Source organism: Bufo gargarizans, chromosome 9 (assembly GCF_014858855.1).
Source record: "Bufo gargarizans isolate SCDJY-AF-19 chromosome 9, ASM1485885v1, whole genome shotgun sequence".
NCBI classification, from domain to species: Eukaryota; Metazoa; Chordata; class Amphibia; order Anura; family Bufonidae; genus Bufo; species Bufo gargarizans.
This window is the reverse complement of record NC_058088.1, coordinates 36110496-36182584: the sequence shown is the minus strand read 5'-3', so window position 1 is coordinate 36182584 and position 72089 is coordinate 36110496.

The window sequence follows — 72089 nt, the reverse complement described above, 5'->3', positions numbered from 1 at the left end:
CAGGCACACAGGGCTATTAGGGCCCTTTCACTCACAGCTGCTACAAACCTCTCCTTTCACCTGGGACAAAGTGCATAATGTACTTCGCCACATCTTTGGGCGATTTGCGCTTTGCACATTGTCCATGGGGAAGAAGAGGTTTGTCCTATAAAGGTAAAAAAAAAAAAAAAAATCACCGGTAAGCAAAAAAGTTAACGTTCTGTTCAAAAAGTTACATAAAGTTTATATGTTCCGTTCAAATGTTATTATGAAGTTAATAAATTTATTGCGTTGCGGCCTGGTTTTTTCTTTTTTTACCTTTCAGGTGGACCAACCGATCGACTAGCTGCAGCACTGATGTGCATTCTGACAGAAGCATTGCGCTGCTGTCAGATTACACAAAAGTCAGTGTATGCGGCGCTGCAAGACGGGATTTCTCCTCTGCAGTAAAAGATACGTTTGCCAAGGCTTATGAGCTGAGGGGGAGGTGGTGTTCATATGCTTTGGCAAACTTTGTATACAAAAAAATAAAAATCCCGGCAATGATTTATTCATCCACATCGATTGACGTGAATGGAGAAATCGGGTTTGCCAAGGCATACGAGCTAAGTGGGTATGGATGTTGGGCGGAGCTCCTATGTCCTGGCAGACGCCTTTCCCCTCCTTTTTTTTTTTTTTGTCAGATTTTTTCATCCACATTGATCAATGCGAATGAAGAAATCTGTGCCGTTCGGTATATCATTACCCGTATGCTCAATATAAGGAGAATAGCAGAAACTCCTAATGCTGGCCATACATGTAATGATTGCGGAGACCCTCAAATGCCAGGGCAGTACAAACACCCCACAAATTACCCCATTTTGGAAAGAAGACACCCCAAGGTATTCGCTGAGGGGCATATTGAGTCCATGAAAGATTTCAATTTTTGTCCCAAGTTAGCGGAAAGGGAGACTTTGTGAGAAAAAACTAAAAAAAATCAATTTCTGAGACATACAGTCTACTTTTTTAATAGACGGTGTCTGCTTCTGACAGTGACATAACCAGTGCCACATCTGCAGTGTAACGTGTGCACTGAAAAAAGTGTATCTATGACATACTGTATAGTGTCTATTTTAGCGTAGACGCTGCGGACAGTGACATTACCAGTGGTACCTCTCCTGTATAACGTTTTCTCATCCCAAATACCTGTGACATTCCCTGTAATTTTTGATTTGCTGGTGACAGCATCCAAATCCTACGCTACTGTACGTGTGACAGACTTTCAATCATATATAACATTTAATATGAAGAAGGCGAGCAGTAGGGCACAGGGCAATGGCCGTGATGCTGAAGGTGCACGCAGAGGCCGTGGCCCTGGGTGCGGTGAAACTGTGCCTGCTGCCAGGGCACACGAAATACAATCATTTACGATACCTAGCATCATGTCCCAGTTTGCAGGGAGGCGCAGGACACCACTCTTGAAGTCAGACCAGTGCAACCCTGTGGTCAGTTGGATTGGAGCAATGCTTCCAATCGTTTAAGCACCACCCTGTCTTTAACCAAGTCCAGTCTCAGTAGCCAAGAGTCTGCCCAACCCAATCCTCTTTTTGATCCTCCTTCCTCCCACCATGAAGAGTCTGGGCAAACAAGTGATCCCACACTCGGATATTCAGAGGAGCTCTTTTCGGCGCCATTCCTTGATTTGGCCCTCTTGCCAGGCACACTTGAAGAGGGACATATCTTGTGCCCTGATTACCAAACTCTTGAGCATCCACAATCACAAGAAGATGACGGTGGGGAAAGGCAATTACTGTTTAATGAGGTGGATGATGATAAGGCACGGTTGCCAATAGCTCAACGGCATTTAATGTCTCAAGAGGTTGATGAAGATGATGAGACACAGTTGTCAATCACTGAGGTAGAGGAGAGATGGTGGTGGATGAAGAAGTCACTGACCCAACCTGGGAATGTGGAAAGCTGAGCGAGAACAGCAGTACAGAGTGGGAGGGATCTGCTGCACCGCAATAGGCTGGAAGAGGCAGTAGAGTGGAAAAAGGGACAAGGCAGGCCACACCAAACAGGCTGAGGGGCATATTGAGTCCATGAAAGATTTCAATTTTTATCCCAAGTTAGCGGAAAGGGAGACTTTGTGAGAAAAAACTAAAAAAAAATCAATTTCTGAGACATACAGTCTACTTTTTTAATAGACGGTGTCTTCTTCTGACAGTGACATAACCAGTGCCACATCTGCAGTGTAACGTGTGCACTGAAAAAAGTGTATCTATGACATACTGTATAGTGTCTATTTTAGCGTAGACGCTGCGGACAGTGACATTACCAGTGGTACCTCTCCTGTATAACGTTTTCTCATCCCAAATACCTGTGACATTCCCTGTAATTTTTGATTTGCTGGTGACAGCATCCAAATCCTACGCTACTGTACGTGTGACAGACTTTCAATCATATATAACATTTAATATGAAGAAGGCGAGCAGTAGGGCACAGGGCAATGGCCGTGATGCTGAAGGTGCACGCAGAGGCCGTGGCCCTGGGTGCGGTGAAACTGTGCCTGCTGCCAGGGCACACGAAATACAATCATTTACGATACCTAGCATCATGTCCCAGTTTGCAGGGAGGCGCAGGACACCACACGTTCCACATGTTGGCCAGGCTTTGTGAGCAGCAGAGGGCAGTAGTGGAATACCAGCTGCAACATGGTCATCACCTTTCCAGTCAGCTTCCACTATTCGCAAGCGAGGAGTGGGTATGGATGTCTGAATCAACACAGATTGTGAGCGGCGATAATGCTATTACTACTTGAGTGCCTACTCAAGTGTCTACTCTTGAGTGTTTACTCAAACTCTCGCTGCTCACAATTAAGGACGACGCTTTTCATGTGGAAGAGGTGGAAATGGGGGAAGACATTACACAGGATGATAGCCAGACCACCCTCAGTTTGTCATCTCAGCACGAATTGGATGATGAGGATGAGGAGGAGGATCAGGAGACAGTTGCCTCTGCTACAGAGGACATCCTGAAAATGGCCAGGAAACTGTGCATACACTTCAGCCACTCTTACATTGCAAAACAGTGTGGATGTGTCCTGAAACATTACACATTCCATTTGTTCTGCGTAGGTGGGCAGGAGAGAATGTGTAGATTGTGATCCTCCTGATGATGACAGCAAAGTCTTGCCTGTTGGTACTCTGGCACACATGGCTGACTTCATTTTAGGCTGCCTTTCCTGTGAGCCGCGTGTTATACGCATTTTAGACAACACGGATTATTGGTTGTTCACCCTTCTCGACCCCTGCTGCAAAGAGAACTGTTCATCTCTCATTCCTCTGGTGGAGAGGACAAGCCAAATGGTGCAATGCCAGAAAATCCTTGTTTAAAAATTGCTCCAAAAATTTCCATCTGACAACGCTGGTGGCAGAGTCTGTAGTTGCTTGGCCACCCAAGGAGGGGAGACAAGGGGAACACATAGCAGTTCCAACAGAGGCATGACAACACTCTCCAAAGCCTGGGACAGTTTCATGACACCCTGCCAGCACCCTCACCTTGATGCGCGGCCTAGTGTCACAAGGAGGGAAAAATTTTGGAAGATGGTGAAGGAGTATATAGCAGACTGTGTCAGCGTCCTCAATGATTACTCAGTGCCTTACAACTACTGGGTGCCAAAGCTGGACATGTGGCACGAACTGGAGTTCTACATCTAGGAGGTGCTGGCCTTCCCTGCCGCCACCAGTGATAAGTAGTGTTGATCGAACAACAAAGTGCTCGGGTAATCAGGTGCTCTGGCTAAGCACATCGGGATGCTCGAGTATAATGGAAGTCAATGAGAGAACCCAATCATTAAACCAGTCACCCCCAGCTTTGAAGAGGGGATGGTGCCCGTTTCATAGGAAAAGGTCAGAAATTAATGGAAACACCACCGAAATGGTTCTGGAACAGCATGGGGAGGATGTCTGGATGTATCTTGGACTCCCAGGTCACTGCTGGGAACGATGTTGTCCGAGTACTACGCCACTTTTAGAGATTGACAATAATACGCACAAAACCAAAGATAAAATTGATTTTATAGGAAAAAAAATAGGAAATATTATTTCCTATATATTTACTTGTACATAAAGTGCAAGTGCTGCCAAAAATTACAAGCAAGAGGCACTTCAATACAACCTGTATATCACATAAAGGAGGGCCTCATTCACATTGTGGTAAAATTGTTCATGTAGTGGGACTCGTGAACTCATAAAGCCTATGCACTAAGTGAAAGGGCTGCCAAAAATACAAGGAATCGGCACTCCAATACACCCTTTGTTACAAATAAAGGAGGGCATCATACACACCCATGAAAAATTATGATTGATGGCCTGCTGGTGACTTTCTAAAACATTTGGAGCAAGGGCCTGCTGATCTGACGATTTAAAACATTAGGGACGAGGGCCTGCTGCTGAGCTGACCCTCTAAAACATTATAGGGGAGGGTCTGCTGCTAAGCTGACCATTGAAAAAATTATGGTTGAGTGCCTGTTGCTGAGCTGACCCTCAAAAAAAATTATATGCCAGGGCCTGCAGGTGAGCTGACCCTGTAAAACATTATATGCATGGGCCTGCAGGTGAGCTGAACCTGTAAAAGATTGTATGCGAGGGCATGCAGCTGAGCTGACCCTGTAAAACATTATATACGATGGCCTGCTAGTGAGCTGACCCTGTAAAAGATTGTAGGTGAGGGCCTGCAGGTGAGCTGACCCTCTAAAAGGTTGTAGGTAAGGGCTTGCAGATGAGCTGACCTTAGAAAACATTATATGCGAGGGCTTTCAGGTGAGCTGACCCTGTAAAATATTATATGCGAGGGTTTGCTGTTGAGCTGACCATGTAAAATTTTTTAGGTGCAGGCCTGCTGGTGAGCTGACCCTCTAAAAAATGATATGCAAGAGACTGTAGCTGAGCTGACCCTGTAAAACATTATATGTGAAGGACATATATGCGAGGGCATTTTATGCAACGAATAAGCATGTTGATATAATAATGGAAGAGGAGGAGGAAGATGAAAAAAGGAAGATTCAACCTAATACCCTTGTTTGTGGTGGAAGGGGTGCATAGGAATACAATCTGTTCAGTACATTATAAACAACACATTTAAAGTGCCTTTATGTTCATCAGCTTTCCTCTGGTGGAGTCGAGAGGTCATGGTCAATCCAGGCCTTGGTCATTTAATAAGAGTCAACCTGTCAGCATTTTCAGTTGACAGGCGGATACGCTTATCTGTTATAATGCCAACAGCAGCACTAAGACTATAGAATTGAGTAGATTGATCATAACTAAGGCAAGTGAGGCCTGCAGTACCTTAGATGTTTATTAGGGTTATTTTTCTGACCTCATGAATGAGTTGTGGATGCTCTTTAGATGGTTCACCACTATTTCATGTTTTCCATAGATTCTAGCTCTCACTATGGTTTGCAAGTGTCCTAGAGCCTCAGCAATGGCTTTTAACCCTACCCAGACTGGTCGATTTCAATTACTTTGTTTCTAGTCTTAATTTAGAATTTGGCTTCTTTTTCAGACCCTTTAGCAGACTCGTTCTATCAAACGTTACATTCAACAGGTATGGTAATATTCATGCCTGGGTGCAGCTTGTGAACCTGAACCCAATTGTCTATTGACTTTGGGCAACTAGTTGATTTAGCAGATAAGGGGGAAATTAGTTTTGCATGTAGGGCCAGGTAGAACTGAACAGTGTTTTTCCTTAAACAAATTAAATTATTTAAAAATGGCATTCTGTGCTTACTTGGGTAATCTTTGTCTAATAGTAAGTAGCATTGTGATTCTAACACATTCAGGTGTGACATCTATGCAAAAATTGAAGAAATCGGGCAGGGGCAAATACTTTTTCATATCATATAGTTGTATATATTTAAAAAGCATATTTCTGAGACAATGCACCCTCAACCCCATATTAACACAAGGAGCACAAACATCCATAAATCTGTCTAAAGTGTAATAATCGGCGGTTCCTTGGCAACACTTCCAGTTTGGACAATAGATGCATTCATGTAACTCTCAAATACTTGGAATACTGAAATAGTTAACTTTAGTGGTGCAGATGATGTATTTACTATACATGAAATACAATAACTTTTCGAAATGATTAAGCAAATTAAAGTTTCAGCAGAGATAAAACCTTTTGGAAATTGGCTACAATAAAACTTTGTAGAGAAATGATATTAATTTATTTCATTACATGTAAGCTGCAGCTAAACAGTACTTTATAGGATATCTATAAAATGTAATCAGTTACACAAGTTCTGCATCATTTCAGAAACACCCGACATAAATGGACTAAATTAGATAGAAATGAAAAAGTGTATTGCTTTAAAAGCTTAGGATTTCTTCCTGAGTAATGACCCATATGAAATAATTGTTAATGGCGGTATCAGATTTTGACAGAATTATTTAAATGGCAAAGTGTTGCTAAAAAAACGCTAGTACCGAACTCATAAAGTTCCCTGCACATATTAATTGCATAATACTTCAGCATTTGTATATTCATCAAAATGATTTCTCTTCACGTAGAAGAAATAATTCTTTAGGGCAACACTACAAAGGCAAATGAGAGGAAATGTTACAAGGTTTAAAAAAAAAAACTGTGGGGATCAAAATGAAAAGAGCACTCATTTTACAAGTCTTAAAGTAATATGCAGCACTGTCCATGTTAATAACCTCTTTCTCCGCCTTAATATACAGAAATGATGAACACTTCCATTAACTTAGATAATACTACATACACAGAGTTTATATGCTGATAAAATTCTGAAAATTCTGAAAATTCTATGTCTGTTTTAGTGCATTGTACCTGCATCCGTCTCATCACTGCGCATGTGCCAGAAACTACCAGCTTGTCAAAAGAGGATTTTCTGGAGAAAGTACACCCAGCTTCACTGTGCCCTGGAACTGTACCGGTTTTATGTGTTTTACCCCACAGTTTCTTTTGTCTTCCTCATTTTTGTCTGGAGCCAAGGACCAATTGTTGATGTCAATTGGATAATTTTAGTGCTTTGTCTCTATATAAGGGTTCTTTGTTTATAAACACTTAATATTGTCAGTACACATTCCAATATGGCTCTGGGGTAACATATGACCCCCATACGCCATAGTGAAGGACATGGTCCCTTTGCAGCATGAGAATGCATAATCGTGGGGATGCTGCACTCCTCACATGGCCCATGACTAAGTTATAAAATGAGATGTCCTTTCCATCTTTGGAGAGTTTGGAGGCTTTGTGTGAATGGCATTGCTTCGCTGCTGTGTCAAACTGGGTTCCATGAAAGGCTGCTGCCTTGGAGGAGACTGTGTGATTGCTGGTAACAAGGCAAATAGTCTGGTTGGCCATTCTACAGCAGTCCATGTGACAACATCAGCCACCCAGTGACCAGCACAGTAGTAGGAACTAGTGGTGAAAGCTTGGCCTACATGTAGTTCTTAGATACACGATACTGGCACAACTTTAGCAGGTCTTATGGAGGCACTGCATGATACAGCCACCATAAAACCACATAACTCAAGTCAGGGTACAATAGAAAGTATTACCACATGGAAACACAACTGCTGCATTGTAAATTGAACTGTGTAACATTTATAAAACTGCTGCTTGCTATATTCTGCAGGAGTACCCCTGTAACTTGGCCACTGTAACAACTGTGTTGCTGCATCATACGGTGTCAACGTAAACATTTTGAAACTGTAGCACTGCTGCACAATATATTGGCCAAATTTCTTACAATGGTTTTGCTTTTTTATTTGCCTCTGATTAATTGGTAACAACTATAACTAGCCCTGACCACAGATCACTAATGTATATATATATGTGCATGAGTCCTTACAATTTATTGCAGCGCTGGTTTGCAGACACACAGCGAGGGAACAGGGATAAGCATGGACATATGACTTAGTGATCTGGAGTCACGGTAAGCAGTACTGCACTTAATAGGACATAGGGTGTTGACACATTCCCTTTAATCATTACTAAGTTACAAAGTAAAAAAAAATATTGATTCAACTAGAATTTCACAAGAAAATTTGATTTGTGATTAATAAGTTTCTCACGAAGTGCATTGTATGTCGCGGTCGCAATGCCTTCAATCAAGATGTCTGCGAGCAAATGGATGAGGTGAGTATTCAGCTTCACTGCAAATCAAATTTTTCCTGAAATTTGGATCAAAGTCAGTTTGTTTGTTTGGCTCAACACTAATCATTACTATACAGCTAACTATTGCGACTCTTGATCTTCCATAGGTCACCTTTTGCTAGATACAGAGTGCTTCCAGTTGTAATAGACATCTTACTCTATGTTACTGTGTGGAAAAGGTGTATTTGTGCGTCTTCTATAGAAACAGTATTGAGCACTGATATAGTATATGACACAGACATTCATTTTGCTCATGCTAGGTTGGAAAAAAAATCCAACTTGACAAACTTTTAACATTTAAAAGCATAATTTTTACATTTGTTAATGGTTACCTTGAGTTACAACATTGTACTGAGATTCAGGCTGCAATCTTTATTGTTTCTTTTATTTTCAGAATTTCGGGTATGCAGTCCTAAATGTTTCCCATGTGTCCAGGATGCTGCTACTTTCACTAGCTCTCATGCATCAGCACAGATACCTCTCTATACTAATTTCTCCTTCTATAAGTTCTCCTCTCCCTAGTAGACGCTAACGCTGATAAGTGAGTCCCCATCACAGCTTCAGGGTTCCCTCCTTTCTCTTCACTCAGATACATCCACTCTCCTGTGGGCTCTCTCCTCCCCATCTACTTTCTGATACAGTGTAACCTGTTTGATCTACTTTCCCTTAAAAAAATCGAATATAGAGCAATTTAGCTAATATAGTGCTATAATCTTCTTTGTCTAATAGTTGTAAGTTGAAAAATTCGCAATAAAATTCTAATCCGAAAATTCGAATTATGAAAATTTGCATATTACACAATCATTATCTTGCCGAATTTTCAAGTAAAAAAAATCGTGAATTTTCGACGAATAGTCTAAAAAATATTCGCGAAATATTGCAAATTTGAATATGACCCTTGCCGCTCATCACTAGTCAGTAAGTGGGTTGGCGACCTTGCGCAGGCGCTTTCCACAACGGTCATGTGCGCAGCGGCAGTTCAGGTCTTTGGAAAGCATCGTGGATGTGTTTCCGGGCTTGTGCCATCTTGCGCATTCACAGATTTTTCATCCACCCGCCGTCTTGTTCGGTGCGGCGACATCCTTTGCGCATGTACTGTACCGGGGATCATTCCTAGCCTCTCCATACCCCTCCTCCTACTTTGTGTTTATTACAGGTGACAATTATTATTTAATAATCATGTATTTATATATATTGGAAATACTCACATTACCACTAGATTCCCCTGAGGAAGCCACACTTGACAGGCGACACCAGTTTGGCTCGAGCATCTCGATGCTCGGCACATGGCGGTATTCGGCTGCTACGCAGCCAATAAATGTGCAGGCAAGTACTGCCCTCACTGTAATGCCGTAGCCATGTTGGCTGCTGCCATTACAGTGATTGGCTGGCCGAAACGCGTCATTGTGTGCTATATAGCACCCGATGCATGTTCGGCTCATTCTAAGATAGGGAGAGCTGTGCTGAGGAAGGGACAGACAGTGTAGGGAGTGATTTACGAATATTGTTACCACCAAAACTTTTCAGAGACCCAAAAGTCCTTTTAAGGACTATTGTGTGTGGAAGCAGCAATATAATTTTTTAGCGCAAACTGCGCTAAATAGCTAAAACTTTATAAACCCCAAAGTCCTTCTAAGGACTATAGTGTGTGGTAGCAAAATCTATTTTTAGGTCATCCACTAAATAGCGTACAATAGTTAGGCCGCTGCAGACAGAAACATTAGCTGCGCCACATCACCAGTGTAAAGTGTACGCATCCCCAAAAAATCTGTGACATCCAGTGTACTTTTTCCGTAGACGGTGTCCGCTGCGTGCAGTGACATTAGCTGCACCACATCTCCTGTGTAAAGTGTGTGCATCCCAAAAATTTATCTGTGACATACAGTATACTTTTTCAATAGATGGTATCCGCTTCTGACAGTGACGTTAGCTGCGCCACATTTTCAGTATAGAATTTTGGAAGATGGTAAAGGAGTACATAGCAGACCGTGTTAGCGTCCTCAATGATCCCTCAGTGCCTTAAAACGACTAGGTGTCCAAGCTGGACATGTGGCACGAACTGGAGCTCTACGGAGGTGCTGGCCTGCCCTGCCACCAGCGTTTTGTCAGAGCGTCTATTTAGTGCTGCTGGTGGCATTATAACAGATAAATGTATCCTCCTGTCAACTGAAAATGCTGACAGGTTGACTCTTATAAAAATGAACAAGGCCTGGATTGACCACGACTTCTCGACTCCACCAGAGGAAAGCTGATGAACATAAAGACACTGTAGTGTGTTGTACTGAATGCACTGTATTCCCATGCACCCCTTCCACCACAAACATGGGTATATGGTTGAATCTTCCTTTTCTCCTCCTCCTCTTCCATCATATAAACATATGCCCTTCGTATATAATGTTTTACAGGGTCAGCTCAACAGCAGGCCCTCGCATATAATTTTTTACAGGGTCAGCTCACCAGCAGGCCCTCACCAACAAAGTTTTACAGGGTCAGCTCACCAGCAGGCCCTCGCATATAATTTATTAGATGGTCAGCTCACCAGCAGGCCGTCGCATATAATATTTTACAGGGTCAGCTCACCAGCAGGCCTTCACCTACAATCTTTTACAGGGTCATCTCACCGGAAAGCCCTTGCATATACTTTTATCAGAAGGTCAGCTCACTAGCAGGCACTCACCTACAATGGTTTAGAGGGTCAGCTCACCAGCAGGCCCTCGCATATAATTTTTTAGAGGGTCAGCTCACCTGCAGGCCCGCACCTACAATCTTTTACAGGGTCAGCTCACCAGCAGGCCCTCGCATTTAATGTTTTACAGGGTTAGCTCACCATCAGGCCTTCACCTACAATCTTTTATAGAGTCATCTCACCTGAAATCCCTCACATATAATTTTTTTGAGGGTGAGCGCACCTGCAGGCCCTCGCCTACAACCTTTTAGAAGGTCACCTCACCAGCAGGCCCTCACCTACAAACTTCTACAGGGTCAGCTCACCAGCAGACCCGCAGCACTGTAAATATTTTCTAGGGTCAGCTCTCCAGCATTTAATGTTTGACAGGGTCAGCTCACCAGCAGGGCCTCACATATAATTATTTAGAGGTTCAGTTCACCAGGAGGCTTTCACCTACAATCTTTTACAGGGTCAGCTCACCTGCAGGCCCTCACCTACAGCCTTTTAGAGGGTCAGTTCACCTGCAGGGCCTCGCATATAATTATTTAGATGGTCAGCTCACCAGCAGGCTATCACCTACAATCTTTTACAGGGTCAGCTCACCAACAGGCCTTTGCATATAATGTTTTACAAGGTCAGCTCACCAGCAGGCCCTTGCATATAATTTTTTACAGAGTCAGCTCACCAGCAGGCCTTCATATACAATCTTTTACAGGGTCAGCTTACCTGAAAGCCCTTGCATATAATTTTTTAGAGGGTGAGCTCACCTGCAGGCCCTCACCTACAAACTTTTAGAGGGTCAGCTCACCAGCAGTCCCTCACCTACAATCCTTTACAGGGTCAGCTCACCAGCAGGCCCTCGCATATACTGTTTGACAGGGTCAGCTCACCAGCAGGGCCTCGCATAAAATTATTTAGAGGGTCAGATCACCAGCAGGCTTTCACCTACAATCTTTTACAGGGTTACCTCACCTGAAGGCCCTGCAGTCTTTTAGAGGGTCAGCTCCCCAGCAGGCACTCGTATATAACTTTTTACAGGGTCAGCTCACCAGCAGGCCCTCACCTACAATCTTTATAGGGTCAGCTCACCAGCAGGCCTGCACCTAAAATATTTTACAGTTCAGCTCACCTACAGGCCCGTACCTAAAATCCTTTACAGGGTTAGCTCACTTGCAGGCTCACACCTAAAATCTTTTACAGGGTCATCTCATCTGCAGGCCCGCACCTAAAACCTTTTACAGGGTCAGCTCACCAGCAGGCCCTCGCATATAATGTTTTACAGTGTCAGCTCACCAGCAGGACCTCGCATATAATGTTTTACAAGGTCAGCTCACCAGAAGGCCCTTGCATATAATTTTTTACAGGGTCTGCTCACCTGCAGGCCCTCACCTACAACCTTTTAAAAGGTCAGCTCATTAGCAGGCCCTCACCCACAATCTTTTACAGGGTAAGCTCACCAGCAGATACGCACCAAAAAATCCTTTATAGGGTCTGCTCACCAGCAGGCCCTCGCATATAATTTTTCACAGGGTCAGCTCACCAGCATGCCTTCATCTACAATCTTTTATAGGGTCAGATCACCTAAAGGCTCTCGAATATAATGTTTTAGAGGGTCAGCTCACCTTCAGGCCCTCACCTACAACCTTTTAGAGGGTTAGCTCACCAACAGGCTCTCGCATATAATTTTTTACAGCGTCAGCTCACCTGCAGGTCCTCACCTACAATCTTTCACAGAGTCAGTTCACCAGCAGGTTGGCACCTAAATTCTTTTACAGGTCAGGTCACCTGTAGGCCCTCACCTAATTATTCCTAATAGGTTATTTTCACAGATGCTGCCTTGCTTGGATGTTGTAGCCATAAACGTTTTTTAGGATCCCTCTCCGGAATCAAACCCTGATTTCCCCTTACCCGTGGTCACTGTGGTTGGCGCTGAAAATAACATCGAAAGTTGATAGGGCAGACATCCGAATTGATTGTTGCTGTCACTGGGATATGCGATCGGCCCCAGGTTATCTAGAGTCACCAAAACAGCAGCAGGCCCTCACCCATAATGTTTTCGATGGTCAGATCAGCTAAATGTTTTTGAGGGTCACTAGCAGGCCATCAATCATAATTTTTCAAGGCTGTGTATGATGCCCTCCTTTATGTGTAACAAAGGGTGTATTGGAGTGCCGGTTGCTTGTAATTTTTTGCAGCCCTTTGACTTAGTGCATAGGCTTTATGAGTGTAGGAGTAACACTACATGAACAATTGCACCACAATGTGAATAAAGGCCCTCCCTAATATGATATACAGGTTGTATCGGAGTGCCTCTTCATTGTAATTGTCGGCAGCACTTGCACTTTATATACAAGTAAATATACAGGAAAGAATGTTTCCTAACAATTTTTCATCTAATATCAATTTTATCTTTGGTTTTGTACTTATTATTGTCAGTCTGTAAAAGTGGCGTACTTCCTGGACAACATTGTTCCCAGCAAGCGACCAGACATCCTCCCCATGCCGTTCCAGAACCATTTCAGTGGTGTTTCCATCAATTTCTGACCTTTTACTATGAACCAGGCACCCTCCCCTCTTCAGAGCAGGGGGTGCCGCCTGTTTTAATGCTCGGGTTCTCCCATTTATTTCCATTGTGCTCGGGTGCTCGGTAGAGCACCTGAGCATCCCGATGTGCTTGGCCCGAGCCCCCGAGCACTATGGTGCTCAATCAACACTAGTATTCATCTGTTCACCATGCTGATTTATCTTTGACCAGATAAGTCCTATGCCAATTGAATTTCTTTGATGCCTTATTTATATTCACAATTGTTATATATGTAAACTATCTTTGGTGGCATATGTATGTTTGTATTGTGCAATTTAGTGCTCAAAGGGAATTGTGTTGGACACATTTAGTCCACACAGCATGGTCTTATTGTATACAGTGATTTAAAAATATTTGTGTTGTGTCTAGTGTGTCTTCCAATAAATATTTTTTTTTATAATAGATGTGCGGCCTATATTTGAGGTATTTCTCTTTTTCTGGTTTCTGGGACTCGCCTATTTCCGTCAGTGCCCTAGAAATGAATGGGAGCAGCGGCCGCGTAAGTGCGGTGCGCTCTCATTCAATATTATGAGAAGAGCGCTTGGTAGTGGCCAGACCCTGGAAAACCCGGGGTCCTCTTGCCACCATCTTCCCCGCTCAGTTCTCGGTTTAGCGGTATCATAGCTATATGCCCTCATTGACGCAGATGGAAATACCCCTTGTAGTAAAGAATGGCAAGAAAAGATTAACTGACCTTTGGCTACATCAGTACAGGGCCCTTGAAGTGAAAGAGACCCTACCGCTCATGTGAGGCATGCTCTCCATTCACTGCCATGGGTGTTACGAAAATAGCTGTGAACAGAGGGTGGCCACACGTGTATGGCTACTCTCCCTTCATTTTGGGGGAGCCCATTCTGGAGATAATAGTAATGTTCCATGTTTTCCACCTCTCCATGTTCTGTTCTACTTTTCACAACTCCTCCCCTTCTCTGCTGCTATCTTTAGCACATTAATGAGCCTGCTGCAGATTTTCTGTATTACATTTTTACACTAAATTTGCATGGGGTTTTGAAACTTCCACCAACCAATCTTTGAGTGGAATTTGCTGTGGGGTCTGAACTTACCCTTTTCATATAAGTAGGAAGTTCCATAGACCATTAGAAACCTTTAGTTATACAAAGTATTAATAACATGCTGCTATCTTCAGGATAGGTCTTCAATATCTAGCACCCCTGCCAACCGACTGTTTGAAGAGGGCACAGTGCTCCAATTAGTGCTCAGCATCTTCCTAGGCCAGTGGCGTCACGTTCCTTCTTCACATGGTCTATGTGAAGCTCATTCTGTTTAAGTAAATGGACCTGGACTGCAAAACCAACCACAAACAACATCATGCAATGAACGATCGTTTACTGTGGAAGAGGCTGCAGCTCTCACTGGAGGAGGTGGCGCTGGGTGTTGGACTCTCACCGCTCCTCACAGAGCAGATATTGATAAGCTATCCTGAAAATTGGCCATCAATATTCTACTCCCAGGAAATCTCCTTAAAGCCCTTTTACACTGCTCAATGGAGCAGACATTTGTTGGAAAGCAAGTGTTCCATCCCGACAATTGCCTGCTTGACAGTGGAGGTGACTGCCCCTGCATTTACATGAGGCAATCCTCTCCACAGTATGGGGAGGAGCGATTTCTGATGTCCTCACTCATCCCCATACATAATCATTGTTTCTGGGCAACAGAGTGCTGTTTAGACAGCATGTGCTAATGCTTTTTTATTGGGTAATTGGCAGTACCTTTTAACCACTTCAGCCCCCCTAGCTTAAACACCCTTAATGACCAGACCACTTTTTACAATTCTGCACTACAATACTTTTATTGCTCGGTCATGCAACTTACCACCCAAATGAATTTTACCTCCTTTTCTTTTCACTAATAGAGCTTTCATTTGGTGGTATTTCATTGCTGCTGATATTTTTTGTTTTTAATCAAAATTTACCGAAATTTTTGCAAAAAAATTACATTTTTCACTTTCAGTTGAAAATTTTTTCCAAAAAAAAAACATCTATATATAAATTTTTCTCAAAATGTATTGTTCTACATGTCTTTGATAAAAAAAAATGTTTGGGTAAAATAAAATATGGTTTGGGTAAAAGTTATAGCGTTTACAAACTGTGGTACAAAAATGTGAATTTCCGCTTTTTGAAGCAGCTCTGACTTTCTGAGCACCTGTCATGTTTCCTGAGGTTCTACAATGCCCAGACAGTAGAAAACCCCACAAATAACCCCATTTTGAAAAGTAGGCACTCTAAGGTATTCGCTGATGGACATAGTGAGTTCATAGGACTTTTTATTTTTTGTCACAAGCTAGTGGAAAATGATGAATTATTTTTTTTTTTCTTACAGAGTCTCATATTTCACTAACTTGTGACAAAAAATAAAAACTTCCATGAACTCACTATGCCCATCATGAAATACCTTGGGGTGTCTTCTTTCCAAAATGGGGTCACTTGTGGGGTATTTATACTACCCTGGCATTTTAGGGGCCCAAATGCGTGCAAAGTAGTTTGAAATCAAAATGTGTAAAAAATGGCCTGTGAAATCCTAAAGGTGCTCTTTGGAATTTGGGCCTCTTTGCCCACCTAGGCTGCAAAAAAGTGTCACACATGTGGTATCACTGTACTCAGGAGAAGTTGGGGAATGTGTTTTGGGGTGTCATTTTACATATACCCATGCTGGGTGAGATTAATATCTCGGTCAAATGCCAACTTTGTATAAAAAAATTGGAAAAGTTGTCTTTTGACAGGCCATTTTTTACAGATTTTGATTTCAAACTACTTTGCACGCATTTGGGCCCCTATAATGCCAGGGCAGTATAACTACCCCACAAGTGATCCCATTCTGGAAATAAGACACCCCAAGGTATCTCGTGATGGGCATAGTGAGTTCATGGAAGTTTTTATTTTTTGTCACAAGTTAGTGGAATATGAGACTTTGTAAGAAAAAAAAGTAAATAAAAAAATCATCATTTTCCGCTAACTTGTGACAAAAAATAAAAAAATCTACTAACTCGCCATGCCCCTCATGGAATACCTTGGGGTGTCTTCTTTCCAAAATGGGGTCACTTCTGGGGTAGTTATACTGCCCTGGCATTTTAGGGGCCCTAATGCGTGCAAAGTAGTTTGAAATCAAAATGTGTAAAAAATGGCCCGTGAAATCCTAAAGCTGCAAAACAGTGTCACACATCTGGTATCGCCGTACTCAGAAGAAGTAGGGCAATGTGTTTTGGGGTGTATTTTTACATATACCCATGCTGGGTGAGAGAAATATCTCGGCAAAAGACAACTTTTCCCATTTTTTTATACAAAGTTGGCATTTGACCAAGATATTTATCTCATCCAGCATGGGTATATGTAAAATGACACCCCAAAATACATTCCCCAACTTCTCCTGAGTACGGCGATACAACATGTGTGACACTTTTTTGCAGCCTAGATGCGCAAAGGGGCCCAAATTCCTTTTAGGAGGGCATTTTTAGACATTTGGATCCCAGACTTCTTCTCACACTTTAGGGCCCCTAAAATGCCATGGCAGTATAAATACCCCACATGTGACCCCATTTTGGAAAGAAGACACCCCAAGGTATTCAATGAGGGGCATGGCGAGTTCATAGAATTTTTTTTTTTTTGGCACAAGTTAGCGGAAATTGATTATTATTTTTTTTTCACAAAGTCTCCCTTTCCGCTAACTTGTGACAAAAATTTCAATCTTTCATGGACTCAATATGCCCCTCACGGAATACCTTGGGGTGTCTTCTTTCCGAAATGGGGTCACATGTGGGGTATTTATACTGCCCTGGCATTTTAGGGGCCCTAAAGCGTGAGAAGAAGTCTGGAATATAAATGTCTAAAATTTTTTACTCATTTGGATTCAGTGAGGGGTATGGTGAGTTCATGTGAGATTTTATTTTTTGATCCGATCCATGGATCCGTGGATCCGTAAAACACATACGATCGTCTGAATGGAGTCTTACAGGGCGGTGATAAATGACAGGGGGGTGATCAATGACAGGGAAGTGATCAGGGAGTCTATATGGAGTGATCATCACCCTGTCATTGATCACCCCCCTGTAAGGCTCCATTCAGACATCCGTATGTGTTTTGCGGATCCGATCCATAGATGTGTGGATCCGTTAAACACATACGGACATCTGAATGGAGCCTTACAGGGGGGTGATCGTCCCATATAGACTCCCTGATCACCCCCCTGTAAGGCTCCATTCAGACGTCCGTATGTGTTTTCCGGATCCGATCCATGGATGCGTGGATCCGTAAAACACATACGGACGTCTGAATGGAGCCTTACAGGGGGGTGATCAATGACAGGGGGGTGATCAATGACAGGGGGTGATCAGGGAGTGTATATGGGGTGATCACCCCCTGTCATTGATCACCTCCCTGTAAGGCTCCATTCAGACGTCCGTATGTGTTTTGCGGATCCAATCCATGGATCCGTGGATCCGTAAAACACATACAGACGTCTGAATGGAGCCTTACAGGGGGGTGATTAATGACAGGGGGTGATCAATGACAGGGGGATGATCAGGGAGTCTATATGGGGTGATCAGGAGTTAATAAGGGGTTAATAAGTGACCTGGGGGGGTGTAGTGTATGTGTGGTGCTTGGTGCTACTTATTACAGAGCTGTCTGTGTCCTCTGGTGGTCGATCCAAGCAAAAGGGACCACCAGAGGACCAGGTAGCAGGCATATTAGACGCTGTTATCAAAACAGCGTCTAATATACCTGTTAGGGGTTAAAAAAATTGCATCTACAGCCTGCCAGCGAACGATCGCAGCTGGCAGGCTGTAGATCCACTCGCTTACCTTCCGATCCTGTGAACGCGCGCGCCTGTGTGCGCGCATTCACAGGAAATCTCGTCTCTCGCGAGAGGACCCGCCGGCGTACAGCGGTCCTGTGGGGGTTAACGGGCCGATTATCCCTAACGAGCGTTCATACAAATGCTCGTTAGAGATAATCTTCCTGAATATCGAGTGGTGTAAAAGAGCCATTAGTCATACAAAACATTGCTAAAAAGCTGCTATTTTTATTAATCTACTAGAGTTGTCACAATATCAGCCATGTGAAAGTTGTTTTGAAGGAATCACAATACTAAGAACTTGAGATTGAACGACAGTTGCTGGAAATTCAATGCCTTTAATCATGAATATTGTAAACACTTTTGGGCTCACAGAATGTTCCCTTTGCTCTCTAATGATCTTTTCCTGCTTAGAATTTAGAAACCTTTAATTCAGCCAGATGACAAATGACTTTCCTTGACTAAGGACATTTTATTGTTCAGAAATAGCTTACTGTTGGACCAAACTCCTCACTGAGTGATAGTGGTATCAAATTTAGAAATGTGAATATAGAATGAAAGGTGGAACACAGCAGAAAAATAGTAATATCCTTTAGATCAATGGGCTTCAAGATGAGCAGAGATGAATAATTCTATTAGGAGCCAGAGATAACTGTATTTACTTTCAAGTCTGGGAACACATTGAAATTGGTTGACACAATGTGTTGTTACCAGTAGGAAGCAACCAGATTATAAGTGTAATTCTTGTAGGCTTGCTGGGGTCTTATGGCTTCAAAACATCATTAGAGTGCAAGGATAATGTTCCATATCAAAAATAATGTTACTTGCCCTCCTAGATAATCAGATTTTGTGCATTCAGTTCAACATGCACTGCCATTTGTCCAATACGCACATGAAAAAAGTCATAGACTTGCAAAATCTTCAACAATATTTTCTAGTTTTAAAAAGCCATCATTACATAAAAATAACAAATAATTGCACAATGACAGAGTATGGAGGTAGCAGCAGCATCAGGAGGCCACAGAGTGGCAAGGTGACATAGTGTGGAGGTGACAACAGCATCAGGAGACCACAGAGTGACCCAGTGACAGAGTGGGGAGGTGACAGCAGCATTAGGAGACCACAGAGTGGCAAGGGGACATAGTGAAAAGGTGGCAGAAGCATCAGGAGACCACAGAGTGACCCGAGGTGGGGAGGTGGGTGGCAATATGAGTACCAGCTGAAGATGGTGGGTGAAAGAAGGAGCACTTGGCATCAGATGTGTGGCATCAGGCAGGTGGCAGCATCAGAATAGTAGCTAAGGCAAGTAGCCAGAAGAAACCGGTCTAGAGGAATGGTCAAAAATCTGGCAACTAAAATTTAATGTTGATAAGTGCAAGATAATGCACCTGGGACGTAAAAACCCAAGAGCAGAATATAAAATCAGTGATACAGTCCTAACCTTAGTATCTGAGGAAAGGGATTTAGGGATCATTATTTCAGAAGACTTAAAGGTAGGCAGACAATGTCATAGAGCAGCAGGAAATGCTAGTAGAATGCTTGGGTGTATAGGGAGAAGAATTACCAGTAGAAAGAGGGAGGTGCTCATGCCGCTCTACAGAGCACTAGTGAGACCTCATTTGGAGTATTGTGCTCAGTACTGGAGACCATATCTCCAGAAGGATATTGATACTTTGGAGAGAGTTCAGAGAAGAGCTACTAAACTGGTACATGGATTGCAGGATAAAACTTACCAGAAAAGATTAAAGGACCTTAACATGTATAGCTTGGAAGAAAGACGAGACAGAGGGGATATGATAGAAACTTTTAAATACATAAAGGGAATCAACAAGGTAAAAGAGGAGAGAATATTTAAAAGAAGAAAAACTGCTACAAGAGGACATAGTTTTAAATTAGAGGGGCAAAGGTTTAAAAGTAATATCAAGAAGTATTACTTTACTGAGAGAGTAGTGGATGCATGGAATAGCCTTCCTGCAGATGTGGTAGCTGCAAATACAGTAGAGGAGTTTACGTATGCATGGGATAGGCATAAGGCCATCCGTCATATAAGATAGGGCCAGGGGCTAGCCATAGTATTTAGTATATTGGGCAGACTAGATGGGCCAAACGGTTCTTATCTGCCGACACATTCTATGTTTCTATGTTTCTCTTTTGTAGGTTGGTGTGGCACAGTGGATGATCTAGTCTGATGCATCAGGCATTGGTGGGTGGAAATCCTGGCTGATCCACACCTAATTCATCTTGACAAAGGTCAGTCTCTCCACATTTTGGGTGGACAGGTGAGTTCTTCTTGGGGTAAGTATGGCCACCACTGCACTAAACACCCGCTCTGATGCCAAACTACTGGCTGGGCAGGACAGCTTTTCTAGGGCAAACTCTACTACTTGCGGCCACAAATCCAGTTTGGCTGCCCAGTAGTCCAGCGGATCTTCAATGTGGGGTGGCAGGGTACTGTCCAAGTATGCCATCACCTGCTGGTTCAGGTCCTGCTCCAGGTCTAGCTGCTGCTGCTGGTGAGTAGTTTCTTCGATAGACAGGTGAAGAAAGAAAGCTGCTCATCGGTGACTCTAGACTCAAGTTGCTGCTTATAGAGCTGGAACTGCTTCCCCCCCCCCACCCGCCACAGCAGCCATGGCAGAGGAAAGTGAGCGCAGAGGGACCCCCAGTCAGACCTGCGAGAAAATGGACAATGGCGCAGATAGGCAGCAGCCAACTCACTCACTACTTAGGATGTCTCTATAGTAGTTCAGTTTGTCCTCCCTCTCAGCGGGTGTAAAAAAGGCCCCCATTTTGGACCGGTAGCGAAGTTCCAACAAGGTTGAAAGCCAGTAGTCATCCCTCTGCCGAATGCTGACAATTCAGCTGTCACTACTCAAGCAAGTAAGCATGCATCAGGCCATTTGTGCAAGTGACTCAGAGGGACTCTCTGCCTCGATCTCCACTGCATACTGCCCCGGTGTGTCTGGGTCCTCTGCCTCGCCTTCCTCGTCGTTCTGTAGCTCCTCTGGCTGCTCCTGCTCCTCCTCTCCTGTCACCTATGTGTAAAAACCACCCATTTCGCAACACATTGCTTGTGCTCCAATGTCCTCCTCCTCCTCCATTTCAACCCCCACAGGGCTCATGTGGCCTTGAGATCTAGGCACCATGTCTCGTTTCCTGACCAGCCAGATTTGCCAGCATCTGTTCCAGGGCATGAAGCAGTGGAATGATGTTCATCCCGTATTCCTGGCGACTGACAAATAACATGGCCTTCTCAAAGGGCCTCAGCAAATGGCAGGTGAAATGCATGAGCTGCAACTGGCAGGCATCGAAGTTGCACAGAGGAGTACTCCCGTCTGCTTGAATCATCAAGAAATTGTTTATGGCTTGTCTCTGTTCGTATAGTCGGTCCAACATATGGAAACGTTGCATATCAGCCTATGTTAGAGGAGGCCGTTCTGCCGCTGCAGCGCAAGGAGAGTGTGCTTTGCGGTGTACGAGTGGCTGAAGTGCATGAAATGTGGGGTAGGCAGGATAGCAACTAGACCTGGATGCCGGGAAAAGGGAGCTGATAACCTCTTACTGCAACCCTCATCCTAGCTCTGACCTCCTAACCGCATGAGCAAACTCAGATGGTAGGAGGGCTCATGCACTGTAACTTCTGGCCCTAACTAACCCTGATGATCCCTGGGATAAATGTCAGGAAAAGGAGATGACCAGTTCATCCACAATATGGAGTCTCCTGCAGGCCTAGCAACTAGGAAAGAGCAGACAGCAAGCAAAAACACATAGCAGCAGGTAAGAGCCCAGCGCAAAACAACAAGCACTGACACAACAGCAATTACCTGCCACAACAACTAGGTGTAACAACTACTGCTTGCTGACTTGTGGTTGCCCCTCTGAGGAACCTCTGGGACCCCCTCACTGGAGGTACAGACAGACAGGGGAAATGTCAAACAACCATGCTGGGCTACAAACACCTAATAGACCAGACATGGAACACCAAATGACATACAACAAATACCCTGTACATAAACCCACAACAAACATCATAAACAAATGAAGACGGCTAAGTGGAAATGGGGAAACATTGGGGTGACATTCTTTGTCAAATAAGGTGGCCCTCAAGCTAGAAAGGTCCAGGATGGCAGCATAACTCCAGCTCCCAAAGAAGCTGAAGTCCCAGACTCCAAGCACAAGTACTATAAGAGCCATGAGGCCACACCTAGCTTCACCTAGCTCATACTTTAACCCGAAACACACCAAAAATGGAAGAGAAATAGCCTTGAAGGGGAAGTGCACAAGCATGCTTAACAAACAACACGTTGCCACTAGCAACAAGCATGCACGGAAAAAGTGTCACAGTCCTCTAACAGCAGACCATGAAACAGCCATGACACCTGGTCATTTTTAGCATATTTTGCAGATGGGTAGAAGACTTTAGGAATTGCTTGACAACCATATTGAACACGTGTGCATGCATACTTTTTGTTGGCAATCGCTTCGGTGATCGATTGCTTATGGAATGACTGATGAGGAGGAGGAGGAGCAGGAGCATCAGGACCAGCAGATGATGGGAAAGACAGACAGCTCCGGTCGGCTGAGGTGGTGGAGCCTTGACTGCCTGAAACCATTTTGCATGCCACTCGGTGATGCAGCAGTTTCTGTGGCAGGCTGAACCACCACATCGGAGCCACAGTTCTCCCAGGCCACTTTATGGTGATACTGCATATGTTGACGTAGGGCCTTGGTGCTAACATTGGCATCCTGGCCACGCTTCACCTTCTGCCCACAGATTCTACATATGGCCATGTTCACCTCCTCTGGAGGCTTAACGAAAAACTACCACACAGCCGATTAGGTGATTTTACCCCCAACACTACGCACTGACTGCTACCTCCGACGTTTCCGTGAACCTGTGCACCACTACTTTCTGGGAAGGTAGGCTCCTGCGAAGCGGTGGGTCTACCCCGGGCACATTTGGCTACCGACCTCCCACTGCTGCCACACTAGTAACTTGCTGGCTCCGCCGCTGCCTCAAGGGCAAGCTGACACCCTCTACTCCCGATGATGATGAAGCCCCTAATTCACCCAGCTCCCAAGTGCGATCAGCTACATAATCATCATCGAGTATTGTCTGCTTGTCACTGATGTCCTCCTCAACAGTCTCTGGGTCAGGAGCCTCAATGCTCACAATACCAGCTCCCACGCCACTCTCCTCATCACTACTTGCCTGCCTAGCGGAGGAAACAGCGGATGTCTCCTCCACATTTTGGCTGGCCAGTAGCTGCTGACTGTCCTCTAGTAGCTCGCCCTCGTTGTATAGTGGGGCTGAGCCCACAGCATATAATACTTCTCTGGCTGAGGGAACAGAAAAGGACAGAGGAAGGTTGAGGACAGGTGAACTGCCTTGCTCCTGGGCCATGACAACTAAGAGTTTTGCCACTAATACACAACAAAAAGGGCTTTAGAACATATATATAACTGCATCGCTGAATGGCAAATCTATTTTTCTTTTTTCCACTTATACACTCCACAAAAGGGTTTTAGAACATAAAATTGCACTGCTGAAAGGCAAATAGGCCCCTATTTTTTTTTACAATTATATGCGACACAAAAGGCTTTAGAACATATAACTGCACCGCTGAACGTCAATCATATTTTTCTTTTTTCCTCTTATACATGCCACAAAAGGCTTTAGAATATATAACTGCACCGCTGAACAGCAAATATATATATATATTTTTTCTCTTATACATGCCACAAAATACTTTAGAACATATAACTGCACCACTGAACAGCAAATTAGCCCTTTTTCCCCTCTTATGCGTGACACAAAAGGCTTTAGAAAATATAACTGCACCGCTGAACTGCAAATAGGCCTTTATTTTTTTCCACTTTTACGTGACACAAAAGGCTTTAGAACATAAAACTTCACCCCCTGAAAAGCAAATAGGCCCTTATTTTTTTCCACTTATACATGACACAAAAGGCTTTAGAACATATAACTGCACCCCTAAACAGCAAATATATTTTTCTTTTGCCACTAATACACAACAAAAAGGACTTTAGAACATAGAACTGCACTGCTGAACAGCAAATATATTTTTCTTTTGCCACTAATACACAAGAAAAAGGGCTTTAGAACATATAACTGCACCGCTGAACGGCAAATAAAAAAAAAATTGTGCCACTAATACACACCAAAAAGGGCTGTATATTTTACACTTTACCACACAACAGCTAATAAGTAGTAGGGTCAAGCACCAAAGTGCTCGGGTGCTTGGGTTCTCAAGCAAAACACCTCAGGGTTGCTTGGGTGCTCTAACAAACACCTCAAGCACAATTGAAGTCAATGGGAGAACCCGAGCATTAAACCAGGCACCCCCGCCTCTGAAGAAGGGACAGTGTCTGGTTCATAGGAAAAGGTCAGAAATGGATGGAAACACCACTGAAATGGTTCGGGAACTTCATGGGGAGGATGTCTGGATGCATCTTGGACTCCCAGGTCGCTGCTGGGAACGATGTTGTCCGAGTAGTAGGCCACTTTTACAGACTGACAATAATATGCACCAAACCAAAGATACCATTTTAGAGGAAAAATTGTTAGGAAACATTCTTTCCTGTATATTTACTTGTATATAAAATCCAAGTGCTGCCAAAAATTACAAGGAAGAGGCATTTCGATACAACCTGTATATGACATAATAAATGGCCTCATTCACATTGTGGTACAAATGTTCATGTAGTGGGACTCCTACACTCATAAAGCCTATGCAGTAAGTGAAAGGGCTGCCAAAAATTACAAAGAACCGGCACTCCAATACACCCTTTATTACACATAAAGGAGGGCATCATACACACCCATGAAAAATTATGATTGCTGGCCAGCTGGTGACCCTCAAAAACATTGGGAGCTAGGGCCTGCTGGTGACCCTCTAAAACATTAGGGGTGAGGGCCTGCTGGTGATTTGACCATCTGAAAAATTAGGCGTGAGGGTCTGCTGCTGAACTGACCCTCTAAAAATTAGGGGTGAGGGTCTGCTGCTGAGCTGACCATCTAAAAAATTAGGGGTGGTTTGCTGCTGATCTGACCATCTACAACATTAGGGACGAGGGCCTGCTGCGGATCTGACCGTCTAAAAAAGGTGGGTGAGGGTGTGCTGCTGAGCTGACCCACAAAAACATTAGGGGCAAGGAGGGCCTGCTGCTGATCTGACCATCTTAAAAGTTAGGGGTGCGGGTCTGCTGCTGATCTGACCATCTAAAACATTACGGGTAAGGGTCTGCTGCTGAGCTAACCATCTAAAAAATTTGGGGTGAGGGGGTGCTGCTGATCTGACATCTAAAAAATTGGGGGTGAGGGTCTGCTGCTGAGCTGACCATCTGAAAAATTAGGGGTGAGGGTCTGCTGCTGAACTGACAATCTACAAAATTAGGGGTGAGGGTCTTCTGCTGATCTGACCATCTAAAATATTAGGGGGGTCTGCTGAGCTTACCATCTAAAAAATTGGGGGTGAGGGTCTGCTGCGGAGCTGACCATCTGAAAAATTAGGGGGGTCTGCTAAGCTTACCATCTAAAAATTTTTATAAATATGAAAATACCATCAAATGATAAAGAAACGCCCCAAAAAAAGAAAAAACGCATGCAAACCGCAATGAAAACGCATGTGCGTTTTTTTTTTTTAACCTTTAAAATTATTTTTATTCTTTTTCTTTTTACTTTTCCCAAACAGTATATAGGCTTTATATGTTTTATTTTATTTATATTTATCACGAGGAAAAATGTATACGTTATTGAAAAACCCTAACCAGATTTTACCATTTTCCACAAATCCGGGTGGTATTTTGGTGGTACCAAAAGAAATTTATAAAAAGGAGGGTAGCTTGGATCTTATTCAAAGCCACTGATGAAGAGGTGAGGACACCGTGAAACTCGTCTTGCATGGACACGAACCCGAACTACCCACCATAACCTTGAAGAGGGACGAGGCTGTTTCAGCAAAGAGAGAGGGACACTTTTGCCTCCCCCATACCACACAATCAATTCATAATACAAACTTTTCTATACAGGTCACGCGATTAAAGCCCAGTCACGTGATCCAAGCCACACCACTTGGGCTGCCGATCCTGGCTGCGGAATACATCGCATAACAGAAAACAACTTTCGGGGTGAGTAGCGGTACTACAGGTGGGACTCCCCTGTAGTAAGTGAAACCCAGTCTCTTGTGGGTAGAGACAGAGAAACAAAATAACTGACAAAATAACTAATAATATTATTATATGAACTTCCTGAGGCTTGCTGTACCAAGTGGTTTCTGATTAAGTGGAGTTTAAAAAATCGGACTTCTGGTGCTAAGTGTGATTTTGTGGGAGTGATAGAAGGTGGCTGAGTGTGGTTTGAAGCAGAGATCCCTGAAAGTTACGTTTTTGCATTTTAGTACTGCCATTTAATTTTTTTTTTTTCTCTGCTGTGTACTGCTATTTAAATTTTTTTTTAAATTCTCTGCTTGGTTAAGGGGAGTGGCTTAGGAAATCAGGTGCTATAAATAGAACCACTGAACTCTGATTAAGTGGAATTTAAGACAAGGAGCAAAAAACTAAGGTTGGATAGAATTTCCTTGTGTGTTGTTCGCTTGATTCTAGCTAGTCCTTCAACTACAGCAGACAGGGTCTAAATTCTAAATCATATTTACTGTTTTACTTTTTTACTGTTCATCCCTATTTAACCTCTTAAGGACACGGACATATTTCACCTTAAGGACCAGGCCATTTTTTGCAAATCTGAACAGTGTCACTATATGTGGTGATGGTAACTTTAAAACGCTTTGACTTATCCAGGCCATTCTGAGATAGTTTTATTGTCACATATAGTACTTCATGACACTAGTAAAACTAAGTCCCAAAAATTAATTTTTATTTTAAAAAAAATACCAAATTTAAAAAAAATTGGGAAAAATTAGCAAATTTCCAAGTTTCAATTTCTCTACTTCTATAACACATAGTAATACCTACAAAAATAGTTATTACTTTACATTCCCCATATGTCTACTTCATGTTTGGATCATTTTAGGAATGCCATTTTAGTTTTTGGGGACGTTAACAGGCTACGAAGTTTAGAAGCAAATCTTCCTGAAATTTTCAAAAACCCAATTTTTAGGGACCAGTTCAGGTCTAAAGTCACTTTGTGAGGCTTACATAATAGAAACCACCCAAAAATGACCCCATTCTAGAAACTACACCCCTCAAGGTATTCAAAACTGATTTTACAAACATCATCAACCCTTTAGGTGCTCCACAAGAGTTATTGGCAAATGAAGATGACATTTCAGAATTAAACTTTTTTGCCAAATTTTTCATTTTAATTAATTTTTTCCACTAACAAAGCAAGGGTTAACAGCCAAACTAAACTCTATATTTATTGCCCTGACTCTGCGGTTTACATAAACACCCCGTATGTGGTGTTATACTACTGTACGGCCACACGGCAGGGAGTAGAGGGAAAGGAGCGCCGTGTGGTTTTTGAAGGCAGATTTTGATGGACTGGTTTATTTACACCATGTCCCATTTGAAGCCCCCCTGATGCACCCCTACAGTAGAAACTCCCTAAAAGTGACCCCATTTTGGAAACTACGGGATAAGGTGGAGGTTTTGTTGGGACTATATTAAGGGTACATATGATTTTTAGTTGCTCTATATTAAATTTTTGTGAGGTAAGATTACCAAAAATATAAATTCTGATATTTTATCTCCATTTGTTATAAACTGTTGAGAAACACCTAAACGGTTAATAAAGTTTGTAAAATCAGTTTTGAATACCTTGAGGGGTGTAGTTTCATAGATGGGGTCACTTTTATGGAGTTTCTACTCTAGGGGTGCATCAGGGGGGATTCAAATGGGACATGGTGTAAAAAAAAAAAAAAAAAAAGGCCATCAAAATCTGCTTTCCAGAAACCATATGTCATTCATTTCCTTTTGCGCCCTGCCGTTTGGTCATACAGCAATTTATGACCACATATGGGGCGTTTCTGTAAACGGCTTAATCAGGGTAATAAATATTAAGTTTTGTTTGGGTGTTAACCCTTGCTTTGTTACCGTAAAAAAATGGATTAAAATGGAAAATGTGCTAAAATAGCTGTTTTGGCACAGTTTAAAAAAAAATTTGGACCGTGTTAATCTGGGGGGTTAGGTCATGGTCCGTAAGGAGGAGATTCTTACGGACGTGGCAATACCTAATATGTCAACTTTTTTACATTTTTTTAGGTTTTACCCTATATTATCCTTTTATAAACAAAAAAAGCATTTTAGTGGATTATCTTAGGTAGGGGCTCATTTTTTGCGGGATGAGGGGACGGTTTTATTGGCACTATTTTGGGGGCTAAATGACTTTTTGATCGCTTGCTATTACACTTTTTGTTATGTAAGGTGACAAAAAAATACCAGTTTTTTTACTGTGTTAATCTGAGGGGTTAGGTGTCACAACCAGACAGCTGAGAAGCTCTGACAGAAGCCTTTCAGAACCTCCTCCTTGAGTTTTCTTTGTTCTGGTTTTCAGTTCCTCATCTAGTTAGCCTCTCTCAGCTGTCATGTAGTTCGACTGATTGCATCCCTTTAAATTCCTCCCTATAATGCATTAGTGTGGGGCTTATACTACTTCCTGGAGTGTGTGTGCATGCTGATCCTATTTTCCAGTCTTCTACAAGTAAGTGCTGTACATTTATTTGTGATTTTCTGTTTGCTGGATCCCAGGTGACCCTGACTCCCTCCGTGTCTAGTGTAGGGAGCCGGTGGTCGTGTCCCCTCACTATTATAGGGTGTTCAGGTGTTATACAGTCGAGGTACGTGGATATGCGATCATCTACCATTGGGATTTTCGCATAGGCTGAGCAGTCAGGGTGAGTGCCAGGTCTTATGCAGGGGTCTCCCATTTGTTCCTTAGTTTTGGATCCACTCAGTCATATATTCATTTTGTACTGTCTTGTTTCCTGTACACCTTCCGTGACATTATAAGCCGCCAAAACTGTCTCAAGCATGGATCCGGTTTCACTTTTGACTGAACGCTTCCAGGGTCTTTCATTGGAGGTAGCTGATCTCCGTAAGACTCTTTCTCAGTTTCTAGTGACCGGTTCAGCTTGCGTTCATGGAGTTTGTTCTGAGCTTAGGATCTCGCTCCCGGATACGTTCTCCGGGGGTAGTGAGAATTTTGTGCGTTTCAGAGAGGCTTGCAAACTCCATTTTCGCCTTCTTCCCCATTCCTCTGGTGATGAGGAACGGAGGGTGGGGATCATTATATCGCTGCTCAGGGGTAACGCTCAGTCGTGGGCCTTTTCGCTGCTGGTGGGGGCACGGCCCCTCCGTTCAGTGGATAAATTCTTTTTAGCCCTGGGTCAGATATATGATGATCCGGATCGTGTTGCTTTGGCTGAGTCTAGACTACGTCTGTTATGCCAGGGTAAACAATCCGCAGAGATATACTGCTCAGAATTTCGGAGATGGGCAGCTGATACTGGTTGGAATGATGCTGCACTCCGAAGTCAATTTTGCCATGGTCTTTCAGAGGGATTGAAAGATGCATTTGCCTTTCATGAGAGGCCTATCTCCTTGGACTCTGCTATGTCTCAGGCCGTTCGTATTGACAGGCGTCTTAGAGAGAGAGAGAGGAGAGATCTCTCCTTCCTGTCATACTCAGTCCCAGGACAGTGCAGCGGTCTCATTCTGTGCGCAGGGGTCTCAGTCGCTGTCAGCCCCTTCTGAGCAGGAGCCCATGCAGCTGGGGTTGATTGCCTCTGACAATAGAAGATTCAGCCCGCATGGGAAGGTTTGTTTTTGTTGTGGTGGTATAAATCATTTGGCAAATGTTTGTCCCTCTAGGAGATTCAGGCAGTTTTCTGGGAATAATAAAGAAACAAAAAATAAAAAATCTTTTAAAAATGTTCCATCTGTTACTATTGGCAGGGTTGAGGCGGAAATTGAAGGTTTTCCGTTTGCTTGTAGTTCCCGTTTTGTCCTGCCTGCCATGGTGGCGCTAGAGAGCAAGAACATTTTTTGTGAGATTTTTGTAGATAGTGGAGCAGCTGTCAATCTCATTGATAATCATTTTGCGATAACTCATGGTTTCCAGGTGTGCACTTTGGGAAAGGATATTCCTGTTTTTGCTATTGATTCCGCTCCACTTTCTCAGAAATCATTAAAGGGCATAGTTCACAATATTAGTTTAATTGTGAGTGATGCTCATGTTGAGGATGTGTCATGTTTCGTCCTTAGCGGATTACCTACTCCTCTTTAGTGTTGAACGCGAATATTCGAATTACGAATTTTTTTCTCGAATATCGCAATTTCGAGATTTCGCGAATATTTAGAATATCGTTCTATATATTCGCGAATCCGAATATTCGTATTTTTTTTTTTATTATAATATTTTTTTTCTTTCCCACTTCTCTAAAGTTGTTCTTACCTGTCCTTTGGATTCCTGGCTTCCTGGCTGCTCCAGTCAGTGGCGTTTTCAACTTACTGCTATATTCCATATTAGCTAAATAACAATCTAATCTATATATGTATTTTACGAAATTTCGCAAGTTGCGATGCGAGTAATATAATACGAAATAATCGCATGAAGATTTCAACTTAGCACTGCTATATTCCATATTCTAGCCTAATATGGAATATAGCTGTGCTAAGTTAGCACTGCTCTATTCCACACTAGGCTAGAATATGGAATATAGCAGTGCTAAGTTGAAATCTTCATGCGATTATTTCGTGTTATATTACTCGCATCGCAACTTGCGAAATTTGCAAATGTTCTTAATATTGCTCTAACTTCGTCTTTTAGAATATTACGAATATTCTAAAAGACGAAGTTAGAGCAATATTACGAAATTTCGTGAAATACACATATAGATTGTAATTTAGCTTATATAGTGCTATAATCCCTTTTTTTTTCCTCTAATTTTTTTTGCCTCTTCTGAACTTAAGTTTTGTAAAATATGTACACTGTTAAAAAATATTACTATAGCAGTATATTAGCTTAAATACAATCTATGTGTATTTTACGAAATTTCGTAATATTGCTCTAACTTCGTCTTTTAGAAATTTCGTAATATTGCTCTAACTTCGTCTTTTAGAATATTCGTAATATTCTAAAAGACGAAGTTAGAGCAATATTAAGAACATTTGCAAATTTCGCAAGTTGCGATGCGAGTAATATAACACGAAATAATCGCATGAAGATTTCAACTTAGCACTGCTATATTCCATATTCTAGCCTAGTGTGGATGTGGAATAGAGCAGTGCTAACTTAGCACAGCTATATTCCATATTAGGCTAGAATATGGAATATAGCAGTGCTAAGTTGAAATCTTCATGCGATTATTTCGTATTATATTACTCGCATCGCAATTTCGGCTTTTGCAAATGTTCTTAATATTGCTCTAACTTCGTCTTTTAGGATATTACGAATATTCTAAAAGACGAAGTTAGAGCAATATTACGAAATTTCGTAAAATACACATAGATTGTATTTAAGCTAATATACTGCTATAGTAATATTTTTTAATAGTGTACATATTTTACAAAACTTAAGTTCAGAAGAGGCAAAAAAAAAAAAGAGGCAAAAAAAGGGATTATAGCAGTATATTAGCTAAATTACAATCTATATGTGTATTTTACGAAATTTCGTAATATTGCTCTAACTTCGTCTTTTAGAATATTCGTAATATTCTAAGAGACGAAGTTAGAGCAAATCACGAAATTTCGTAAAATACACATATTAGCCTAGCCATAGTCAATTAGCATAGGAACGTTGCCTTATACTATCAAGATAAATAATCGCAATACGCGAAAAAAAAAATCGTATATTATTCGCGATAATTGGAATAATTACGAATATTCGATTTCGACGAATATAACACGAATATTCATTCGAATATTCGCGAAATATCGCGAAATCGAATATGGCACCTCCCGCTCATCACTACTCCTCTTGTGTTGGGGCTACCCTGGCTCACTAAACATAACCCCACCATTGATTGGCAAGCGAGGCAAATAAATGGTTGGAGTGACTTTTGCAGAGAGAATTGCCTCACGACATCTGTTTCTGAGGTTTCTACTAAGACTGTACCACCTTTTCTCTCTGAATTTTCGGATGTCTTCTCTGAGAGTGGAGTTCAGGATTTGCCCCCGCACAGGGAGTACGATTTCCCTATTAATCTCATCCCAGGCGCCAAGCTGCCTAAATCTCGTTTATACAATCTTTCCCAACCTGAAAGGGTTGCTATGCGTACTTATATCTCGGAGAGTCTGAGAAAAGGACACATACGACCCTCGAAGTCACCTGTTGCCGCTGGTTTTTTCTTTGTTAAGAAAAAAGATGGTTCCTTAAGACCTTGTCTGGATTTCAGGGAGCTGAACAGTATCACTATTCGTGACCCTTATCCGCTTCCTCTGATCCCGGACCTGTTTAACCAGATTGTTGGGGCTAAAGTCTTTTCCAAATTAGATCTAAGAGGGGCATACAACCTGGTCAGGGTCAGAGAAGGAGACGAATGGAAGACGGCCTTCAATACCCCTGAGGGCCATTTTAAGAATTTGGTTATGCCTTTTGGTTTGATGAATGCCCCAGCCGTTTTTCAGCATTTCGTGAACAGCATTTTTTATCATTTAATGGGAAAATTTGTAATAGTATATTTGGATGACATTTTGATTTTTTCTCCTGATTTCAAAACTCATAAGGAACACTTACGTCAGGTCTTGCTCATCCTGCGGTAGAATAAATTATACGCGAAACTGGAAAAATGTGTGTTTGCGGTTCCAGAAATTCAATTTCTGGGGTTTCTTCTCTCCGCTTCTGGTTTTCGCATGGACCACGAGAAGGTCCGCGCTGTGCTTGAGTGGGAGCTTCCTGAGAATCAGAAGGCGCTGATGCGTTTTTTGGGCTTTGCCAATTATTACAGGAGGTTTATTTTGAATTATTTCTCTATTGTTAAACCACTCACTGACATGACCAGAAAGGGTCAGTAGAGGCGCGTAAGGCCTTTTCTAATATCAAGGAGAGTTTTGCTTCCGCTCCCATCTTGGTACAACCTGATATTTCTCTACCCTTCATAGTTGAGGTTGATGCTTCTGAGGTGGGTGTGGGTGCGGTCTTGTCACAGGGTTCCTCTCCCGCCAAATGGCGACCGTGTGCCTTTTTCTCGAAGAAACTCTCCTCCGCAGAGAGAAATTACAATGTGGGAGATAGGGAATTGTCAGCGATCAAGTTGGCTTTTGAGGAATGGCGCCATTGGCTAGAGGGAGCCAGACACCCTATTACCGTGTTTACTGACCATAAAAATCTGGCCTACTTGGAGTCAGCCAAGCGTCTGAACCCGAGACAGGCCAGATGGTCTTTGTTCTTTTCAAGGTTTAATTTTGTTGTCACGTTCCGCCCTGGGGTTAAGAATGTGAAGGCAGATGCCCTGTCACGTTGTTTTCCGGGAGGTGGGAATTTTGAAGACCCGGGTCCCATTTTGGCTGAAGGTGTGGTGGTCTCTGCTCTTTTTCCTGAATTGGAGGCAGAGGTGCAGGCAGCCCAGTCAGAGGCTCCTGATCTTTGTCCTCCTGGGAGGTTGTTTGTGCCTCTCTCTTTAAGACACAAGATTTTTAAGCAACACCACAATACGGTCCTTGCTGGGCACCCGGGGGCAAGAGCCACAGTGGATCTCATCGCTCGGAGATTCTGGTGGCCTGCGCTTCGTAATTCGGTTGAGGGTTTTGTGGCAGTCTGCGAGACTTGCGCTCGTGCCAAAGTCCCTCATTCACGGCCATCAGGTCCTCTCCTTCCCTTACCCATTCCTTTCCGTCCTTGGACACATCTGTCCATGGACTTCATAACGGACCTGCCTCGTTCCTCGGGGAAGACTGTGATTCTGGTGGTGGTGGACCGTTTTAGCAAAATGGTGCATTTCCTCCCTTTTCCTGGTTTGCCCAATGCTAAGACGCTGGCGCAGGCATTTATTGATCACATTGTCAAATTGCATGGTATTCCTTCAGACATAGTCTCTGATAGGGGCACGCAGATTGTTTCCAGATTCTGGAAGGCTTTCTGTTCTCGCTTGGGGGTTTGGTTGTAATTCTCTTCTGCTTTCCACCCGCAGTCGAATGGCCATACAGAGCGCGTCAATCAGAATCTGGAGACATATCTGCGCTGTTTTGTGGCGGAGAATCAGGAGGATTGGTGTTCTTTTTTGTCCCTTGCTGAGTTTGCTTTAAATAACCGTCGTCAGGAGTCCTCTGATAAGTCACCATTTTTTGGTGCATATGGGTTTCATCCGCAGTTTGGGACATTCTCGGGAGAGGGGTCTTCTGGTTTACCTGATGAGGACAGATTCTCCTCGTCTTTGTCATCTATTTGGCAAAAGATTCAGGATAATCTAAAAAGATATAAGCGTGTGGCAGATAAGAGACGTGTGCCTGGTCCGGACCTGAATGTTGGTGATCTGGTGTGGTTGTCTACCAAGAATATCAAATTGAAGGTTCCCTCCTGGAAGTTGGGTCCTAGGTTTATTGGGCCTTACAAAATCCTGTCTGTCATCAATCCTGTTGCCTACCGTCTTGATCTTCCTCAGACTTGGAAGATCCATAATGTTTTTCATAAGTCCTTATTGAAACCTTATGTTCAACCCATTGTACCCTCGCCTTTGCCTCCTCCTCCGATTATGGTTGATGGGAATCTTGAATTTCAGGTCTCTAGGATTGTGGATTCTCGTCTTGTCCGCGGTTCTCTCCAGTACCTCGTTCATTGGGAGGGTTATGGTCCTGAGGAGAGGATGTGGGTCCCAGTGACGGACATTAAGGCCACTCGTCTCATCAGGGCTTTCTATAGGTCCCATCCTGAGAAGGTGGGCTCTGAGTGTCCGGAGTCCCCTCGTAGAAGGAGGGGTACTGTCACAACCAGACAGCTGAGAAGCTCTGACAGAAGCCTTTCAGAACCTCCTCCTTGAGTTTTCTTTGTTCTGGTTTTCAGTTCCTCATCTCGTTAGCCTCTCTCAGCTGTCATGTAGTTGGACTGATTGCATCCCTTTAAATTCCTCCCCATAATGCATTAGTGTGCGGCTTATACTACTTCCTGGAGTGTGTGTGCATGCTGATCCTATTTTCCAGTCTTCTATAAGTTAAGTGCTGTACATTTATTTGTGATTTTCTGTTTGCTGGATCCCAGGTGACCCTGACTCCCTCCGTGTCTAGTGTAGAGAGCCGGTGGTCGTGTCCCCTCACTATTATAGGGTGTTCAGGTGTTATACAGTCGAGGTACGTGGATATGCGATCATTTACCATTGGGATTTTCGCATAGGCTGAGCAGTCAGGGTGAGTGCCAGGTCTTATGCAGGGGTCTCCCTTTTGTTCCTTAGTTTTGTATCCAGTGAGTCATATATTCATTTTGCACTGTCTTGTTTCCTGTACACCTTCCGTGACATTAGGTCATGGGGTATTTTTACAGAGGAGATTCTTACAGATGCGGCGATACCTAATATGTCTACTTTTTTATTTATTTTAGTTTTACAAAATATCATTTTTTGAGAACATTTTTTTTTTTGGGTGTCTCAAGTCTGAGAACCATCGTTTTTTTTCGATAGTCAGTGGCTAAATTGGTGAAGGGAATTATAAATTTAGTACTCCATGGTGTACTAAAGTGTGGTACTCCCTAAGGCTGGTTTACATGGGCGTTGCGGTAAAAGGTGCTGGTGCATTGCGGGAACATGCGTGATTTTTTAGCGCAAGTGCAAAACATTGGAATGCCTTTTGCACGCGCGTGAGAAAAATCGGCATGTTTGGTTCCCAAACCCAAACTTCTTCACAGAATCGGGGTTTTGTAGATTGTATTATTTTCCCTTCTAACATGGTTATAAGGGGAAATAGTAGCATTCTTAATACAGAATGCATAGTACAATAGCGCTGGAGGGGTTAAAAAAAATTATAATAATTTAACTCACCTTAATCCACTTGTTCACGCAGCCCAGCTTCTCTTCTGTCTTCTTCTTTGCTGTGTACAGGAAAAGGACCTGTGGTGACTTCACTACAGTCATCACATGATCTTTTATAATGGTGATGGATCATGTGATGGACCATGTGATGACCGGAGTGACGTCACCACAGGTCCTTTTTCTATACACAGCAAAGAAGAAGACACAAGAGAAGCTGGGCTGCGCGAGCAAGTGGATTAAGGTGAGTTACATTTATTTTTTTTTTTTTAACCCCTCCAGTGCTTTTGTACTATGCATTATGTATTATAAATGCTATTATTTTCCCTTATAACCATGTTATAAGGGAAAATAATAATGATTGGGTCTCCATCCCGATCATCTCCTAGCAACCGTGCGTGAAAATCGCACCGCATCTGCACTTGCTTGCAGATGCTTGCGATTTTCACGCAGCGATGTGTGAAAATAACCGCTAATGTGCACAGCCCCATAGAAATGAATGGGTCCGGTTTCAGTGCGGGTGCAATGCGTTAACTTCACGCATTGCACCAGCGAGGAAAACTCGCATGTGTGAAAGGGGCCTAAAACAACCAATAATGCAGAGGCCTGGATGATCGGGGCATGTGTCACACTGAGTGGTGGTGTCCTTTCGTATCCCCCTCCTGTGACACACTCTGCACCCTTTTTGGGTCCGTCCCTTCTTTCCAGTATGGGGGGAACCACACCTGGAAAGTGTTGGCCAGGGACGATCCGGGCGCCTCCAGTTCCCGAGGTACCCCTGCCTGCTCTTTCCTGGTCAGAAAAGATCAGGGCCTTGAGGACCGCCTCATAGAACTGAAGGAATTTCCCTGTGATGCCAGCATTCTGGCACAGTACAAAATAGTTGTACAAGGCAACCTGCACCAAGTAGAGAGATTAACTCCTCCCATATACCGATTGTAGTCGACGATACAATCGGGCTTGAGGACCGTTGCCGTGGTAGCTCGCACAGGGATGTGACAGGGGTGATGCCGTTTCCGTTAATTGTGGACAGTACAAGGACATCCCTCTTGTCCTTATATCTGACCAGCAGCAGGTTTCCACTGGTAAGGGCACAGGTCTCACCCCTGGGGACAGGTACCTAGAGTGGGTAGGTAGGGAGGCCGCGCTGATTTTTCCGCACGGTCCCACAAGCGGACGTGGATCTGGCAGCGAGGGACTGGAACAATGGGATACTAGTATAAAAGTTTTCCACGTACAGGTGGTAACCCTTATCTAGCAGTGGGTGCATAAGGTCCCACACAAGTTTCTCGCTAACACCCAGAGTTACCGCCACCTCTCAGGATGGCAGGACGGTGATTGGTGCCTTTCCGGGTTCTCGGGTCATCAGAGACCCGAATAACCCAGAAACGCAGCAAACCGCAGGTCTGAATTGACCTGCAGTTTGCTGCGATCGCCGACACGGGGGGGTCACAGGACCCCCCTGGGCATTGTCCCACGGTGTCTGCTGATTGATTTCAGCAGGCACCGGGTGATCAGAACTACACATGATGTACTGGTACGTCATGTGTCCTTAAGTGCCAGGACATCATGCCGTACCGGTACGTCATATGTCCCTAACAGTTTAAACATGTGCTCCATGGACAATGCCAATAAGTGTGTGTCCTATGCAATGTATGCATGCCTTGAAGAGCCTTTCTAGGGTGAATACATTTGCACTAGATGCAATCATGTTGCATATTTGGAAGCCCAGATCTGGGATCTAAATAAGCAGCTTGAAATACTTAGGGGCATTGTAAAACTGGAGAGAGGCTTAGACCTCACTGTGCAGGCACTGGCTGGGGTCAGTGAAATGGAGGTGGGAGGGGGGGAGCAAGATCAGGACTATCAGATAAGCAGTTGGGTTAATGTAGGAAATAGGGGTAGAGGGGAATGTACCCCATCACATTTAGATCATGACTAAGAGCCGGCTGGCTCGAAAAACATGTCGGTCTGACCAGGGACCTCTTTCACTGCACCGTGTGTACATTTTGATATCCAATAAAGAACATGCAAGACTTTATCTCCTTTGTGCTAGAAATCTGTTTATCTGAATGAAGTTTACACTGAGCAGAGCTGGATTTTTATTCATTTATGCTGGGAGCAGCTACTGTCACATAATAATACTGAGGATAAATGGGAGAGCTTCAAATCCACATTGAGTAATTCCACTAAAAAATGTATTCCCTTAGGTAACAAGTATAAACGACTAAAATTAAACCCCCCATGGCTTACAGCTACTGTAAAAAGAGCAATAAAAGACAAAAAGAGGGCATTTAAAAAAAATACAAATCTGAGGTGTCAGCTGTAGCAACTGAAGATTACAAAGGGCTTAATAAAATCTGCAAAAAGGAGATAAAATTAGCAAAGTTACAAAACAAACAGCAGGTAGCAAAAGGAAGCAAAACAAATCCCAAAAAGTTTTTTTAAATATATAAATGCTGAAAAACCTAGGTCTGAGCATGGAGGGGCTCCTAAATAATGGTGGGGGCGGGGGCAGTGGTAGTCACCGAAGATAAGGAAAAGGCAGAGTTCCTAAATAGGTTTATTAGCTCTGTCTATACAAAAGAAGAGAAAGGAGCTGATATCTGTGGCGCTGGGGCTGTTAGTACATCCAGTGATATACTCAATTGGCTAACTGTAGATATGGTCCAAGAGAAGTTAAATAGGGTAAATGTGAACAAAGCTCCGGGTCCAGATGGAGTACACCCAAGAGTGCTTAAAGAGCTCAGTTCAGTGATTGCTGTGCCCTTGTTTATAATTTTTAAGGATTCTCTAGGGACTGGTACAGTGCCAAGTGATTGGTGCAAGGCAAACGTGGTGCCCATATTCAAAAAAGGTTCAAGGTCCTCCAAAGGTAATTATAGACCTATTCGCTTGGAAAGTATAGTTTGTAATTGGATTTTTTTTTAAAAAGGACCGTCTCCAGAGAGTTGTGGTCAATGATTCCTATTCAGAATGGTCCCAGATTATAAGTGGTGTACCCCAAGGTTCAGTGCTGGGCCCTTTATTATTTAATTTATTTATTAATGATATTGAGGCAGGATTAATAGCACCATATCTATTTTTGCAGATGACACTAAGCTGTGTAAATTTGTACTGTCTATAGAAGATGTCCACACACTACAAGCTGACTTGAACACTCTGAGTGATTGGGCATCAACTTGGCAAATGAGGTTCAATGTGGACAAATGTAAAGTTCTGCATCTTGGTAGTAATAATCTCTGAGCTTCATATGACCTAGGTGATGTAGCACTGGGAGAGTCACTTATAGAGAAGGATTTGGGTGTCCTTGTGGATGGTAGATTAAATTACAGCATACAATGCCAATCAGCTGCTTCTAAGGCCACCAGGATACTGTCATGCATTAAACAAAGCATGGACTGGCGGGGCAGGGATGTAATATTACCACTTTACAAAACGTTGGTGCAGCCTCATCTGGAATATGCAGTTCAGTTCTGGGCACCAGTACATAGAAAGGATGCACTGCAGCTTGAAAAAGTACAGAGGAGAGCGACTAAAATGATAAAGGGCATGGAGGGTCTTAATTATGAAGAAAGATTAAAATAATTCAATTTATTTAGTCTTGAGAAGAGACGTCTAAGGGGGGACATGATTAACCTATACAAGTATATAAATGGGCCATACAAAAAATACTGTGAAAAGCTGTTCCATGTAAAATGTGCTCAAAAGACAAGGGGGCACTGCCTCTGACTGAAGAAGAAAAAGTTCAGTCTCCAGAAGCGTCAAAGCTTCTTTACTGTGAGAACTGTGAATTTGTGGAATAGACTTCCTCAGGACGTGGTCACAGCAGGAACAGTGGACAGTATCAAAAAGGGTTTAGATGTATTCTTAAAAGTAAAAAACATGAATGCTTATAAAAACGTGTATATATAGTCAGGTCCATAAATATTTGGACATCAACACAATACTAACATTTTTGGCTCTATACGCCACCACAATGGATTTGAAATGAAACAAACAAGATGTGCTTTAACTGCAGGCTGTCAGCTTTAATTTGAGGGTATTTACATCCAAATCAGGAGAACGGTGTAGGAATTACAACAGTTTGCATATATGCCTCCCACTTGTTAAAGGGCCAAAAGTAATGGGACAATTGGTTTCTCAGCTGTTCCATGGCCAGGTGAGTGTTATAAAAGGTCCAGAGTTAATTTCAAGTTTGCTATTTGCATTTGGAATCTGTTGCTGTCAACTCTCAAGATGATATCCAAAGAGCTGTCACTATCAGTGAAGCAAGCCGTCATTAGGCTGAAAAAAAACCCAAAACAAACCCATCAGAGAGATAGCAAAAATATTAGGTGTGGCCAAAACAACTGTTTGGAACATTCTTAAAAAGATGGAATGCACCGGAGAGCTCAGCAACACCAAAAGACCTGGAAGACCACGGAAAACAACTATGGTGGATGAACAAACAATTCTTTCGCTGGTGAAGAAAACACCCTTTACAACAGTTGGCCAGATCAAGAACATTCTCCAGGAGGTAGGTGTATGTGTGTCAAATTCAACAATCAAGAGAAGACTTCACCAGAGTGAATACAGAGGGTTCACCACAAGATGTAAACCATTGGTGAGCCTCAAAAACAGGAAAGCCAGATTAGAGTTTGCCAAATGACATCTAAAAAAGCCTTTACAGTTCTGGAACAACATCCTATGGACAGATGAGACCAATATCAACTTGTACCAGAGTGAGGGGAAGAGAAGAGTATGGAGTAGGAAAGGAACTGCTCATGATCCTAAGCATACCACCTCATCAGTGAAGCATGGTGGTGGTAGTGTCATGACGTGGGCATGTATGGCTGCCAATGGAACTGGGTTTCTTGTATTTATTGATGATGTGACTGCTGACAAAAGCAGCAGGATAAATTCAGAAGTGTTTCGGGCAATATTATCTGCTCATATTCAGCCAAATGCTTCAGAACTAATTGGACGGCGCTTCACAGTGCAGATGGACAATGACCCAAAGCATACTTCAAAAGCAACCAAAGAGTTTTTTAAGGAAAATAAGTGGAATGTTATGCAATGGCCAAGTCAATCACCTGACCTGAATCTGATTGAGCATGCATTTCACTTGCTGAAGACAAAACTGAAGTGAAAATGCCCTAAGAATAAGCAGGAACTGAAGACAATTGCAGTAGAGACCTGGCAGAGCATCACCAGGGATGAAACCCAGCGTTTGGTGATGTCTATTCATTCCAGACTTCAGGCTGCAATTGACTGCAAAGGATTTGCAACCAAGTATTAAAAAGTGAAAGTTTTTTATGATTATTATTCTGTCCCATGACTTTTTCTCCCTTAACAAGTGGGAGGCACATATGCAAACTGTTGTAATTCCTACACCGTTCACCTGATTTGGATGTAAATACTCTCAAATTAAAGCGGACACTCTGCAGTTAAAGCACATCTTGCTCGTTTCATTTAAAATCCATTGTGGTGGTGTATAGAGCCAGAATTTTTAGAATTGTGTCGATGTCCCAATATTTATGGACCTGGCTGTATAAAACACAGATGGTGAGTTCCTGCTATTTTGTTACATAAAGATTTTTTCTCAAGTAAGTGACCGGGTGAACCCCTTTAAAGAAGAGCACCATTACCATAGTGTTACGAGGGGTGAGACACTATAAACAAGTTATACACGCTAATAAAAAATGAATGTCACTGATATTTAGAATGCAAAAACATTATACAGGAGGTATAGCGCAAGTAATGTCGCTGTCACCACTGGCTAATAAAAATTTTAACTGAATGAATGTCACTGATATTTAGGATGCACAAACGTTATACAGGAAGTATACACCGTCTACGGAATAAGTACACTGGATGCCACAGATATTTTTAGGCTGCTCAGATGTAGCGCAGATAATGTCACTGTTTGCAGCAGCCAAACAATTGCAAGCTATTTAGCTATTTGAGTCTCTAACAAGTTTTTGCAATTTAGCGCAGGTTGCGCTGAAAATATATTTTCCTGCCACACACAACAATAGTCCTTAAAAGGTCTTTTGTGTCTATAACAAGTATAAAAACTAAAATATTCCTATTTTACTCCCTACACTATCTCTCCCTTCTGCTCTCCAGCTCTTCCTGACTAATACTGAGCCGAACACGTGTCAACGGGTGCTATATAGCATCCGATTATCTGTTCCTGCCAGTCAATCACTGTAATGCCAGCACTCAACATGGCTACGGCATTACAGTTAATGGCAGTACTTACCAGCATGTTTATTGGCTGCGTAGCAGCCAACAAACGTGTGGGGAGGAGACTCGAGCATCGCGCTCGAGCACATGCGGTATTCGGTTGAACACCGCAATGTGCCGAGCATCGCGATGCTCGAGCTGAACTAATGTTCGGCCGAGCATGCTCGCCCAACACTACTAATAAGCCCTTTTTTTCCCACTAATACAAGGCAAAAAATGCTTTAGAACATATAACAGCACCGCACAAGGGCAAACAAGACGTATAAATATTTCCTTGTAATAAACCCTGTTAATGGCTGTATCAAACAGCACTTGCACCCCAATAACAAGAACGGTTTGCTGGAATTACAGAGCTGTATAATGGCAATTTTGATCTCCAGTTAGTGCAACAAGGTGTAATAGGATTGTTCCTATTACCCAGGCTGTAACGTCCCCTACTGAACCCTGTTCTACATAAATTCTGTGAAATGATTCCTCCTTATCCTTTCCCTACACCTGGAATAATCTTTCCGTGAACTTGTAAATAGTTTTTTTAGCACAATAAAGTATTTTCTAGCACTGTCTCTAGCGCCTGCTGATGTCTCTCCCTGCACGAAATATACTGGAAAATGGCAGAATCCAAGATGGCTGAGGCTATTTATAGGGCTGTGACATCACAGCGCTGGCTGGCTGCTGATTGGCTGCATGCATGGCATTATGGGTGATTCCACGTTCCCAGATTTCCTTGCTCCATGTCCTAACACGTGCAGCAGCCATTTTAGGAAAAAATGCGATTCGTTACCACAAAGCATGAGGAAATTCGTTTCCGGTGCGAATCAAATTTTTCCTGAAATTCGGATCGAATTCCAGTTCGTCAACTTCGATTCACTCATCTCTATCTATAATATTGTACTGTACAGAGACACCACATTAAGATCCTATGGCTTGGTATTAATGAGCTGCAGGGACTCTTAGGGCTTGTTCATATCACCTGTAAGAAGGAACAAGGAGCCGTCATTGACGGAAGATACGTGTCACCGAGGTTCCTGGCCTTGGTGAGGTAAGAACCGGGATTTTTCCCGAAGTGTCAGGTCTGTAGTGCAATCTGACACTTCAACTGTTAGAATGGCTGTAAAGCCAATCCGGGCCGGTTCTTATTGGGAGCAGCCAAAGAGCAGGGTGGGTGGCTGTTCCCCACGGTTCCAGGCCGTGTTTTGGCTGGAATATACAAAAAACCCAGCCAGCATGTTCAGGTGGTGGATTATCCTCCATGACAGAGGAGCTGAGGAGTCTGTAGTTTGAGACACTGAGGCATCTGTTTGTGTGAGCCATAGGCTGGGGAAACAGGCCACTAAAGACTGCTGCGGACTCTGGGTGAAAATCATCTGCTGACCAGGTGACGTCTTTTTGCACTGTGAACTTTGTGTGGTGTGAACAGGCACCAAAACTGAACACTTTCTTTTGGCTTGTTTTCTTGCTATGTGTGAATAAACACTGAACTTTGATTTACAACCTTGTTTTTTGCCTCTGTCCTGCGTCCGCTTACCCTGCCTACCAAAGCGAATCCCCACACACCGTTATGGATTCCGTCATTGTTTTCTGTTATAACATGGGTATAACGGAAGATAATGGAATCTATAAGACAGAAGTCAAAAAGGAAGCCTTTAAGAGGCATTCCGTTTTGATCCTTCATAATACAAGTCTATGGGCAGCATAACGGATCTATCCTGGTTTCCATTATGCAGGAGTCCGTTATTATTCCCTTAGACTTCTATTATGACGGATCAAAACGGAATGCCTCTTAAAGGCTTCCGTTTTGACTTCCATCTTATGGATTCCGGTATTTTCCATTATACCATGTTATAATGGAAAAAAATGACAGAATCGATAACGGTGATGTAATCCCGCCCTTACTAATGTATTGTGATTGTCCATATTGCTTTCTTTGCTGACTTAATTTTTCCATCACATTATACACTGCTTGTTTCCATGGTTACGACCACCCTGTAATCTATCAGTAGTGGTCGTGCCTGCACACTATAGGAAAAAGGGCTGGCCTCTCTGTTGGCCGAGACCGTGGGAGTGAAAATAGGTTAATGCTTTTTTCTATAGTGTGCAAGCATTGATATATTACAGGGTTATAACCTTTGAAAAGAGCAGTGTATAATGTGATGGAAAAATGAATCCAGCCAGTAAAGGAGGCAATATGAACAATCACAATATATTAGGAAGTGCCTTGCATTAACTTTCTCTATTCGCTGAAGTGAGACAACCCCTTTAAATATTGATGACTAGTGATGAGTGAATCGAAGTCCACTTCGTTGTCTTCGATCTGAATTTCAGGATAAATTTGATTCGCCTCAAAGCCAAATTTCCTTGTGCATCATGGTAGTGAATCAGTTTAATCTGAAATAGTGTAAAAAAACAAAAAAAATAATACTTTCCTGATCCTTTTGCTTGCAACGGGCTGGCTGACGCCATCTTGCTTGAAGATCTCGGCCAAAATCTTGTGTGCGATGACGTATGACATCACCACATCGGCCTTCATGAGCAAATGGGTCAGGTAAGTATTATTTTTTTATTTTTTTTACACTCTGTTATTAATATCAGATGCCGCGATCATGTATGAATGTGGCAACTGGCATCTGAGGGGTACAATGACTGGGGGAAGCGCAATCGTCGCTCTCTTTCATTGCACCCACTACTTACAAAGAAATACGCTTCTTGACAAAGTAATTTGTCACAAAGTGGATTTTTTTGTAAAATTCAGCGAAGCCGCCGAATCAAATTTTTAAATGCTTCGCTCTTCCTTTAGGACAGGGGTCTGGCTTTTACTCCCTTGCTTATCAGCTGTTGCAAGGGCTTTGCTGCATATCACACACAGTGCCTTACAATGTGTCATGACTCATTGCTATACCTGCTGTTTCAACTCAATTCCATTCATTTAAGTGTAGCAGAGCTGCAGAAAGACCAGGTGCCCTAGAAACATGACGTCACAGGCCTGAAAAAGTGGCCACAGTGCTCACCCAAGTTTCATGCCCATAGTCCTTTCCAACAGCTGATTGGCAGGGGTGCCAGTAATTGGACCCCCATCTACAGGTATCTGATATTGATAACCTTCTCTAGGTATAGTGTTGGCCATTAATGTTTAAGACTTGGAAACCCACTTTAATGCTCCTATCATCCTATCCTATTCAGTATTATTTTTCCATACCCTTCATTTTACCTACATTGTCCCAAGACAATTATTTAATCAAACTCCCTTCTTCATTGTCCCATCTTCTCTCCAGTTTGACAGCAAGGCTTATATGATGCGAATGCTAGAAACATTGTTTTATTTGTCAAAAACCATTACGGGGACCCAAGAGACAACACAGACCATATCCAAAGCTTTTTTTTAATGAGTAATGATATGCGATCCTTTAATTCCTGAAGACAGGTTTCTCCATACATATAATTGCAGCATTGATCTTCTTAAAGATAATGTCATGAGAGATCTATCACACATTGCAGACAATATCCTCCTTTTACTAAAAAGATAGCACATACTATACAGCCTTCGATTTCAACAATTTTTTTGCTAAATTTGAGTACTTAGAATACATGCAAGAAATATAATAAAACCTATTTTTCTTTTTGACTTTTTGAAATCTATTGACTTCTTCCCCGGAGCCTCAGCTAAAGATTAATGAGTATAGTATTCTGAAAATATAAGTCATGGGTTTAAAGATATCATTATTTCTCTTTGACAGAATAAATCCAGTGGGAGTCTATTTTCCCCCAAGATGAATGTTTATATGCTTCTGATGAAAAAAAAAGAAAGAAAGAACATAACCCCCTTTATCATAAAATATTTTTGAGAAAATGTGGCATTATGTTTTCACTTCAGTTTGTAAGTTTCACAAAGATCTAAATCTATTATTTTCTGTATAAAATAAAATACACAATTGGTGTGTAAATTAACATTATAATGTAGCTTTTTATGGGAGGATCTTATAAGCTTTTATCAATGCAATATATTCTTTTTAGAAGGAATAAAAGAAGTAAATAGAGAAATACATGACAATAAATCTCCTCATTTTTGTGTATGTGTGATGAGGATGAGCTATGCTGACACCTACTTGTACTTTCATCCTTATCTTACAGACTTTGTACACTGCATGTGTGTAGGCATGTATACAGGGACAATTACCTGATGTAGAGTATACAATGATGTTCCTATATACTTTACTGACTAAAAGGGTGTTCACCTTACAAACCTAACATATGTTTAGCTGGAATCCATTTGGATCCCATAATGCCATCTGTATTGATAAGCATCATATAATGTACTTTTAAATACGACATTATAGAAAGACAAATAAATCCTATGTGTGAAGGGTCATACTAGTGATATACACAATAAATTCACCCAAGGGACAATGCTTTGGTTCCTATATTTAATGCAGAGAGTTACTTCACTGTGAATAAGTCATTTAGAGGGAATATGTCTCCTGGTCAGTACCTTTTCGTTTTATAGGGTATAGCCACCTTTGAAACCAGTTTTAATTGATCTAGCAGTAAAGATAAATGAATTGCTCAAAATTAAATTATCTGTTGAGTATCGGTCACTTTGAATTGATTTTACCCGAATCAAAAGAGGTCAAATTGGCCTGAGAATTTGTGTGAGAGACTCTGAGATCTCCTAAATTTTCTCTTTTGTTAATTTTTTTTTTTTTTAATGGTTTAATTAAAGGCGTTGTCCCATGAAAAATGTTCTGCAGTTTTCAAACCACCACCTAGATCTGGATACTTTTGTAATTGCATATAATTAAAAATTTTGCATAGCCACTGAGTTATTCAATAAAATGTATCTGTATAGCGCCATCTGCTGCTTGCTTTTTTTTCTTATTTCTTTGACCTGCTCACTGAGAAGGCCGCACATGTTCAGTTTCATCCTTCAGCTGCCGCCTGACCTGTGATAGGGAGAGAGCTCCAGCAGAAAAGACACGGCCCCTAAGCTTATAGCTTTATATACATCTAGCAGAGCAATAAATGGGGAGATCTCTGGATCGATGTGAGGTACAGGGCTGGTTCTAGCTTTGTTAGAAATAGATTGTCATGTACTATATTATTTCTAATTTTCATTTACATTACATTACATTAGTCATGGGATAACCCATTTAACGTCTCTTTTCTCTTTCATCCACCTCAAATTTTTGCTAAATTTGTGTCAAATCTGATCCGTTTTGAATTGATTTGCTCATCTCTATCCTGCATCTATAAAATAAAAAGTAGCCAATCTCTATGGCTACAAACTAAAAAAAAAAATAAGAAAAGAAAACTGTGTACTCGATACTTCAGGAGCTATGTCATTTTCTCAGTGACATAGCTCCTGAATGAACAATAGCAAGAAGTTAAGGAAAGATAGTAAAGAAGTTACCCATATGTAAGTCCACATGCAAAGGATTTTTGTGTGTTTGTGTTGCTTTGGATTTTGCGGTCAAATAAAAAAGTTATCTCCGGCAAGGACAGTCCCTGTAAGACCCCTTTAACACGAGCGAGTTTTCAGCGCGGGTGCAATGCGTGACGTGAACGCATAGCACCCGCACTGAATCCTGACCCATTCATTTCAATGGGTCTGTGTACATGAGCGTTGTTTTTCACGCATCAGTTCTGCGTTGCGTGAAAATCGCAGCATGTTCTATAGTCTGCGTTTTTCAAGCAGCCCTGGCCCCATAGAAGTGAATGGGGCTGCGTGAAAAACGCATTGCATCTGCAAGCAAGTGCGCGTGCGATGCGTTTTTCACTGATGGTTGCTAAAAGATGTGGTTTGTAAACCTTCCGTTTTTCATCACGCGCGTGAAAAACGCATTGCACTCGCGCGGAAAAAACTGAACAACTGAACGCAATCGCAGACAAAACTGACTGAACTTGCTTGCAAAATAGTGCGAGTTTCACTGAACGCACCCTGAACGCATCTGGACCTAATCCGCCACGCTCGTGTGAAAGAGGCCTAACTGATGGTATTTCATAGATGCCAGTACTTTTGTTTGTTAGATACTCTTGGGGCATCCACGTGGTCCTGCTCCACCACTAGCCATTCAGTTTCTATTGAGGATTGAGGCTGGCTTGTTTTCCATAAGACCACTTCCAGATATGGCAGAACTGGCACACCAATTTAGAATGTGAGGGGTTTTCAAAACCAGAAGCATGGAAATGCAAGCATATTGTGGTCTTTCAAATCTTAAGCATAATCATTCTGTTGTAAGAAAAATATAGATTTTCAGCACAGATTTTACACATTTAGAGCACCGGGTAAAATCCATGACCTTTTTAAAAGATCCAGAATGGGTTAAAGTTGAAAACTAAAAAATAAACTTTAATCCACTCAAGAACCCCTTGCCACTGCTCCAGTCCCCAATGCTCTCTACTTTCTAGACCCACCTGGACACCCAGCAAAGACTGACCAGTGCTGCAAGCAATGATTGGATGAGCAGGCATTTCCAGTCATTTCCTGTGAACAAGGCAGGATGAGAAAGTAGAGAGCAGTGTCGACCAAAGGAGTATTGGTATTAGTGTTGAGAGAAATGAAAGAATCTGAAGTGGACTTTGATTTGAATTTAAGGAAAAATTTGATTCACCACAAAGCTGAATTTCCTTGCTCTTCATGATAGCAGATCTATTTTTCCTGAAATGGCGGTAAAAAACCTCATTCATTTGCACGCAAAGTGGCCATCATGGCCATCTTGATTGCTGAAACCGTGTGAAGTTTCGCAATGCGCCTGTCATGAATCTAATTTATTTGTGAAATTCGGGAAAGCAGCCAAATCAAATTTTTCATAACTTTGCTCTCTAATTTGAATGGCAGCAGCAGGGGATATGTAAGTGGAGCAATGCAAATTTTTATAAATAAGTATTCTCTGGAAAACCCCAAATTTGTTGTTAAATCCAAGGCATTTGCATTCCATCTTAAGCAAGCTCCAAACCAGACCAGGACCACCAACTTTTGGCTCATCCATTTTGAGCCTACGACAAAACTAATTAGCTGGAATGATTTCTAAAAGGTTGTAGGTGAGGGCCTGCAGGTGAGCTCACCCTCTAAAAAATTATATGCAAGGGTTTTCAGGGGAGCTGACCCTGGTAAAAGATTGTAGGTGAAGGACTGCTGGTGAGCTGACCCTGTAAAAAAATTATATGCAAGGGCCTGCTGGTGAGCTGACCTTGTAAAACATTATAAGCGAGGGCCTGTTGGAGAGCTGACCCTGTAAAAGATTGTAGGTGAAAGCCTGCTGGTGAGCTGACCCTCTAAATAATTATATGCAAGGCCCTGCTGGTGAGCTGACCCTCTAAAATGCTGCAGGTGAGGGCCTGCAGGTGAGCTGACCCTCTAAAACATTATATGCGAGGGTCTTCAGATGAGCTAACCCTGTAAAAGATTGTAGGTGAAAGCCTGCTGGTGAGCTGACCCTCTAAATAATTATATGCAAGGCCCTGCTGGTGAGCTGACCCAATAAAAGATTTACAGTGTGGGCCTGCTGGTGAACTGAACCTGTAGAAGATTAAAGGTGAGAGTCTGCTGGTGAAAGCTGACCCTCTAAAAGGTTGTAGGTGAGAGCCTGCAGGTCAGCTCACCCTCTAAAAAATTATATGCGAGGGCTTTCAGGTGAGCTGACTCTATAAAAGATTGTAGGTGAAGGCCTGCTGGTGAGCTGACACTGTAAAAAATTAAATGCGAGGGCTTGCTGGTAAGCTGACCCTGTAAAACATTATATGCAAGGGCCTGCTGGTGAGCTGACCCTGTAAAAGATTGTAGGTGCGGGCATGCAGGTGAGCTGACCCTGTAAAAAATTATATGCGAGGGCCTGCTGGTGAGATGATCCTCTAAACCATTGTAGGTGAGGGCCTGCTGGTGAGCTGACCCTCTAAAAAAAGTATATGCAAGGGCTTTTCATTGAGCTGACCCTGTAAAGATTGTAGGTGAAGGCCTGCTGGTGAGCCGACCCTGTAAAAAATTATATGCGAGGGCCTGCTGGTGAGCTGATCCTGTAAAACATTATATGCAAGGGCCTGCTGGTGAGCTGACCCTCTAAAAAATTATATGCGAGGGCCTGCTGGTGAGCTGATCCTGCAAAACATTGTTGGTGAGGGCCTGCTTGTGAGCTCACCCTGTAAAATATTATATGCGAGTGCCTGCTGGTGAGCTGACCCTGTAAAACATTATATGCGAAGGGCATATATGTGAGGGCATTATATGCGACAAATAAGCATGTTGATATGATGGAAGAGGAGGAGGAGGAGGAGGATGAGAAAAGGAAGATTCAACAATATACCCATGTTTGTGGTGGAAGGGGTGCATGGGAATACAGTGCATTCAGTACAACACATTTAAAGTGCCTTTATGTTCATCAGCTTTCCTCTGGTGGAGTCGAGAAGTCGTGGTCAATCCAGGTTCATTTTTATAAGAGTCAGAATTTTCAGTTGACAGACGGATACGTTTATCTGTAGGGTTGAGCAAACCCGAACCCGAAGTACCGAACTTTAGGATTTTTTGACCTTGAACCCGAACATTTCATTAAAAGTTTGGGTTCGGGTTCGGTGTTCGGCACTTTCTTGGCGCTTTTTGAAAGGCTGCAGAGCAGCCAATCAACAAGCGTTTAACTGTCTGACCTTAGAAGCCATCACAGCCATGCCTACTAATGGCATGGTTGTGATTGGCCAGTGTAGCATCTGACCCAGCCTCTATATAAGCTGGAGTCAAGTAGCGCTGCACATCACTCTGCTGTGCTTAGTGTAGGGAGAAGATGCTGCTGGTGATTATATGCTCAAAACCTGAATCTAACTCAGCGATCTACATACATTGTGCTTTGTGGGTGCAGGGCACAATTTTTTTATCCTGCCCTGAGCCCAGTGACCGAAAAAAAACTTTCATAAGTCAGTTAGGTGGGCGGCGGCACCTTTTTGGCAATATACAACATCTTGATTAGTCAGTGTGCAATTTAAGCTGAAAATATAGCCATCATTTTCTGGGATTTTAAAAAAAATTTTTTTTGTCAAAAAACACTATTTTCCTGATTTTCAATTGTTAAATTCAAGTTTAATATATTCAGCTTTCATATTCTGTTGCAAAAAGAACACCTTTTTGGCAATATACAACATCTCGATTAGTCAGTGTGCAATTTAAGCTAGAAATACAGCCATCATTTTCTGGGTTTTTAAAAACACACTTTTTTTTGCCAAAAACCACTATTTTCCAGATCTGCAAGTGTTAAATTCAAGTTTAATATATACAGCTTTCATATTCTGTTACAAAAAACTATTTGGGCAATATACAATTGAAAAAAATTATTTTTGAGCCCAAAATGAGTAAAATGCAATCATAAAATAATTTGCCCCTAAAGGTTTACATAGCCTTTAAGGAGCCTTTTAAACAGATGCCTATAATATTTTAGCTTATTTTTGCCTACGCCTTTAACCTCTTCAGGACACATGACGTACCGATATGTATGGTTCCGATCACCGCCGCCCGGCGGGCGGGCGGTGATCGGAACCCGGTACCTGCTCAAATCATTGAGCAGGCACCTAGGCTAAATACGCCGGGGGGTCCATGTCGGCGATCGCAGAAAACCGCAGGTCAATTCAGACCTGCGGTTTTCTGCGTTTCCAGGTTATTCGGGTCTCTGAGAACCCGATAACCCGGAACGGGATGGTGATCAGTGTGATTTTACCCCACCAATCACCATGCTGCGATCCTGAGAGGTGATGTTGACATCACCTTTTAGAATCGCCTCTGATTGGTTGGTGGGCGAGCCAGCGGCAGATTCAAATGTTGCCAGAACTCCTCTCCTCCTCCTTTTGTGTCCGGAGGAGAGAGGAGCGCTGCCTGCACGTCATGGATTTGTGCCAGCATCACCCCATCTGTGCCCACCAGGACCCGATCTGTGCCCCAGCACCTCCATCTGTTTAGCAGGTGCTTAGGGAAAGTATAGGGAAAGGTTGGGATAGGCAGAGAAAATAAAGGGAAAGTTAGTTTGAAAAAGTTTGATTGCATCACCCTAAGTTGGGTGTCTGGGGTCCACAGCACAGCTGTGTGACCCTAGACCCCCCATGGGTGCTGCCGCTTGCCCCCTATGCCCCCTCCCCCCCGACTTGGGGTGCAGGATTTTTTTTGCCATGCGCAAAACCTGGGCATGGTACAAAAAATTTGCGGTTTACTTGGTGCAGGTTGCCATGTACAACTCTTTTGTGCTGTCCCAGAGTGCTGGCAACACAGGGAGATTCCTTCAGTTCTATGAGGCAGTCCTCAAGGCCCTGATCTTTTCGGACCGGGAACCTGGCACCCGGATCGTCCCTGGCCAACACTTTCCAGGTGTGGTCCCCCATACTGGAAAGAAGGGACGAACCCAAAAAAGGTGCAGAGTGTGTCACAGGAGGGGGATACGAAAGGACACCACTACTCAATGGGACACGTGCCCCAATCATCCTGGCCTCTGCATTATTGGTTGCTTTAGGGAGTATCACACTTCCATGGAGTACTAAATATATATCCCAATTTAGCACTGACATCGGATAAAAAAAACTGGTTCTCAGACTTGAGACACCCCAAAAAATTGTAAAAACTTTAATAATTTATTAAAAGTATACAAATTAGGTATCTCAACGTCGGTAATAATCTCCTCTATAAAAATACACCATGACACAACCCCCAAGATTAACACGGTCCCAAAAAAAAACTGAATTTTTTATTTTTTTTTGTCACCTTACATAACAAAAAGTTTAATAGCAAGCGATCAAAAAGTCATATAGACCCCAAAATAGTACCAATAAAACCATCCTCTCATCCCTCCAAAAACGAGCTCCCACATAAGATAATCGGCTAAAAAAGAAAAAAAAATTACTCTTAGACTTTAGAGATACAAAAAAAAAATTTGTATCAAAAAGGATAATATAGTCTAAAAACCTAAACCTTTTTAGGTATCGCCGCGTCCGTAAGAATCTCCTATACAAAAATACCCCATGACCCAAACCCCCAGATTAACACGGTCCAAAAAAATAAAAAAGGTTAAAAAAAAGATTTTTTTGTCACCTTACATTACAAAAATGTTAATAGCAAGCGATCAAAAAGTCATATAGCCCCCAAAATAGTGTCAATAAAAGCGTCCTCTTATCCCGCAAAAAATTAGCCCCCACATAAGATAATTGGCTAAAAAACAATAAGGATAATATAGTCTAAAACCTAAATAATTGTAGACTTATTAGGTATCGCCGCGTCCGTAAGAATCTCCTCTATAAAAATACCCCATGACCTAACCCCCCAGATTAATACGGTCAAAAAAAAAATGAAAACGCTATTTTTGCCACTTTTCCATTTCAATCTGTTTTTTTCCGGTAACAAAGCAAGGGTTAACAACCAAACAAAAGTTTATATTTATTACCCTGATACTGCAGTTTACAGAAATGCCACATTTGTGGTCATAAACTGCTGTATCAGTAAAAGGGAGGCCGCAAAAGGAAAGGACCGACATGGTTTCTGGAAGGCCGATTTTGATGGCCGTTTTTATTGACACCATGTCCCTTTTGAAGCCCCCCTGATGCCCCCCTAGAGTAGAAACTCCCTAAAAGTGACCCTATCTAAGAAACTACACACCTCAAGGTATTCAAAACTGATTTTACAAACTTTATTAACCCTTTTGGTATTCCTCAACAGTTAATGGCAAAATTAAATTTCAGAATTTAAATTTTTGGTAACCTTGCCTCACAAAAATGTAATATAGAGCAACCAAAAATCATATTTACCCTAAAAATAGTCCCCAAAAAAACGCCACCTAATCCCGTAGTTTCCAAAATGGGGTCACTTTTAGGGAGTTTCTACTCCAGGGGTGTATCAGGGGGGTTGAAACAGGACACAGTGTAAATAAACCGGTCCATAAAAATCAGCCCTCAAAAAACTACATGGCGCTCCGTTCCTTCTACGCCCCATCGTGTGGCCGTACAGTAGTGTACAACCACATATGGGGTGTTTCTGTAAACGGCTGAGTCAGGGCAATAAAGATACAGTCTTGTTTGGCTGTTAACCCTTGCTTTGTTAGTTTAAAAAATTGGTTAAAATGGAAAATTTGGCAAAAAAATGAAATTCTCAAATTTCATCTCCATTTGCCAATAACTCTTGTGCAACACCTAAAGGGTTAACCACGTTTGTAAAAATCAGTTTTGAATACCTTGAGGGGTGTAGTTTCTTAGATGGGGTCACTTTTAGGGAGTTTCTACTCTAGGGGTGCATCAGGGGGGCTTCAAATGGGAAATGGTGTAAATATTCCAGTCCAGCAAAATCTGCCTTCCAAAAACCATATGGCGCACCTTTCCCTCTACGCCCTACTGTGTGGCCGTACAGTAGTGTACGACCACGTATGGGGTGTTTCTGTAAACGGCAGAGTCAGGGCAATAAAGAAATACTAGAAACAATGTTAAAGTAGACCTCATCATAGAAGATAAAACCATAGAAACAGGTAGAAGACATTACTTTGAAATGTTATACACCATCAAGCATCTGTACTAGATTATGCCATTACATTTTTATACTGAATTCATTTCCTACCTTGGCACATTAGCCAGGTTAGTGAGTCCGCTTGATCGCTTTCTATTCAGTTTTTTCCTCTATGATAATTCTTAGTGCTATATCCAACACATGATATGGAATTACTTTCCTTTGATGAATAAGATAGCTTGTTAAAATATGCCTGTCATGACAGGCAGGGAAAACTCTGGCTCAGTTATTGCATTCTGTACATCCAATATATATTATTAAAATACTTCCACAATCTATAAACATGCAAATGAATGAAATATCTAAAACTTGCAATCCTCCAGTTCTCAGACAGAGCAGATGAAATCTCTAGGCCATAAATTATTGACATTATGGCAAATGTAGTTGTGAGTATAATATTTAACACATTTAAATACATTAATATAAATACATAGGGCACCCATTTCCTTTTACTCTGTATATTTTAGCCTAAACAATTAAAGGTAATATACCCAAATCTATTCCTGAAACAAGAAGTGCTGTAACTTCTGATTTCAGTCTTCTCAGTCTCTATGCAGTGAGAAGATATGTCACACTTTCCCCAGCTATCCTCCCATCTCGGTCAAGTCACAGGTCACATGATCTGATATCCTGATTGCATGAATGAAAGTGTGCCTTATAGGAGATATGTATAGAAGCTGAGCATGTTCTAGATCTGGCGCATTTGGAGTCTCTGCCCATAGTATCAGTGGCATCACCAGTTGCTAAGTTGTCCAAAATAGAAGCAGATCTGGCCCTAGTCTTTTGGATGTTTTGGCAAGACGTTGGCTCTGCTCTTCCACCACCATATTACTCTGATGTCACCTCCTACTCATCACCCTGATCAGGCTCCCAGGTCCTGCCCAACAGACAATCATCATTATTGTCCTACTTACCCTCCCCACCATTGGTCACTGTTACCATGGCTACAACTTGCCCTACTGCCACCATCACGACTAACATAACTACCACTACCAACACAGCTATGCATTTGAGTCATTAGCCCCCCCCCCCCCCCCCCCCCCCCGCTTTCCTCTGAACTTCCTTCTCCTGGCAGTCCAAACACTGACTGTGCTCACATAATTCTTCAACAGGAAGACTACATTGAGTATATTCCATAGCAGTCAGGGTATTGTTGGATCTTCTTAGGAGAAAACAAGGTGCCTCATTGGGAGGGGGCAGTGAAGACATAAACAATACAAATAAAAGGCTTCTCTGGGGCTGCAAAGAGGAGAAGTAGGAATGTGCTGAAACCTGGTTCAAAAGCATAGTGTCAGACTCAGCGGTGACATCAACATCATCCTGCTGTGAATAAAAATGTTTAATGAGCCATCCAGCCCACAATGTTGTGTTGTGACCTACCACTACTACTACTGTTGCTGACTGTGCTGCTACTGCTGTTTACATTACTACAGCCAACCACATTATTCTTACTCACGAATGACAAGACACTGGTATTTCATTTTCCACTCTGTAGTTTATCAGACATTTTATTATAAAGCCTATTTAAACAATTGGAAGTCACATGTTTGGTACACTGATTACTAAATGACAAAACGTTGGAACAGGTTTTTGAAACGGCACAATTGGATGTTCCCCAAGTGTGACAAAAAAGTATATTACACTCTGTTTTGACAAAAGCAAAATATACTTATTGCCACAATTACTTGAAATTATAGACAAATTGCAACAGGTTTTTGGCAATTAGAAAAACACACAATTGGATGTTCCTTGGCTGTCACCAAATTATACACTGCTATTGACACACAAAAATATGCTTATTTTTGGCCACTTATAAACTGTTGAAAAATTGCAATTGGTTTTGGGGAAATACATGCCAACTTGGATGTCCCCTGGGTGCAGAAAAAGTAAACCCTGCTATTGATAAACTAAAATACACTTATTGACATGCATAAGCTGTAGTAAAATTGCAACAGGTTTTTGGGAAACAAATCAGATGAAATTGGAAATTCCCTGGGTGAAGCAAGAATATACACTTTTAATCTGTTTTTGACACACCAAAATACGCTTGCTTCACACCTGTAAACAGTAGAAGTTTTGGGGTATAATATATGTTGCTGGTCATTGCACGCTTGTGAACTGTAGAAGTTTGGTAAACCATTTTTGGACAAAAAAGACTGGCTCCTGCACATAAAAAAAAGAGTACTGTCTCTTTAAAAGCTTGTGTCTTGTGATGTGTAGTGATGAGCGGGAGGAGCCATATTCGATTTTGCGATATTTTGCGAATATTCGAATGAATATTCGTGTTATATTCGTCGAAATCGAATATTCGTAATTATTCTAATTATCGCAAATAATATACGAATATTTTTATTTTTTTCGCGTATTGCGATTATTTATCTTGATAGTATAAGGCAACGTTCCTATGCTAATTGACTATGGCTAGGCTAATATGTGTATTTTACGAAATTTCGTGATTTGCTCTAACTTCGTCTCTTAGAATATTACGAATATTCTAAAAGACGAAGTTAGAGCAATATTACGAAATTTCGTAAAATACACATATAGATTGTAATTTAGCTAATATAGTGCTATAATCCCTTTTTTTGCCTCTAATTTTTTTTTGCCTCTTCTGAACTTAAGTTTTGTAAAATATGTACACTATTAAAAAATATTACTATAGCAGTATATTAGCTTAAATACAATCTATGTGTATTTTACGAAATTTTGTAATATTGCTCTAACTTCGTCTTTTAGAATATTCGTAATATTCTAAAAGACGAAGTTAGAGCAATATTACGAAATTTCTAAAAGACGAAGTTAGAGCAATATTACGAAATTTCGTAAAATACACATAGATTGTATTTAAGCTAATATACTGCTATAGTAATATTTTTTAACAGTGTACATATTTTACAAAACTTAAGTTCAGAAGAGGCAAAAAAAATTAGAGGAAAAAAAAAGGGATTATAGCACTATATAAGCTAAATTACAATCTATATGTGTATTTTACGAAATTTCGTAATATTGCTCTAACTTCGTCTTTTAGAATATTCGTAATATTCTAAAAGACGAAGTTAGAGCAATATTAAGAACATTTGCAAAAGTCTAAATTGCGATGCGAGTAATATAACACGAAATAATCGCATGAAGATTTCAACTTAGCACTGCTATATTCCATATTCTAGCCTAGTATGGAATATAGCAGTGCTAACTTAGCACAGCTATATTCCATATTAGGCTAGAATATGGAATATAGCAGTGCTAAATTGAAATCTTCATGCGATTATTTCGTGTTATATTACTCGCATCGCAATTTGCGAAATTTCGTAAAATACACATATAGATTAGATTGTAATTTAGCTAATATGGAATATAGCAGTAAGTTGAAAACGCCACTGACTGGAGCAGCCAGGAAGCCAGGAATCCAAAGGACAGGTAACTTTAGAGAAGTGGGAAAGAAAAAAATATAATAATAAAAAAAAAAACGAATATTCGAATTCGCGAATATATAGAACGATATTCTAAATATTCGCGAAATCTCAAAATTGCGATATTCGAGAAAAAAAATCGCAATTCGAATATTCGCGCTCAACACTAGTGATGTGCAATACATGAAGTTATGAACAGCTCTGGTTACAGACTCGCAACACTCTAACTGACTTTATCCTGTCCCTAATGATAAAACCTGACTTTCTACCTAGTAATTCAATCTACCTAACTAAATATATTGCCTTCATTATCCTTACACTATCCCTGCAAGACCTAGAATGGCTTGTGCATCTAATTGGTGCCCTTCAGAGAGTTGATAAACACATTTTATCTATTTGTCCCCCAATTGAATCTGAAGCATTCAAATTTTGTTTTGGACAAATTGTATAAAACATAGCACGGTGCCATTTTACTGTGAGAATTGATGGGTAAATACCATGAAGAAGAATGATGCTCACATGACACTTGGCGGAAGTGGGGAGGAATTCTTTCTCTGAGTGGCTACCCGACTGACCAACAGTCTAGATCAGCCAATCAGGGGAAACATACAGGGAGGTGCCTGTGCAGAATAAGCAGAACGTCATTCTGCTGTGTTCTTGTGACCAGGAAGGAAGCTGTGCTCTGAAGACTGAAACCCTGAGCTATAAACACAATATAAGAAGAATATAGGGAGCGAATAGGTGATTGGTGGGATCCCAGTGGTCGTTCCTCAGCAAACAGTTAGTTATCGCCTATCCTATGGATAGGGGATAACATCTAAAGTTGGCACAAGAGGTTATCTCACTTCCACAAGTGGCATTAAACATGTACAGAAAGTTAATACAAGCCACTTACTATTGTATTATTATTATTAGCCATATTGCCTCTTTGTTGGATTGATTAATTTTTCCATCACATTATACACTGCTCGTATCCATGGTTATGACCAACCTGCAATTCAACAGTGGTGGTCGTGCTTGCATGCTATAGGAAAAAGCACCAACCTCTTTGGTGGCCGGGACTATTGGAGCTCACATAGGCTAGTGCTTATTCCTATAGTGTGCAAGCATGGCCACCATTTTTGAATTGCACAAGCACAGCCACCATTGTTGAATTGCAGGGTCTTTGTAACCATGGATACAAGCATTATATGTGTATAATGTGATGGAAATGTTTTTATTTTTTTATTTTATTAAATTAAGGGGGATTGAGTGCAGATTGATAGGGATAGCTTTTTTTTTTTTTACTTTAACACAAGGCCATGACATAACAAAATGTGAAAAAATTTAAGGACCTGAAGACTTTCCAAATGCACTGTATATACCATTTATTGCTCTATTTGTGAGGATGCGTATATATTAAACTGAAAACATTAATTTTCAACCATATATTGTATAAAGCAATGCAATGTAATCTTGACTTTATCCTTGAAAATATTAATGAAATCTCCTTCACTTTTATCTGCCCATAGGATTCAATGATCTTATAAAGAAGAAAAATGTTCTAAGCCTTTGTGCACCAGAACAGCACGCCTCCTCTTCTGACAGCTTGTTCTGGAAAGGTGTATTGGAGCCAATGACATCTGGCACACAACAGGCCTTTAGCAGTGTCAGCACTATGTCAGCACTATAGCAGAAGAGGACTCAAGGTTGGGATCACAATGAAATTGTTTGGATACTACATCTTAACGCCCAACAGGAATTTTTTTGCCTTTTGGTAATAAAACAGATGAAAAGCATTTATCAAATTATCTCTAATCATTAATGTCAAAGCTCCATATAAAAAGTGGGAAAACTCAACAGAAGACAATCTACCTGTGTATTAGATTTGCTTAACAAATGAACTTGTCTTTGCTTGCAAATTTGTTGATAATTAACCACCTTCCTGACAGTAATTTTTCAGCTTCTCGTCACTTTATGTGGTAATAGCTTTGTAATGGTTTTACTTATCCAAACAATTCTGAGACTGTTGCCGAATGACACATCGAGTCATGTTGCTGGTAAGTTTGGGTCGGCATGGTTTACCTTTATTTTAAAAAAAAATCCAAAATTTTGAGAAAATTTTGAAAAATTTGCCATCATTTTGTAAATGTCATTTTGTCATTTTGTTTTGTCGTTTTCCCGAAAAATTGCTAAAACAAATTTTTTAAGTATATTAGAAACCACTCATAAATGACCCCCACTCTAGAAACTACAGTCCTCAAATTATTAAAACTGCTTTTACAAACTTTATTAACCCTTTAGATATTTCACCAAAAATTGTGAAAATAGCAGTGGAATTTCAAAATTTCCTTTTTCTCCCGGATTTCTTATTTTAATCCATTTTCCATGTAATATAGCAATTGTTAACGCTAAGACAAACCTCAATATTTATTCTGCAGCTTAGAGAAACACCTCATATGGCAGATTTTGCTGGAATGTTGTTTGAAGAGACCCTGAGGTACTCATACAGTAGAAACCCCCCCAAAAGTGACCCTATTTTGGAAACTAAAACCCCCAAGGAATTTATCACGTATTTTACTGAGCATTTTGAACCCCACAGACATTTCATAGAATTTAGAAACACTTGACTGTGAAATTGAAATATGTAATTATTTCTAATTAAACATTGCATAAACCTCAGATTTAGCATTTTCACAAGGAGTAACAAGAGAAAGCACCATGCAATTTGTTACCTATTTTCTCTGGAACATTTTAATTTAAAAAAATGGCTGTTCTGGCACCATTTAAATTTTTTTATGACATTCACTTGATGGGGTAGATCATGTGATATTTTTATAGATCTGGTCGTTACGGATGCAGAGATTCTTAACATGTCTATTCTTTTCTGTTTTTATATTTTGAATTGATTATGGGAAACGGGTAAATTTTTTAAATGTAACACTTTTATTTTTATAACACACTTTTTTTTACTTTTTATTTTTGTCCCAATTCAACTTTTGGTGGCCTCATAGGCCCCCATACATTGTAGACCTGGACGTCTTTGAAAGGCTTACGTGTGCCATGGTAACCATCGTCACCCTGCCATTGCATCACAGGGAGCCTATCACGGAGACATACGGGCGTCCCCGCGACAGTTAGTGGCAGGAGATCTTTGAGACTGGCAACACGTGGTTTGATTTAACATGTTTAAAGTGTGGATCAATAGGTGTATGTGTTGTTTCTGGTACTGGCCACACCCTTAACTTCGAGGTGTTGCTACTGTGGTTATTTAACTTTCCCTAGTTATGTCTCCCACAATGCTGTGCGGTTTATAGCTTCAGTTGGACCTGTGAATAGCTGGTGTTTGGATCTCGGCTGAGTTCCTGGTGCTGCAATAGCTTCTTGGAAGTTAAGTGTTGCCTTTCTCTTTTGTATATTATTTTGAATTTTCTGTGTGTTGCATTTACTTTTTTTTTTTTGTATTAGGCCTCAGGGAGACTCCCGTTCATCCTTCCTTTTGGAGGAACATGTTGTCTCATTCCTGTCATTAGTACTAGGGTCATTTATGGTTAGATAGGACTTTAGGTATTCCTGTGCATGAACTCACCTACCTTTGGGGTCTGTTCATAGTCGTAGTCAGTCAGGGCTTTGGTTAGGGTTTTCACTAGGAGGTTTCCATCTTCCTTCCCTAGTTTTCAGGCCTTATTTTCTTTTCCCTTTCCCTCCTATGTTCGGTGTGGGGTTTTCCTCCCACATTAGAGAGTGACAGAGCTGTTGGAGTTAAAGATTGAGCTGTATACATGTGGTTGGCGTTTTCTGCAGTGTTGATGGATGCACGAGCATTTGTACTGATTGAGTGAGCACAGCACCTTTGCCCGCTTGATTAGTGCACAGTATGTGTACAGCGGATTGCTGCTGTACATTACATGTATGCCACATGTTTTTTATATATATCTTTTTGTATGAACACAGTTTTATATACTTCGTGTTCAATATTTCTCCATTAAGACTTCATATTCTTTACAGCTACTATAAGTATACTATATGGGCAAAGGTGATTCCCATCCTAATTACTGAGTTCGTGTTTCAGGCTCAACCACTGCAAACAGGAGTATAAAACATTGATAGTATTGTGGTTCATACTGAAGGGCTCAGTGAATAAATGTTTAAAAGGATATTCCCATTTGGCATGATCAGTTGACTCTCCATACAATGCAGCCAACAAATGGGGCCCTGTTCTCAAGATAATATAGATGCAGATTTGGTACTAGCGTATATTGAACTTTTATGGCATATTCTCAGTAGTCTGAGGTGGGACTACGTCTGTAACCATCATAGGAAGCCATCTTTGCCACAAGTCAGTTAAATTTCTAATCCAGTTGATCCCGGTCAGCTGATCTATCTCGATCAACTTTGTAAAGTGGAACTGTCTAGAAGTAACAGAAACTCATGTCTGAATCAATAGACTGTCCAAACTCACAGAGCAGGCATGTCGAGTGCTTAAGCCGTGACATGTGAATGTCGCCTATCCTCTGTTGCATCATTCAATACAAAGTTCAAAAACTCTCTTGATGTGTCATCAGTAGGGTTGAGCAAACCCAAATTGCAAAGTTTGGGTTCGTACCAAACTTTGCGAGTTAGGATACCTGGACCCAAACTCGGACTAATTCACTGAATCTCGGGTTCACTGTTCGGGTGATTTTATTATTTTCAATTATAACATGGTGTGACACAGTGAAGGGTGTGGCTTGGGAAGGCAGGTATTTTCCTCCAAGTGTGTGCTGCCGGGCTGATTTGCAGCCAGGTGGGGTCAAACACCGGACTGGATCTCAAGTGCCAGTCTGGGTTTTGGCAACACCTAGTTGTCCTTAAAAGACAGCTGGGCTCAGCAGCAATCCATCTCTGTATTGGGATCTGAGCCGTGTGCCAGTTTGTAAAGCTGAGACCCGGGTCGGGGAAACAGGCCCCCCTAAAGCCTGCTATGGACTGTTTGAGGCAGAACTGCCAGCAAAGTGTGAACCAACACCCAAAAAACTACAAAGTGATTTTTGCTGTATGAACTTTGCCTCTGTACTGTGTTCTCTTACACTGCCTACCAGAGCAAATCCCTACAATGGTTATAACGGAAAATAATAGCAATCTTAAGACAGAATGCTAAATAAAATGGCCATTGTGGGGTTAAAAATAATTTTAAAAAATCACCTCATCCAGTTGATCGCACAGTGGATATCCTCTTCTTTCTTCAGGACCTGCAAAAGGACCTGCAATTTTGTCATCGCTCTCACCACATAGGGAGCGCGGTGATGTCATTGCAGGTCCTGTTGCAGGTCCTGAAGAAAGAAAAGGATACCGGCTGCGTGATCAAGTGGATAGGGTGAGTTTTATTTATTATTTTTAACTCCTCAATGGCCATTTTATTTAGCATTCTATCTTAAGATTGCTATTATTTTCTGTTATAACCATGTTTTAACGGAAAATAATAAAGTGAAGTTCGGGTCCACATTGACTTTAACGGGGTCCAGGTTCGGGTTTGGTTTTCGGGTCAAGTTCGGGTCCCAAACCCGAACTTTGACCTGAAGTTCGGCCGAACCCGGCAAACCCGAACTTCACCAGGTTCGCTCATCCCCAGACATCAGCACAAGAACTGTGCATTCCCATCTTCTTGAAACGATTCTCCATAGTCAAACAACTGCAAAGTGTAGAATAACTGCATTATTCATTACTTAACAGATTATCCATTATTTGTCAACCCAAACCAAAGGTATAATGGCTCTAGTAGAGACCCATGTTGTAGGATTGAAAAAGGACCTGTACAACTATGTCCGTTTCTTTTTTCTATTAATGCTGACCTTCAATTGAAGACTGCAAGCAATAAATCAATAATAATAAAATCACCTTATCCTGAAGAAGTCAAGGACACACAGTGATATGCATGACTTATTTTTGAGGGGTCATTATACAGCAAGCTGTAATGTTATAAAACTTTTCTTCACCTGGATATTTTTCTTATTGCCTTAATTTTTTTACTTGTTTTTCTTTTACTTTAATTGCACTTTCTTGTATATCATTTAATTTTTTTCCTTGAGGGGTCGGGTATTAGTTTATACTGCATTATTTATATCACACTATTTATTTGTGTGTCTTATATATATTTTAAAATTCTCAGACCATGTATTGACATCTGAGTTATGTATTCTTTAGATCTTTTCAAGGTCATATTATCACTAGAGATGAGCGAAATTAGAAAAATTATATTCAGCAACTTTGCCAAAGTTAGCCAAGAAATTTGATTTGTTACATATTACTTTGTCACGAATCGTTATAAATCAGATATACCCAAGCCACTCTGCCTTAAGTGACGGCCACATGGAGTGGCCATGCTGCGGGCGGCTTGTGGTCATGTTGCGGTGAAGAACTGAGCGGTCAATTTGCCTGCAGCTGTCTTTTTTTTAGGATACCGGAGGTTTTTTCATTTTTGCGTTTAAAGTTTCCTTCCCAATTTTCCTTGAGCCATAACTTTTCTATATTTCCAGTCAAATAGCTGTATGAGGGCTTATTTTTGGTGGAACAGGTTGTACTTTCTAATGCCCCCATTAATTATGGCATAAAATGCAGTGGAAAGCGGTAAAAAAATTCCAAATGGGGTGGAATTGGAAAAAACGCAATTCCTCCACCGTTTTACGGGTTTTGTTCCCACGGAGTTTCGTTTACGGCAAAACTGACCCATGCCCTTTATTCTCTGGGTCAGAATGATTACAACAATAGCAAATAGAAAGCAAGTGGAGATAGTATACAAAAATATCACTTTATTCTCAAATATAAAATATGGGAAAAGGACGGGATGGTAAACAGGATACAAGGAAGCGAAGGGCAGTAAACACAACTGCATATACATCTGTATTCATGCGAAAATAAGCATGGGTGGCACACAAGAAAAAGTGGTAGAAAGTCACGGACAGCCAGGTCTATATAGCAAAATATCCCAGTCAGGGCTATATGATCAGAGATAGAAAACAAATATAACTGGGTGTCCGTAAATAGTACCACAACGTCCAGGAGTCATAAGCGATCAAGACAGACAGATATCATACAAAAAATAAAAACTCAAGTCTAGTCTACCGCTGATTCTCAAGGTATAGCAATATTTTGAAGGGTATCAAAACAGGCCTAATATGGATGTGGTGAAAAAAACATATATGAATATAAAGCAGTGCTATACGCAGGACATACCTGAAGCCATGATGAATGCAGGAGGATACTGATCCCTAAGCGCAGGACCTCGACGCGCGTTTCACCTCACGGCTGTTATTCCTTCTGGACGCACCGGCGCGTCATCTCGCGATGACAGGATCGGCAGGTAGGCGAGTGGATCTACAGCCTGCAGCGCCGATCGTTCGCTGGAAGGCTGTAGATGCGATTTTTTAAACCCCTAAAAGGTATATTAGACGCTGGTGGTCCCTTTTGCTTGGATCGACTACCAGAGGACACAGGCAGCTCTGTAAAGTAGCACCAAACACCACTACACTACACCCCCCCCCATCCAATAAACACCATAAAAAAAAATTAAAACTGTGCAAAAAAGCCATTTTTGTCACCTTACATCACAAAAAGTGCAACACCAAGCGATCAACAAAGGCGTATACACCCCAAAATAGTACCAATAAAACTGTTAACTCATCCCGCATAAAATGAGCCCCGTATTTAAGACAATCACCCAAAAAAGCTATGGCTCTCAGACTATGGAGACACTAAAATATATATTTTTTGGTTTCAGAAATGCTATTATTGTGTAAAACTTAAATAAATAAGAAAAAGTATACATATTGGGTATTGCCACGTCCGTGATGATCTGCTCTATAAAACTGTCACATGATCTAACCCCTCAAATGAATGCTGTAAAAAAAAACCTGTTCCAAAACAGCCAATTTTTGGGTCACCTTGCCCCATGAAGTGTAATAATGAATGATCAGAAAATCATATGTACCCAAAAATGGTACTAAAAAAAACCACCACTCTTTCTGCAAAAAACGAGCCCCTGCACAAGACGATCGATAGAAAAATTAAAAACATATGGTGTTCAGAAAATAGACACTCAAAAACATAATTTCTTTTTCAAAAATGCCTTATTATGTAAAACTGAAACAAACAAGCAAAAAATGTAGACATATTTGATATCACTGCGTCCGTAACAACCTTCTCTATAAAAATAGCACATGATCTATCATGTCGGATGAATCTTGTAAAAAATTTAAGATGACAAAACAGTGCCAAAACAGCAATTTTTTTGTTATCTTGCCTCACAAAAAACATAATATAGAGCAATTAAAAATCATATCTACCCCAAAATAGTACCAATAAAACTGTCACCTTATCCCCTAGTTTCCAAAATAGGGTCACTTTTTGGGAGTTTCTACTGTATGGGGTGCATCAGGGGGGCTTTAAATGGGTCATGGCATCTAAAACCAGTCCAGCAAAATCTGCCTTCCAAAAACCATGTGGAGTTCTCTTCCTTCTGCGCCCTGCCGTGTGCCCTTACATCAGTTTACGACCACATGTGGGGTGTTTCTGTAAACCGCAGAATCAGGGTAATAAATATTAAGTTTTTGTTTGGCTGTTAACCCTCAATGCCAAAAAAGTGAAATTTAGAACTTTCATCTCCATTTTCCTTTAACTCTTGTGGAACACCTAAAGAGTTAACAAAGTTTGTAAAATCAGTTTTAAGTAACTTGAGGGGTGTAGTTTCTACAATGGGGTCATTTATGGGGGGTATCCCCTATGTAAGCCCCACAAAGTGACTTCAGACCTGAACTGTTCCTTAACCCCTTAGGGACCCATGACGTACCGGTACGGCATGTTTCCCGAGTCCTTAAGGACCCATGACGTACCGGTACGTCATGAGTTTAAATTGAGATTGTGGCGCCCCAGGGGTTAATCCGCACAGGATGCCGGCTGAAATCATTAGGTTCTGTACTGTATTATGCAGACACCAGACCCACTGGATCTTCAAGAACCAAGTGGGTCTGGGTCAAAAAAAAAGTAAGAAAAAGTGAAAAAAAAAGTGAAAATCAAAAAACACATTTATCACTAATTAAAAATGAAAAAAATAAAATTCCCTACACATGTTTGGTATCGCCGCGTCCGTAACGACCTGATCTATAAAACGGTCATGTTACTTTCCCCGCACGGTGAACGCCATAAAAATAAAAAAATAAAAACTATGAGAAAATTTAAATTTTGCCCACCTTACTTCCCAAAAAAGATGATAAAAGTGATCAAAAAAGTCGCATGTACGCCAAAATAGTGCCAATCAAACCGGCATCTCATCCCGCAAAAAATGAGACCCTACCCAAGATTATCGCCCAAAAACTGAAAAAACTATGGCTCTTAGACTATGGAAACACTAAAACATCCTTTTTTTTGTTTCAAAAATTAAATCATTGTGTAAAACTTACATAAATAAAAAAAAGTATACATATTAGGTATCGCCGTGTCCGTATCGACCGGCTCTATAAAAATATCCCATGAGTTAACCCCTCAGGTGACCACCGTAAAAAAATAAAAATAAAAACGGTTTAAAAAAAAGCAAATTTTTGTCATCTTACGTCACAAAAAGTGCAATAGCAAGTGATCAAAAAGTCATATGCACCCCAAAATAGTGCCAATAAAACAGCCATCTCATCCCGCAAAAAATGAGACCCTACATAAGATAATCGCCTAAAAACTGAAAAAACTATGGCTCTTAGACTATGGAGAAACTAAAACTTTTTTTGTTTTAACAATGAAATCATTGTGTAAAACTTACATAAATAAAAAAAAAGTATACATATTAGGTATCGCCGCGTCCGTGACAACCTGCTCTATAACATTACCACATGATCTAACCTTTCAGATGAATGTTGTAAATAACAAAAAAAAAACGGTGCCAAAAAAGCTATTTCTTGTTACTTTGCCGCACAAAAAGTGTAATATAGAGCAACCAAAAATCATATGTACCCTAAACTAGTACCAACAAAACTGCCACCTTATCCCGTAGTTTCTAAAATGGGGTAACTTTTTGGGAGTTTCTACTCTAGGGGTGCATCAGGGGGGCTTCAAATGGGACATGGTGTAAAAAAAACAGTCCAGCAAAATCTGCCTTCCAAAAACCGTATGGCATTCCTTTCCTTCTGCACCCTGCCGTGTGCCCGTACAGCATTTTACGACCACATATGGGGTGTTTCTGTAAACTACAGAATTAGGGCCATAAATAATGAGTTTTGTTTGGCTGTTAACCCTTGCTTTGTTACTTGAAAAAATATATTAAAATGGAAAATCTGCCAAAAAAGTGAAATTTTGAAATTGTATCTCTATTTTCCATTATATCTTGTGCAACACCTAAAGGGTTAACAACGTTTTTAAAATCAGTTTTGAATACCTTGAGGGGTGTAGTTTCTTAGATGGGGTCACTTTTAGGGAGTTTCTACTCTAGGGGTGCATCAGGGGGCTTCAAATGGGACATGGTGTCAAAAAATCAGTCCAGCAAAATCTGGCTTCCAAAAACCAAACGGCGCACCTTTCACTCTACGCCCCGCTGTATGGCCGTACAGTAGTTTACGGCCACATATGGGGTGTTTCTGTAAACGGCAGAGTCAGGGCAATAAAGATACAGTCTTGTTTGGCTGTTAACCCCTGCTTTGTTAGTGGAAAAAATGGGTTAACATGGAAAATTAGGCAAAAAAATTAAATTCTCAAATTTCATCCCCATTTGCCAATAACTCTTGTGCAACACCTAAAGGGTTAACAAAGTTTGTAAAATCAGTTTTGAATACCTTGAGGGGTGTAGTTTATAGAATGGGGTCATTTTTGTGTGGTTTCTATTATGTAAGCCTCGCAAAGTGACTTCAGAGCTGTAGTGGTCCCTAAAAATTGGGTTTTTGTAAATTTTTGAAAAATTTCAATATTTGCTTCTAAAGTTCTAAACCTTGTAACATCCCCAAAAAATAAAATATCATTCCCAAAATAATTCCAACCTGAAGTAGACATATGGGGAATGTAAAGTCATCACAATTTTTGGGGGTATTACTATGTATTACAGAAGTAGAGAAACTGAAACTTTGAAATTTGCTAATTTTTCCAAATTTTTTGTAAATTAGGTATTTTTTTATGCAAAAAAAATATTTTTTTTTACTTCATTTTACCAGTGTCATGAAGTACAATATGTGATGAAAAAACAATCTCAGAATGGCCTGGATAAGTCAAAGTGTTTTAAAGTTATGAGCACTTAAAGGGACACTGGTCAGATTTGCAAAAAATGGCCAAGTCCTTAAGGTGAAATAGGGCTGAGTCCTTAAGGGTTTAAAAAGTGGGTTTTGGAAATTTTCTTAAAACTTTTAAGAATTGCTTCTAAACTTCTAAGCCTTGTAACGTCCTAAAAAAATAAAATGACATTTCCAAAATGATGCCAACATAAAGTATACATATGGGGAATGTTAAGTAATACATATTTTATGAGGTATCACTTTCTGTTTTAGACGCAGAGAAATTGAAATTTTGAAAATTGCAAATTTTTCTAAATTTTGGGTAAATTTGGGATTTTTTCATAAATAAAGGTGAAATATATTGACTCAAATTTATGACTGTCATGAAGTATAATGTGTCACGAGAAAACAATCTCAGAATGGCTTGGATAAGTAAAAGCGTTCCAAAGCTATTTCCACATAAAGTGACGCATGTCAGATTTGTAAATTTTGACCTGGACACTGGGGCATCAATGACCTTTGGTCATGAAAGGGTTAAAGACGCAGCCGTGATTTCCAAATTAATTCACCAAACTCTCATGCAACTTCAGGTGAGACAAATTTTGCCTACACAGAAGCAAGACATTTTAATGCTGTACGGAGACAGCATTCAAACAGAAGTGTTTGAATGAATTGACTACAGATTTTTGATCCAAAGCTCAATTTTCTGAACACTACCTGCAACCATCACTAGGAGAAGCTCAGTGCATAGGAAAGTATAGTTGCGATTGAAGTGGAAGCTGTGAAATTTTTCTTCACCGAGCCTCCCCTGCTGGAGGCTGCTGGATATTGTCATTTTTTAGTGTATTTTGCGATATTGCATACATAAAGAATCACAATATCTTTGCATACATTTTTGATTTATGGTTATTGTTTGATTCTGCTGGGTTGTATCTTGGACCTTTTCTTTTTTGTTTTGTAGAATATTTATTTGAGGATTTCATGACAAGGCACAAAATCATTATTTACTATAGCATTAAACTTACAGTAGTTTTCTCTTTTGAAAAGCTACTCATACATTTATACAATAGCATTAGACATTGACTCATTCTCCTTTGTTTTCAAAATTGATTTAGGAAATTTTACCTATTCAACAAACAATCCAGTAAACAATCCAACAGAAAGCAAATCAGAATGCTTCATTATCTTTCAAATCTATAATTCTGCTTTGCATTTCTCATCTTGTCATAAAGGTGGCATAATTTTAAAGAGGCTCTGTCAGCATGATCAACCCTATTAAACCAGGCATACTAGCTGGTAGGGTTCTTAATGTTTATTGAAAAGGTACCTTTGTTATGTTGTTCTTGTGCAAATTAGTATGTTGGAGCACCAGGGGCTGGGGCTAAATCCTTGGAGCATTGCACAAAAATCTTTAGGAGGTCTTCAAACATGACAGATTCTGTTGCAGAAATTTCTGTGACTGAAAATCAGTTCCATTCATTTGAATTGAGTTGTTTTTGTGGGAAACACATGGATTTATGCAAGCCACATTTAGGTGTATGGGACTGAATTTCAGTTGCAGAATCTTCTACAACAGTATTTGCCATGCGTGAGCAATCTTTAAGCCATGTATGTCATCTTGGAAATGTCCACAATGAAGATATTAGGCTTTTCATTCAGTCATTTCCTGACAATATTCGCCATCTATTTTTTTAGAATAACAAACAAACTGCTGATCTTTATTAAGGAATAGAGATGAGTGAATTGCTTAAATTTTTTTATTTGGGTCTGATTTGGCTGAATCTGGCATCTAATTCGATTCAGGTCCAAATAAAAAGGACCCAAGTAGAAAGTACTCTGATTGCTTCGAAAAGTGTCTCTCACTTACTCTCTATCGATTCTTCTGAATCAAATCACACAGACTTCTGGTTCAATAAAATCAAAACGTTTAGAAAAATTTGGGAAAAATTTTTGATTTTTAGAATCGATTCACTCATCTCTATTAAGGATCTTAAATTTGCCAGTCACCAAAATATGACACATTTCCTCTGAATTAGAGTTATTGTCTTGGCTCCAGACATTTTGGGGTTATTTTGCTATAGACTGGATGTTCAGGGACCTATGATATAATTGATCTACATGGATGAGAAGCAGCTGGCCTATTAGTCACTCATCGCTGCACTGAAAGAATTACTGGGACACCTCTGTGATCCTGTTGAGGCAAACATCTGGTGTTTGACTACATTTTAGGAATTACAATGCCATTCCCAGAAGAGGAAAATATCAGATCTCTTTCCATATTCAATAAAAACTGTTGCTTTGGTCTTATTCAGTGTGGGAACCATGAGTTCACTGATTGTTTCCTACCTAGCAAGAAAAAATATCAATACAAAGATTTGTTTTGGAAATTGCAGAAGGGATAAAAAGTGTTGTGAGGACCTTTCTATTGACATTATATGTACAATATGACCAATTTTATGTTGCTTAATTCACTTCCTACTAGTGTTGAGTGAGCATGCTCAACCGAACTGCTGTTCGGCTCGAGCATAGCGATGTTTGGCACATTGCAGTGCTCGGCCGAATACTGCGGGTGCTTAAATACAATTTAATACAATGAAAGTCAATAGAAG